Source organism: Octopus bimaculoides, chromosome 1, assembly GCF_046866305.1.
Source record: "Octopus bimaculoides isolate indiv1 chromosome 1, ASM4686630v1, whole genome shotgun sequence".
NCBI classification, from domain to species: domain Eukaryota; kingdom Metazoa; phylum Mollusca; class Cephalopoda; order Octopoda; family Octopodidae; genus Octopus; species Octopus bimaculoides.
Window position 1 is genome coordinate 59,147,303 of NC_142928.1, and position 72,089 is coordinate 59,219,391.

Sequence of the window (72,089 nt, forward strand, 5' to 3'; positions counted from 1 at the left end):
TAGGTTTAGTGGAGGGAGGAATATTCCATATAAGGATGTTTTCGATTGAATTTTTATAACTGGCGCGTTGTAGGGCACAATTATAATATTCTGCGATTTGGTCAAATATTTCCTTATATTTTCTTATGTGTGTGTGTGTGTGTGTGTGTGTGTGTGTGTGTGTGTGTGTGTGTGTGTGTGTGTATTTAAGTTGGTCAAGTCTACACACGCCGCCACTCTTCTATCACAATAGGACTTTTAGCAGATGGGATTTTGACAATTGGGGTTACCATAAACAGACATCTATACGTCATTAGACTATAGCAATAAACGCTTGTGCAACAAGAGTACCACTCTCCGAGCCTCTGTGATTAGTGCCTAGTGACCAGTTGAATCGAGATGGCCAAAGGGGTCGAATGGGGGTCGGCGTGCGAAAGACCAGCTCACCCAGATGAACTGCTTGAAATACTTAGTCAGCGCCATGCTCCCCATCCCCATTGATGTTGTCAATTTCAATAAAAGATATTCCAGCAACATGATGCGTTTTTCACATTTTCTAACCGTGAAAACAATTTCATAAAAATAAAAAAATTGTAGCGAACTCTAGTGAGCTTCCTCTCTTATATTAAGTACATACGAACGTAGAAGGTAATAGCTAGCCTTTGGGCGCTGTTTTGGACTCCGTTGTAAAATTTTTATTATGATCACTACGGATCTAATTTACATAGATGATACAAAGACAAATACAAACAAATGTACAAAATGTATGAGTTCTTTTTTTAAAAATTTTTTACGATGTTTTTATAAAATTAAAAAAAAAAAACGAAAAAAAAAACCCATGACTTTGAATATTCAGACATACATATGCATGCATACCCACACACATCTATATAAACATATATATATATATATATACATATATACATACATACATACATACATACATACACACACACACACATACCCATACATACGCCTACACACATGTATGTCTATAAAAAGAAGGGGAGATTGGGTTTTTCAACCCGGCAGCCTATAAGGCCCAGCAGTTTGCCTTTTATTTTCTCAATGATTAGTTTGGGTGACTTACACCCACCTTTTTCACTACTTCCTTCCATCTTCGTTCATATACTTTCTCTGACAGGGTTCTCTTTTCCAGCCCTATCTTGCTCTTCAGGTGATATCTGAAGTAGAACAGCAATCCAGGGCCGGATATGTAGGACCCTGTCACGATGCCTTCCATTCTCGTCCTCCATATACACTCTTTCAATACTGCTACCGTACAGAGAAAACAAGCCTCACCTTCCTTTGATAGTCCAGTTGGCGGTATCATCTTTATCATAGACTCAGCCGACAGCTGTACTCGTCCCAGATGCGACAACACGTGTTCCACGTAAATCATCAAGCCGGAGAGCTTCCGACAATGTACGAGAGCGTGCTGGACAGTTTCACTGTCCTGCTCGCATCTTGGACATGTCGGTGGCACTGCTAAACCGTGCCTGGATAACTTTTCGCGAACAGGTAGAGCATTCCTGTAACTCTGCCAAGTCAGAGATTTTTGGAAATTATCCAAGTACTCTGGCTTGAAGGTCTTACGAAACAGGTTGGTGAGTTGGTTCTCGTCGAACCCCAGAGCCCCTCCTAAGACGTCATCGTTTCTCTCCTCCACTAGCCGTCTGTAGAATACCGAGGTGGTATTCCCGCAGCCAGCCTTGCCCGTCTTGTGGATAGACCAGAGTGCCTGCCATAAAGTCAGATTACATCTTCTAATGAGACCGGGTTTAAATCGTTCCAGCGAGGCCGGTCGCGGCAAGAACTCCTCCGCCAACGGACTCCGCCAACGGACTCCGCCAACGGACTCCACACCTTATCACCCTTCAGGTGGCACCAGAGATGTCTCAGCCTCAACGCCTGTCTGCGCATCATTTTGGACTCCGTTGTGTCTACCACTCCGGTTGGTTGATATTGGCGCAATTTGTCTCATACTCTATCATGCAACTCAACCAATCACAGCTTGCAAATAAGTCATGTGAGACAGTCTGTTCCAAACAAGCATTTGAGCCTACCCGTCAGCTATAAAAGCTCACCTCTTCCTAGGCTCGACGTCATTTGGTCCCAGACTTGGTTGTTGCAATAGGGTTTGTTCTAGAGCGACTTGTAATTACACCGTAAGGTTTGTCTTTGAATTTGTTGCCTGCTCACAGGATTTGTTTATTTTATTTGCTGTCGTTTCCCGAAAGGGAAACATTGTTGAAAAATTTTTGTGCGATAAATATTGTGAAACTGTTGTGCATTACCGTTTTCGGTGAATTTGAACTGCGTTCCGTATCGGAACATTTGTAGAACAATTTTTGCTTTTTAAATATTTTTTGGAAAAAATATTAATATGTCTTCAATTGAAAAAAAAAAAAAAAAATGCTGCCGTTGTCGGTGGAACGGAAAATATTGTGCTAAAAAAAGAGGATATACAAGCTTATTTCGAGGTGATTTCCGAAGAAAACGGAGAGAATAAGATCACTCCCCGAAATGAAATAATCAACAAAACGAAAGAGAGGACCATAATATATAAAACTTATGATATTCAAAAAAAGAAATTTGAACATTTGGAAGAGAGTACAGTCGAGAAGTGCCTTGGGCTGGTAATTAACCAGATTAAATATCTGGTCCGAAGCACGAGATTTGCAACCATTGAAGCAAGGTTCGAGTCAGCAGAGAGGGCTTAAGAGCTTTCAACTCGAGCCTTGCAAAGTGGGAATATCATGTTATTGCCGTTATACCTGGGACGCAGAACGTCCCGGATAAAGAATATTCCCCCCCCCCCCCCGCCCCCGAGGTAGAGGTCGCGTGAATCGTAGCCACTCTGTTATTTGAAAGAGAAGATAAGATAAATATAATCCAGATTTCCAAAGACGCCCCACAAAACTGGCGGGGTCAAACTCTGGAAATCCTGGCACAGGTCACAACCACAGACCTAGAAAATCTCCCCGAAACAATTCACATTCTAGCAGTACACGTAGAGGAGAGACGACCCAGGTGTTATAAGTGCGTGAAAAAAGGACACCTGAGGTCTAAGTGCCCCTCTACGAAAAAAGGACAACGAAGAGGAGGAGAAAAAAAGGAAAGGAGGCGCCCCCAGCCGAGGAGGCTGTTAGCCAGAAGGTGACCGCCACCAGTAAAGACAATACGGAGGGAAAGGAACCAGCAGAGACACCGTCTGAGGAAAACATGGATTTCCAGACGGTGTCGTGTAAAAGAACCCCACAAAAATGGAGTCGCCCACCAAAACTCAGGAGGCGGCTCCTAAAAATAAAATAGTAAAGAAACGAACAAGAAAAAAAAAGGAAACAAGGGAAAAAAATTAAAACTAGAAAGAACCGAAATCCCTGAGAAAACTGACACCACTATAGTGGTATATAAAGACAATAAAAAATAATTAGGAGTGGGGTTATCAAACCCCACCAACAAAGCTTAACGTGTGACAACAGAAGTCCAGTAGCAATCGGGAGAATTTCCCGAAAACTGTACACGGAGCTGAAAGGAAGAAACCCCAAAGACATTGCAGAACTAAATGAATTACCAAAAGTATTTAACCCGCTGGTGCAACCAAGCCTGGAAGAGAGGAAGGGGGAGGGGGAACAGATCTCAGTAGTACTGAGAACAACCCCACTTGAAAGATGAAAGGGCAGGTAAGCTCTGCTTTCCTTCTTTTTCAGTTTATGACATGGCTACACTGTGTATAGGATGTTTGATTGTGCGTGACCTGAGCTCGAAGTGGAAGCAGGCTTGTTTCCTCGACGACCTCAGGTCACACAGAATAGATGTTATGGTTGCTACAGAGACCAAGTTGGACAAGCTGCAGGCCTTCTCAACTCTCTTGAATGGCTATGAGAAAATCATGTCTCCTTGTCGGACAGGGGGGAAGGGAGACGTTGTAGTTTTGCTCTGGAAAAACTTGGCCCTGCAGACACGTACGATCTTTCTGGACCCAGAAGGCGAGTCTGACATTCAGAGGTAAGGCTTTCAGGTTGATTGGCATTTACGCGCCTGGCACAACAGGCAAACGGAATGAGTTCTATTGACGCCTGGAGAACTTTCTTGTGACGTCAAAGACACTAGTTATGCTAGGAAACTTTAACGCTATTCTGGATGCACGCCAGGATAGTGTAGGCTCGAATGATAGATGTAACTCACACCTCATCGATCTGCTGAAGCGATTTAGGTTGGCAGATCGATACAGACTTGATAATCCGTGCGTTCCAATGTAGAAAATTTCACGAAAAAATATTAATTTTCCTGGAAGTTAAGAATTTAAGTGGACTCTGTTGGAATTTCCGAAAATTGTCCCCCACCCCCATTCCAAAACACTTTCACCGGATATATTCGGATTCTACATAGTAAATACTATATGCATAGAAAATTTCATTAAAAAATATTCATTTTTCTGAAAGTTATGACCTCCCAAAGTCTGGGGGGTAAAACCCTGTAGTTATGCCGTCATCTTCAATAGAATTTCTTAATTTGTCGTACATGTTTATTATTTGAGTGCGCTTTGATTTAGATTTGTCTTATATTTCTAGCTGATCGAACGACCCGTTGTTGGTTCATATAGTACAGTGTTTCTCAACCATTTTTTTTTTTTTACCTATGGACCTCTTTGATTCCTAATTTACTCGAATTGATCCTCCTATTCATTCAATGTTTAACAAACCCTATTATATCCTTATAATTAAATATTATTAGGAATTGTATTAAAAAAAATTGTGAAAATATTTTGTGTATTGCACAAGTATAACCAATTTATTGCAGATAAATTTTAACAACAAAATTTTATATGGAATTTCAAGGGTCATATGGATCCCGGTTGAGAACCACTGATATAGGACATATCAACAATACAATGGAAATATAATTCTAGAAGAATGTTGCTTTCTCATATAGAAAATACTGAGGAATCTTGGTTTTGAAATTAAAGCAGTTCGGCGAAGAACTATATTCTTTCTTTTAGTTATAAACCAAATATTTTTTTCACTTTTAAAATTTTACTCGATTTTTAAATGTCTCGGAAAATTATATATAAAAATAAACAAAAACAGAAATAATTCCAATTTATTTTCTCACTAATATAATAACGATTAACGATAAGCAGATATGGTCGTCTGTTATGAACCACTCGTCGCCTGTAATTCATTACTTTGACAGAGTTGCAAACGTAAAGAAGAAAACAAGTATTCAGTGTTGTGCGATGTACACAGGAAATGCTAACTGGGCCAACGCCCTATCATTTAATGTAGGTCATGAACGACAATGGCATGACGGGTATTCTAGGCATCTATCAGTGTTGCACCAAGACTTTTGGATCGAAGATGAAAGATAATTGGCGGAGGTGAAGGACATGGATCGTACCCCCATTTCGGTTATTTTTTTTTTCTACAGAAACCCACTTTTTCGACTGCGGAGATTCCAAATCTACAAAAAAAAAAGTCGGCATTTCAAAATTTTAATCCCCACCCCTCCACCATTTTTTTACTTTTTTCAGAAATTTTTTTTGGCGAAATACGTAGAAAAATACAGAGATTATGATTCTGGGTGGGGAAAAAAATTGTAAAATTTTAAATTTTCAAAAATAAATAAATATACACCTCCTCCACTCCGCAAGCGCATCTGTGACAGAAAGTGAACGTGTGGTTGAGGGCTTTTTGGAATTAAGAGAGGTACGTAAAAATTATTTTTTGGCGCACACTCACACACACACACACACACACGACATTTTGAAATGCCGATTTTTTTTTTGCAGATTCGGAATCTCCGCAGTCGAAAAAGTGGGTTTCTGTAGACCCCCCCCCCCATAAAGAAACAACCGAAAGGGGGTGCAGTCCATGTCCTTTGCCTCCGCCAGATAATTTCCAATTATTTTTGGTGTTTGTATTGTTGCCAGGTTTTACTGCCAGATCAGGTTAAGCTACACAGACATGGAAGTCTCATCAACGAAGCATTGCCGAATTGTAAAGAAGACAAGGAAAGTATTTTTTTACTCCATCCCAGAGAAAAAAATAATGATAAATAAATAAAATAAAAAAAAAAAACGTTACTGCCGCCTTCTTTATTCGAGTAGCTCTCTAAACAAGTGGTTTTTAGCTCATGTCTCACTCCCACATCTTTAATTTTTCCGTGGCTTTTAGATATTGTAGTGAAAAATTTATTTGAATTTTGTAATAAATGATTAAAAGTAGAAACAAGTCCCTTTTAAAAAAAAACTTAAAAAGCTTTAATAGAAATCATAATTTGTAAAATTTTTCAAAATAATGAAATTTTAAATATTGTTTTAATTTAGTTTTATTATGAATTATTTATTTTTTGAACAAAAATTTATAATAACAAATAAACATTAAACAAATGTTATTTTTAGTGGTGACCTGTTTTACACCATTAACATAATAGACTCCATAAAAATACCAGTATCGATTGAATGTATATTTATTCTCTATTTTATTTCACAAAAAGCAAAAATATTTTGTGGGTTAAAAAAACAAAACAATTATATATGATTTTGTTATACGGATCTATTTCAAAACGGGGGCACCAGTTTTCATTTATGTTTTATGTAGTGTTTTTGGTATCGAAAGACTTCGTATAACTTCGTATACTTATCTATTTTGTGTTATAGAACAAAAAAATTTTTGTATTCGAATTTATTTCATGTAAAAAATTGTCTTATTTCGATAATTTCTACTAATCACTGACGTCTATTCAGTTGAAAACAGTTAGCACTGTAACGGTGTATATCGTATTAATCCCCTAACCGTAACTAGACTGTTAACCCTAACCCTAAAACTAACCCTAACTCTAGAATCCGAACTCTAAAATTGTTACACACATAGATACGCACAGCGTAATTTATTATATAAACAATATATGCGTATAAATTACGATTAAATCGGATGAAATATGTCACAGGGAATAACATTTTTATGACCACCGAGCAGTAACTCTATTCAGCTGAATAGACGTCAGTGATTGGTTGAAATTACAGAAATACGACAACTTTAACATGGAATAACTTGCGATGTACGTTTTTTTTGTTAAGACTATGAGTAAAAGATGTTTTATATGACACATTCTACCAGTGTCCCAAGTTTCAAAGTGTTTCGTTAAGAAAATACCGGTGCCCCCGTTTTGAAATAGATCCTGTTATACAACACGCGTAACAAAAAACTTTTATTGACACTTTTGAGAAACAAAAGCATAATCTCTTAACAAAATCTCTTAACAAAAAACAAACAAACAAAAAAGTTTCTTTTTACTGTATTTATTCATTAAAATGCTTGTAAGTGACACAGTTTCACTCGTTTTTCAATATCAGGACCATGGTTGTTAGAGACAAACAAAGATCATCTCTATTCACAATTACTAAGCGATTGCGAGCTTTAGATTATAGGAAAGACACTTGAAGGTAATAAAATATAATTTTAATTCCTGCCAAAGCAAAGGGAATTTCATAGAAATTTCAATACTTGTCCATAAATTATTGGGCCCGTGATTAAATTTAGCTTGAGCAGTGTGATTACTCAGTTACTCAATAAGGCTTTCTTGTATCAACATCAGCTGCATTTGTCCGAAATAAGTCTACCACCAAACTTAGAATGTTCATTTCCAGATCTTTCAACCTAATTTCCATATCATTGTGTAATTTCTTCAAGTAATTGTAAACAGTGACGAAAACCACGAAGATCAAAAAAAAAAAAAAAAACAACTTTCAGCAGTTTTGGAAACTAAAAAAATAGTTTTACTTTTTAGCTGTTTGTTCAACAAACTTAGCTTCTCAAAAATATCTGCAAGTTTGAATATATTACAAAGTTCAATGAAGCGATTCAGGCTATTACCTTGAGAGATTGTCACCGTATGTTTGAACTTCAAAGGCAGTAATATATTTAATTCATACAAGACTTTCCAATGTGAACTTGACACTTTATTCATGAATGATAAGTTATTTTCGAACTTGTCAAATGAATCCTTTTTTCTGTCAAGCCTGAACATAAAACATAGAAAATGCATTGTATATATATTTGTGTAAGTAGGGTTTTGTGTATAAATTTTAAAGAATTACGGACACTAAAATATCATTCTCTTGCAACTCCTCAACAGCAGCAAGAGTTGGAAAATGCATGAATTCCTTACTCACAATATTTATCCTGGGGGGGGGGGAAGAAAAGGAATCTTTGGTTTTCATCCCAATTGTATTCAAATTTGGTATACGGATTAAATTTTGTATACTAATTATGAAAATGAAATTCATTTTCCCTATAAATTCATAGTTAAAATGTTATTAGCCTTTAATATTTGCAAAATTAGGGTATTTTAGCCAATCAGAAGCGAGTATTTTAGACGTCACCGTGGTGAAGAAGTTTGTTTCTATAGTAACCAAAGCAAAGAAGCACCACGTGTTCCATAGCTGATAGCGAAGAACTCTCTTTCCATAGTAACCATAGATGATGCGCATGCGCACAAGTGTAGCCACCACTTGTTCTGTAATTGTTTTTCATAACAGATGGGACTCACATTCAACAAATTGAAAGTACTTCAGCATAGTTGACTCTTATATTTGTGAATTTATGTGGACAAGGAGATACGAGAAAGATAATTTATTTTATAAAATCCTAGAGTGTATTGCAAATTTTCTTTCTTGAATTTTTCAAACTAATAAATTCCTGTTTTAAACAATGTTTTGCTTGTTATTTCTAGCAACACCTGTTGGCTTGTTCGTAGCTTTTAAATGTTTAATTTGCTTGTGGATGTTTTAATATTAACTTTGCTCGTGTATATTTTTATGTTTTGATTGTTATTTCTAGAAACTCCTGTTTGTTTGTTCGTAGCTTTTAAATATTTAATTTGCTCGCGTAGCTAGTTTAATGTTTTGACATGCGGATGCCCCCCACCACCACTGATGATGGAAGAGGCAGCGAACACGCTATTTTCTGATTGGCTGAAAATTGTCAAACTTCGAACACCTGTAACATTTTTGCAAAATTTTTCTGGAAAATAACAAATTCGGATTCAGCGTCAAAAATTACACCTTTATGATACATTAAAAAATTTTTTTAAAGATAATTGTAAACAGTGACGAAAACCACGAAGATAAAAAACAAAAAACAAAAAAACAAAAAAAAACTTTCAGCAGTTTTGGAAACTAAAAAAATTGTAGTTTTACTTTTTAGCTGTTTGTTCAACAAAATTTAGCTTCTCAATAATATCTGCAAGTTTGAATATATTACATTTGGCTGCTAGCATTTCTTCTCCAAGCTGCTTATCATTCAGAAACATTACATTGTCTCAAAGTTCATTGAAGCGATGCAGGCTATTACCCTGAGAGATTGTCACCGGATGTTTGAACTGCAAAGGCAGTAATATGATATTTAATTCATACAAAATTTTCCAATGTCAACTTGACACTTTATTCATGAATGATAAGTTATTTTCGAACTTGTCAAATGAATCCTTTTTTTCTGTCAAGCCGGAACTTAAAACATAGAAAATGCATTGTATGTATATTTGTGTAAGTAGGCTTTTGTGTATAAATTTTAAAGAATTACGGACAATATTAGAAAATTTAAGGAAGAAACAGAATAGTAGTTATATGGCCCCCTTCACCGAGCCTATGACTCCACCTAATTCCCGAATTTTCTGTGAACCCACTGAAGTTTACCATTGCTCCAAGGATAGGAAACACTGATCCAGGCTATCATGAACGTTTTCAGTTAACGAATTTCTTCGATCAAACCTCACGGATCCACATCAATACAACTCACCTCTTACCACTTTTCAAGAAATCTGTTATATAATCTTCAATTATTTCATCCGATGACATTTGATTGTAGCCTAAATATTTGAGATTATTTCATCTCTTAACGACGAATATCTTTGACAATATGAGAAATCATCCAGATGCTTCAAGAAAATATAAAAACTGCGTATCATGTTATTCAGATAAAACTGCTAACATAAACAGGCTGACCAGATATAGTGTATTACAAATAAATTCTTAATTTTCAAGTATGATACATTTACTTCTTTGGTAACAAAACACTGGTTTAGTCGGACTCTAACAATTTGACTTAACTTACGCATCGCACAACGAGTGGTACCCGCGAAAAACTCATTGGCAATAAATGTTCATTTCTAGACTTAATTATTTGCAGCAGATTGTATTCAAACGGATTAAAAGAATATATGTTCCTCTTTATCATTTAATTAATAATAATAATAACAATAATAATAATAATAATAAATGAAATTCGGACTCAAGAAGGGTGGTATAATGTGCCTGAAAAGAGGCAAGGCACAGTTCCTAGTAGGGATAGAATTACCTAATAGAGAACTGATAGAAGAAATTGAAAAAGAAGGCTATAAATACCTTGGCATACTAGAGTTCAACGAAATCATGGAGAAGGAAATGAAAGCACAATTGAGGAGGGAATATTTCCGAAGACTAAGATGGGTGTTGCGCTCAAAACTGACCGGTTGGAATAAAATACAAGCGGTTAATATATGGGCGATAACTTCACTTCGGTATGGAGCTGGAATCATACAATGGCAAAAGAAAGAAAACTGATGAACATGGATACGAAGACAAGAAAAACATTGGCAGTGCACGGAGCCTTCCACACTAAGAGTGACACCGACAAGCTGTACTTATTTAGAAGAAAGGATGTGAGAGGTTTGATCAGTTGCCAGAATTCTATCGAAACAGAGGAAAACAGCTTAGGGTGGTATGTAAAAAAAAATACCGTGGAACCATTGTTGAAACTAGTGAAGAAGTCCGGTGTCATTAAAACTGATAATTGTGTAAAGAAATAAAAACTTAGAGGAAAAGAACACACACACACACACACACACACACAACATGGAAGGAGAAAGATGTACAGTCAGTTTGCAAGAGTCAAGACAGATACAGAAGACCAGTGGCTATGGATGAGGAGTGACCTGAAGATAAAGACAGAAGCACTTACATGCGCAGCACAAAAATATTCCTTAAGGACTAACTATGTGAAGTGCAGAATCGACAACACTACCGACAGCGACAAATGCAGAATGTGTAGTGAGAGGGATGAAACGGTATGGCACTTTGTTAGCGAATACCCGAAATTGGCACAACGCAATTACAAAAGACATGACAATCTGACAAGAATGATCCATTCGCAGCTCAGTGGAAAACACAGCCTAAAAAGAGCAAAGACGTGGTATGAGCAAACACCAGAAGGAGTCACCGATAATGAAGATTGCAAAATCCTGTAAGATGTAATGATTCAGTGCGATCACCTGACCGGACATTGTTATTGTTATGTATTCTTTTGGTTCGTGTTGGGATAATAAACAACTCACTGAAGGCATTGTTATGATTCTACGTGTTTATTTACTTGGCATGTTTACAAACAGTATATATATAGCGGAGTGATACACACTGTGCATATCTGCCTTAGACACAGTTCAACTGCCTAGTAGATGCGCTTAACAAAATAGTACTACTAGTGGGATGTATTCATATATACGTATACCTACAAATACACATAGATATGAACGTGTAACAGTTGTAGTGAATAAAAAAGAAAGAACTTGCATGATAATCGGCATAGCATGTCCCGGTGCCAACAGGATCAAAGAGAAAGAAAAAAATACTGAACAACCACGACGATTTGAAGTGGGAAATACGAAGGCTGTGGTCAATGAGGAGAGTAGCCGTGATATCAGTAGTAATTGGTGGACTTGGAGGTATCAGCACTCAACTATCAACATGGCTCAAAAAAATTGGTACACATGTAAAGATTGAACATCTACAAAAATCAGCTTTGCTTGGAACTGCAAGAATTCTTCGTAGGGTTCTTGAAGCATGATCGGTAAACAAGCGTCACCTTAGTCTGCTGGCTATGGACTGCTGACATTTTCCATCATACTCAGCAAAATAAGCTGATAGTGTTAATCAAATAATAATAATAATCTTTTCTACTAAAGGCATAAGACCTGAAATTTTTGGGGAGGGGACTAGTCGATAACATCAATTCCAGTGTTTCACTGGTACTTATTTTATCGACCCCGAAAGGCAAAGTGAACCTCGGCAGAGTTTGAACTCAGAACGTAAAGACGGACGTAATACTGCTAAGCATTTCACCCGGCGTGCTAACAATTCTGCCACTTCGCCGCCTTAATAACAAAAATAATAATCTTTTCTACTAAAGGCACAAAACCTGAAATTTGCGGGGAGGGGCCTAGTCGATTACCTCGACCCCAGTGTTTCGCTGGTTCTTAATTTATCGACTCCGAAAGGATGAAAGGCAAAGTCGATAATAATAATAATAATATGTATGTATAATAATAATAATAATAATAATAATATGTATGTATGTATGTATACTCCCACCTGCATATACACATATATAAATTAAATATGAACAATTAAGCTTATAATGTATACTTCTACTCAGTTTTAAGCTAACTAAACGGCCTGTTAATGTTTTAACAAAATACAGAGTCAGTGAAAGTACCCGAGCGGCTTATTGCCTTTGACTCGCATGTCTGGTGGATAGACAAACACACAGAGAGGAGACACTCTATCAATATTAGTAGATTTTGTGCTCTCTTTTTGTTTTCGTTTATTCTACCATGTCATATTTCACTTCTACAATTATAGTTTCTGTTCGATCTTCGATGATTAAAGACTCGAAGTTATTAAATGTCCTGTTTTTAAAGGCGTTTTTAAGCTTAACTCTTATGAAGCACAACTGTCAATTGCAATAATTTGAATGGTAAACAGGGAGGCGCTGGGCACGACAGTCGTCTCCCCCATCGATTCACCTTACCGTGCATCTTTCATCCGACATGCTATTTCTTCAAAGATCTCTCTCGGGGTGCCAGCATAAGTATTTGGTCCCAAAGGTTTACTTCCACCAATCCTGGTCTTTCCGACATATCTCTCTATACAGTAAATCACTCCGCCATTAAAACCTACGGACAAATCTCTCTTACCCTGGATTTATCACTCCATAGAGATTTCAAGTGGATCTTCGTCATTGTGGATCTGCCCTATCCCATCCTTGGTGCTGACTTCTTACATCACTATTCTCTCCTTGTGGACGTTAGAGGACGCCAACTTATTGATGACACTACCTCACTCACCAATCCCGGAAAGGATTCTTCTGTTCCTGTTGTGAACCCTTCTTTCTTCGTGGCTGCTCCGGGTGACTCTTACCACCAGTTACTCGTTTCTTTTCCAGAGTTGGCTGATTTGTCATTTCATCTGTCGAATCCAACCTATTCCACGAGACATTTCATCACGACTAAGGGACCTCCAGTTTTTTCCCGACCGCGCCGTTTGTCTCTAGAGAAACTCCGGATCGTCCGGGCTGAATTCGAGCACATGCTCCAGCTGGGCCTTATTCGTCCCTCCACGAGCCCGTGGGCAGCACCTTTACACATGACCAGGAAGAATGAAGCTGATTTTCGACCGGTTGGAGATTTTTAGACGCCTTAACACTGTTACTATCGCGGATCGCTATCCCCTACCCAATGTGCAGGATTTTTTGTCTGCCCTGCATGGCTGCAAGGTTTTTTTCTTAAATCGACTTGGTACGCGCGTACCACCAAATCCCTGTCAACCCCGACCACATTCCAAAGACAGCCGTCACCACGCCTTTTAGAGAGTTTGAATTTTTGTCTATGCCGTTTGGTCTTTGCAATGCGGCCAGCACGTTCCAAAGGTTCATTGATGAGGTTGTTCGTGGGTTAGATTTTGTCTTCGCATACGTCGATGACCTAATCGCCAGTGTTACTCCTGACCAGCACTTCCAAGACTTAACCCAACTGTTCAAGCGCCTATGTTCCTATGATGTGAAGATCAATCCTGCTAAGTGTGTATTTGATTCTACCAGTTTGGAATTCTTAGGGCATCTCATTGACGCCGACGGTATTCGTCTGTTTCCCTCTAAAGTGGAAGCCAGCAAACGCTTGTCTCCTATTGTTTCCTTAAAACAGCTCCGAAATTTTATTAGTTTAATTATTATCGTCGTTTCATTCTTAACTGTGCGGAGAAGTTGCTTACCTTGAAAGATCAACGAATAAAAGACTCCCCGATAACGCTGATCCCTACAGCCATCCAAGCTTTTGAATCTGTCAAATCTGACCTTGCTCAAGCATCCTTCCTCGCTCATCCTGTTGCGGATGTAAAATTATCACTCACTATCGACGCGTCATCATCCGCTATTGCCGTAGTTTTAGAGCAATCTGTCAACAGCCGAAACCAGCCATTGGCCTTCTTTTCTCGCCAGTTGAAAGATGCCGAATTGAGATGAAGTGTGTTTGGTAAAGAACTCTTAGCAATTTATCTAGCGGTGAAGCATTTCTCTCATCTTCTCGAAGGTAGAGATTTCACGATTTTCACCGATTACAAACCGCTAACGTTCGCTCTCTTTGCCAAAACGGACCGGTACTCGCCCAGAGAAACAAAGCATTTAGACTATATATCACAATTCACTAGTTACATTCGCCACTGACAACATCTCCGCCGACGCCTTATCTCGCCTGTCTGTCGGTGCATTGTCTCCTGCTTCGACTGATTTGGTTGCTATGGCTACTGACCAACCCTCCTTGGACTCTCTGGACGTCTCTTCACCACAGTTTTCCTGCTGCAAGTTTGAACATCTGTCTCTGCCTTTTTCTGAAGTAACCATTCTCTGCGATGTTTTTACCGGGTCACCCCGACCCCTCGTCCCTGAACATCATCGTCGTGCTGTTTTTGAAGCACTGCATTCACTGTCACACCCCGGCATTGCGGTCACAGTAAAGCTTATCTCGGCTCGCTTTTTCTAGCCGAATATGCGTCGGTCTATTACTGCTTAGTCACATGCCTGTCTACTATGTCAGCGTTCCAAGGTGCATCGTCACGTGAGAGCACCTCTTGGGCACTTCCAGCCACCGGACACCAGGTTCCGTCATATACACATCGACCTGCTTGGTCCTTGGCCGGTCAGTTGCGGATTTATTTATATATTGATCTGCATCGACCGCTTCTCCAGATGGCCTGAAGCCATCCCTCTCGTGGACATTTCCGCGGAAACAGTCGCCAGAGCACTCATCTCCTGTTGGATATCTCGCTTCGGAGTACTCTCTAGAATTACTACTGATCGTGGGGGCCAATTTGAAGCTTGCCTGTTCCGCGAGCTTTCGTGATTACTCGGAGCTCAGCACATCCACACCACAAGTTACCATCCCGCCGCGAACGGAATGGTGGAATGATTCCACCGCCAGCTTAAAGTCGCTGTTCAAGCGGCTCCTGATCCTCACCGTTGGTCCGAGTTTCTCCCCATTGTTTTGCTGGGGTGCCGCCGCTCAGCTGTCAAGAAGGATTTAGGCTACTCCTCCGCTGAGCTCCTGTATGGCACCACCTTAACACTTCCTGGACAAATGTTGGCGCCCGTCGACTTACCGAATGCGGATCCCACATCTTACGTCACGCGACTCGGGTCATTCTTTGCCGACCTGCCACCAATGCTTCCTCGCGACCAGTCTATTTCTTCTACAGTACATCCGGATATTTCTACTTGGACTCACGTGTTTGTAAGAAATGATGTCGTCAATGGACCGCTCATACCTCCCTACACTGGTCCCTATCGCGTTCTGAGAAGCACACCGAAACTGTTCACTGTGGACATTCACGGAAAAAAAGAGAGTGTCCCTATCGATAGAATAAAAGAAGCCTTTTTCAAAACATTTATGCTCCTTGCTGACACACCCATCATCCCACAAACACTGCCACCCCACCCCTAGAAGCACCACCTCCACTTACCAAAACACCAACTACACAAACGCATTCTTCACCCTACAAGACACGTTCTGGCGGATCGGTTCATTGGTCGAAGAAATTGTCTCAGACTATTTACATGTCTTAACTTTGCCTCGCCAGTGACTGTTCCGGAGAACAGACTTACGTTGTTATAGACACCGCATTCATATTTTCTCTCTTTCTGTATCATTATACATATATACTTTGTTATATTTGATTGGACACCTTTCTTTGCTGAACGTTTTTCCTCGTACATACTTGCATTGTATTTTTTTAATTGTTCATACAAGTATTTTGTCATGTTTCATTCTTCTGTGCCCTTCTAGCGCACACGTACTTCGTCTACATTACTCTTATTCGATCGCTTCTAGTCTAAGGGGGGTGGGGTGGCTCTGTAGGCGCAATTACCTCCTTTGACGGCAGTTCTTAAACAAACTCGCACTATATGGCGCTTGAGCGGTGAGATTCTGACACGAGGCCTTGCGACTTCCTCTTTTAGCATCTAGACGTCGAAGAGCGAGGACATGATCTAGTTGGCTCTGTTACGACACGCGGTGGCTAGCAGACATGAGGTAACGCACAGAAGAAGAACATGGCCTCCACATATTAAACTCTTTCCATTATTATTCAGCTTGTATATATATGTGAGGCCGATATTAAAGGTACTTAAAGTTACAGCCTTGTTCTATGTATTTGTTTGTACCGTGTTCCTATCAAATGATATTACAGCCTTCTGAAGGAGTCATCCTTTAGATGGCTCCACGTATTTTACAAGTATGACATTGAATTTTATATGTATGAATTGCATCTATACATACATATTAGTATATTTTCTCTGTATTATTTAATGTTAAAACTGCTAAAATGTTAAAACTATGATTATGAATATTCCCACTTAAACATATCAATTGGTTCAGTTACATTTCGTTATTGGAAAGTCTTGGCTTTCTACACTTACTACAGTATTGCCAAATTTTCAAAATACAAGAACTTCAGTGGCTTAAGAATAGTTTTAACGTATACCTCGTTCGAAAAGCTGTACCTGTGAACAAATTAGACCATTTTCATTATTATTCTATAATTTTATTATTGTCATAGACTTTTAGAAATACTGTAGAACTTGCATGCGAGAAATCTAGTGAGCAGTGCTATTAACCTCATAACTCTTCATTGGTCAACTCTTTCCAGTTTATCTTAAATACTGTAATTACAGAACTGACATTTGAAAAGGTCTAGCTTTTGAACTTTAGAGGATGTAATTTAATCCATTATGCTTGACATGTTAAATATGAGTGCGGTTTTTTCCCCTGAGTTTAGTATAATTTTCTCATGTAAACCTAGTTTATACGTAAGAAAAACAAAACTAAAATATAACCTGTTCTCTTACATATATATATGGGCACTGTCATGCTATTAGCTGTCAGAAGTGAAAGTGCTCACTGCTAGTGAAGTATCTGTCTGTCTGCCTGTCTGCCTGCATGCCTGTTGCTGGCCTATCGATTCTTTGGCTACTGACAGCTAATACCATGACTGGCCGGAGCGAGCTATTGGCTTACTTACTTACTGATATCTATCTACTATCTATCTATCTATCAATCACTCGTCCACCTTATTAGAAAACACAAATTTAATATAAAAACATATTTCCTGAAATTGCAAATTATTTAAAATATAAAAATATAATTTTCAACAGAGAGAATTTATCAAAATAGAAAACAAATGAAGTTTGAAGTTTAAAAATAATAGGATCGACCACTCACGACTAGCTAGCGCGGACGCGAGTACCCTTATACTCTGTGTTGTGTTTTCAAACGCATGGATATAGGTGTCGAATTTGTTCCAATAACTTTCGAGTGATAGATAGATAGAGAGAGAGAGAGACAGACAGACAGATAGCTCGCTCCGGCCAGTCATGGTATTAGCTGTCAGTAGCCAAAGAATCGACAGGCCAGCAACAGGCATGCAGGCAGACAGGCAGACAGACAGATACTTCACTAGCAGTGAGCACTTTCACTTCTGACAGCTAATAGCATGACAGTACCTATATATGTAATTTTTATGGTTAGAAAGATTAATACTCTAATGATAAATATCCAATCCATACAATTGTGCGAACACGAAGACAATTCAACTTTATAATTACATTTCATTATTAGGCGAGCTGTTCTGAAATGTTATATGTATAAACCTAAAGCAAACAACGGCAATCTGCTCGATATTCGGTCTTAAAACCGAAATCTGCTTTCATGTCGGCCAAACTTGGAATTGCATGCATGGCAGAGTTGGTTCTGGTCACGAGTTGCCCTATGTTTAAATCAGGGAACAAGAGGATATCTTACTCGACTATAAATATTCCATATTGACTGCTGCAAATACGAATACGGTGACGATAACAATCACACCGTACTACTCAAAACTTCTTCTACTCTAATCGTCATCGCTTTAAACAGTATATTTCAACCACATTAACTTTATACGATATTCGTATCCTCCAACGCTGAAGATTTTCTAGCAGATAAATTCACACTTCTTAGGTACTGAAGTAGGAAATAAAAATGTTAACGGTATTAGTAATATTTTGAATACTTAATTCGTAGTGGTGGTCATGTTGCCTTAAATATTTAACTCCAGTATGTATGTATGTATGTATGTATGTATGTATGTATGTATGTATGTATGTATGTATGAAGTGTGTGTGTGTGTGTATGTACATCTGCAATTTTGTGTGTATGCGTATATCGTGTGTTAGTGCGTGTGTAAGTATGTCTGTCTGTACGCAAGTGTACGTGCACGCGTACCTGTGTATATACACACATACATACACGTATTTAAAACAAAAATGAACCAAGAGAAATAACTCAGGTTAGCCAGTGGCATAAAGACGAATAAAGGTACATTAAATATCATACAAGGTAAATTCTTGATTTATTCAAATTATTTTCGCTTTGAAAGGAAAGTAAATAAACGTCTAATAGCATTTGCGACAGACTCAGAATCAGTAGGGGAAATAATCTTAAGAACGAAGAATTCTTCGCAACTGACGTACTAGTGAGGAAAAGACTTCGTTTCTGCCTCAATAGGCGTTATCAGCACAGTTGTATTACTATGGCTCTAACAGACTTAAACGTAGACATGTACAAAAAGAGTACACACACACACACACACACACCAGCATTGCGAAAGCAAAACCTAAAACAAATATCTTGATGTATTTCTGTTTGACAGAGTTATCTCCCCTTACAAGAGTATTCACTGCGTTTCGCTGCTAACACGATCTCTATATCTCATATTGATTCTTTCTCACCCCAAGCGTATAAATCTTCCGCCTTTTATTTTACGAGATCAATTAAATAAGTACAAGACAAAATAATAGGATCGACGTACTCTTGTACTCTTGTAGACGACACCTTATCATAGCAGCTGTCCAATGACTGAAACTAGCTAAAGAATAAAAGAATGGTATATCATGCTAAGTGATTTTTCAGTAAAAATCTAAGGCCAAGTTTCAGTTCCCTTGCTAATTCAGTTGGAGAACGCATGGATGTCATACCTTTCTTCTACTTGCCCATACAACGATAACCAGTTAAAAAGAAGAATTATTGGGTTGGCTTCGTAGCTACTTGAAGAAATCAAACGTAAAGTAACCTCGTAACATTACGTTTATCATTCAGACATAATGTGTCTACAAGGACATTATCCAAGATAGTAGGGGGTGGTGGTGATTTGAGTTACTCGTTTCTAGCAGGTCTATAAACCATTTAAAGCTGGGTTTGTAATTGGGAGTATCTATACCCCTTACAGGCAGGGTCATCTTAACAGTATTATAAACCCCTGAGCAAAGTAACTCATTAGGATCGATGGTATTCAATAATTGACAGCTTTCATTCTATCCTAATAGAGCGATACAGTCGTTGCTTTTGATGATTGTTCTACTCAGTAAAGGCTGACCTGTAACTAAGTAACAACAACAAAAGCCGGTCAAAATTCTCCACCAGAAGTATGGATTCTTTTTATAGAAGAGCCACTGATATCGAAATAGTTCCGGATTTAGAAAGAATACACTTAGATTAAAGCAAACCCGACCTCAGTGTGATTTATATTCTCAATGTAAAGGGACGTAACTAAATACTGACAGATTTTATCGTCGCTCAACCAATTTTGCTAAACTGCTCTAGTTTTTGTTAAGTTTAATCATCACATCAGCTATATGAGAGATACAGAGGATGCAATGATAGCTAAACCAACAAATGGACAGACAGATATATATAGAGAGAAAGGGAAAGAGAGAGAGAGAGAAATAGTGAAAAAGGGAGGGAGTATGGGTGTGTGCATGAGAGAGAGAGAGAGAGAGTGAGAGAGAAAGAAAGATGAATCATAAGATCAATAACAGGAGAGATGTATTTAATAATCTTATTAAATTATTTATTGTCGCTCGAATTCGTTGTAACTGAAGCTTTTACTCTTTCATTTAAGCAGAAACATTTTACTTTAATTCGAGATAATCTGTTTTATTCATTCTCTTATTGTTGTTGCCACTCCGTCGCTTACGACGTCGAGGGTTTCAGTTGATCCGATCAACAGAACAGCCTGTTCGTGAAATTAACGTGCAAGTGGCTGAGCACTCCACAGACACGTGTACCCTTAACGTAGTTCTCGGGGGTATTCAGCGTGACACAGTGTGACAAGGCTGGCCCTTCGAATTACAGGTACGACAGAAACAGGAAGCAAGAGTGAGAGAAAGTTGTGGTGAAAGAGTACAGCAGGGTTCACCACCATCCCCTGCCGGAGCCTCGTGGAGCTTTAGGTGTTTTCGCTCAATAAACACTCACAACGCTCGGTCTGGGAATCGAAACCGCGATCCTATGACAGCAAGTCCGCTGCCTTAACCACTGGGCCATTGCGCCTCCACTCATTCTCTTATACCCATTCGAATAGCTATATCCATACACGCATAAGGTCAGATTCATTAAATTTTGTACACCCAAGAGTAAGCACAAATAGTCCAGTGGATAGGGCAGCAATCAACCATGAGGTCAGTGGTTTCTATAATGCCATTCACCAGCTCTGAGCTGTGTCCACGATCAAGACACTTAACTCTGGAATGATCCAGCCCAGTGCTTTACAAATAGGTAAAACGATGTAGCAGATTGTGCGAAGCCATTACGTAATCACACAATGTGTTAGAAATACCAGCCAAAACTTCTTCAAATCACAGCCTGCTGTCTTAAAGCAAGGACACATTGCATCTTAGGGCTGTTGCAGCTGGAATGCATTTGATTATAAATCTTCTCTGTTAGCGTAAACAAAAGCCCCCCCCCCCACTACCAACAGCAGCAGCAGCCGAAAAAGAAAACGGTATCTACCTTTATTTCAAATATGAAATGACTTTAGCTTTTTTAAGCCAGGTTGCTTTTGAGTAGTGAGCTTTTAACCGAATAGACACTCATACAAAACATATTTCCAGTTGCTCTTAATGAGTGATTTTTTTTTAGACAAATATTTATTTTGAATGCCACTGCAATGGTTCAGTGTCTCCAGTATATATTCGTTACAACATTTATTCATCACAAAATCAACGATGTGTAGCGTAGTTGTAGTTCAATGACTGAAAACAGTAAAAAGATAGATAAATGAATGAAAAAATAAATAAAATAAATAAATAGAAGGTTAATGGATATATGGATATTAACAATTGAAAACTAGAAACCATATAGGAGGCGCTGGAATTGTACTGTAGTTAAGTAGTTTGCTTTGCAACAATGTAGTTTCGAGGTCAATACTACTGCGTAGCACGTTAGGTAAATGACTTCTATTAAAGCTCTTGACTGATCAATGCGTTATAAAGGAATTTGATGGTTGGAAACTGCGTTGAAGCCCACTCTGTATATATATATATATATATATATATATATATATATATATATATATATATATATATATGTATGTATATACGCACCAACACAAATATACACGCATAAATATATGTGCGTATATTTGTGTATGTGTATATCTATGTGTGTTCCACCGTTTGACAAGCAGTGTTTTTGCTCGAGTTCCAATATCTTAACAGTTCAGGGTAAGAAATGACCCATAGAACAAGCACCAGACTTAAGAATGTACTTGGTGGGTCGATTTGATCGACTAGGCTCTTCAAAGCCACAGTCAAATGACAGAAACATAAATGAATGTTCGTATAGCTCTAACAGTATTTGTGGATCTTTCGTAGGTGTCCATAGGCATTAATTCATTACTAATTATTGGTAAAGTTTGGAGAAGAGTTTCCGACGTTTCGGATAAAATCCTTCTTCTAGGAAAGAGAGCTTTTGGATACAATAGAGAACAACATAATAGTTGTGCAAGTGTAGAAGGGAAGTAATTGAAGAGACAAAAATGTTTGTGGAAAGAGAGAGAGAGAAGAGGGAGGAGAGCAAGAGAGAGAGAGAGAGAGAGAGAGAGAGAGAGAAGAAGGAGAAGGAGAGAGAGAGAGAAGAAGGAGAAGGAGAGCGAGAGAGAGAGATACGAGGATAGACAGAGACAGAGGGGACATTTGAGAGAGAATGATGAAAATAAAATAAGAGGGATAAGGGAGTCGAGTGTTAGAGCAGGGAAGAAATGGTCAGTTTTAAGAAGCCGAGACGTTTTCCTTTTGGTTAGTGATTGCAATAGGAGGTTTGTTAGTAGCAGTAGTCAACTAGGCTTCTGAATGTGTGTGTGTATGTGTAGACATGGCCTGGGTCAATCTTTGGTCGAAACATATGTAACTTATTTAAGTTACATATATATATATATATATATATATATATATATATATATATATATATATATATATATATATATATATATATAGTAAAGCCGCTTCGCACAGATTGAACTCGGTTGTGCATACGCACTAAGTTTTACTGTTCTAACTCTCTTCCGCTGTTTATATCAGTGCTTAGAAGAAGGTGTGTTACATGTGATCGTCGCATTGACCATGACAGAGAAAGTGGAGCAGAGAATCTGCATCAAATTTTGCCAAAAGCTTGGCGAGGCCTACGCAATGTTTTCAAAAAGTTTCCATCGATCTCGACAAAATCAAAGAGATTTTGTGCAATTAAAACCCGACTGTCTTTTTAGTCAGATAAAAGCAGTTTTGGCACAAAATTGGCAGACACGCTTCTCATACGCAAATCTTCAGTGATAATGGATTGAACTGAACCGTAACTAATCTGCACATTCTCTGATAACTCACGGATGGTGATTCGATGATTTCCCCTCACAGCTTCACGCACATCTGCGATGTTTTCCTCAATTCCGCAGCTTGTGAGTCTCCCAGAACGTTCGACAGTATCGACATTTTTTCGGCCATCTTGGAAACGTCTGAACCACTCGTATACTTGTGTGCGGCTCATATATTCCTCTCCATATACTTTCTGCAACTTTGCGTAGGCCTCTGAGCAGGTATCGCCGTTACAACTTTCTCTGTCATGGTCAATGCGACGATCACACGCTGTACACCGTACTTCCAAGCACTGCTGTAAACAGCGGAAGTGAGCTAGAACATTAAAACTTAGCGCGCATACACAGCAGAGTTCAAGATCAATTTGTGCCAAGCAGCTGCACTCTGCGTGCTTTAGCTTCGTTACTATGGCAACAGTCCTCGTTACACACATATCTATATTTACATCATGTCACACACACACACACACACACACACACACACAGAGAAAATGAAAAATATGATTCTCAGTTCGTATGTTCTTACTTGCGCGCACGCACACACAATAATGCCCTAATGCAGTACCATGCACTGTCTCTCATGGCTTCTGATTTTAACTGATTGGAAGTATTATCATGTACATGTTTTGTCTTGGTATAAAAGATGGGCTACAGAACATATCTGAAATAAACTCGACTGCTCTCACAAACGAGAATATTGAAAATGAACCCGATCGCTCTCAAAAATTAAATTAAAAATCCAGAAGAATAATCCAGAATCCTTATCCAGTACCGGATCGATCCTAAAATCTAATCAGTTTATGCCAGTTATGAGGCCAAACATCCCTGAAAATTTCATCAGAATCTATGCAGCAGTTTTTGAGATATTTGGTTCACGGACAAACAAACAAATGCAACTGAAACAATACCTCCGCCTTCGCTAAGGCGGAGGTAATAATAATAACCCTCTCTATAATAGGCACAAGGCCTGAAATTTGTGGGGAGGGGATAAATTGATTACATCGACCCCAGTACGCAACTGGTACTTAATTTATCGACCCCAAAAGATGAAAAGCAAAGCCGACCTCAGCAGAATTTGAACTGAGAACGTAAAAACGGACGAAATACCGCTAAGCATTTTGCCCGGCGTGTTAACGATTCTGCTAGCTCGCCACCTTAGCCTTTCTACTCTAGGCACAAGGCCTGAAATTTTGAGGGAGGAGACTAGTCGATTACATCGACCCCACTGTTTCACTGGTACTTAATTTATCGACCCCGAAAGGATGAAAAACAAAGTCGACCTCGGTGGAATTTGATTTCGGAACGTAGAGGCAGATGAAATAACGCTAAGGATTTCGCCCGGCATGCTAGCGATTCTACTAGCCCGACGCCTCAATAATAATAATAATAATAATAATAATAATAATAATAATAATATCATCATAATAATAATAATAATAATAATAATAATAATAATAATAATAATAATAATAATAATAATAATAATAATACTGATGCAGTACCAGGCAGTGGCTCTCAGCGGGGACATTTTATGGAGCGTAGTATATCAAGAACTGCGTTGTATCTTTTCCTTTGTTAAGGTAGAATGATATGACGGAGATTTGGATGCTATTTTTAGAAAGTCGTTGCTATTTTGATGTTTTTCTTCCGTATTCTCTTCATAATTTAAGTGGTGTTTGTAACAGGGGATGTAACTCTACACTAGAAAACCGGAGTGAGAAGGTCACCCTCTTAAAAAACGAAATTTTTATTATCAAGATATTTACAACGTAATGGTAAATAGGCTGCTGCTACTGCTGCTGCTGCCACTACTACTACTACTACTACTACTACTACTACTACTACTACTACTACTACTACTACTACTACTACTACTACTACTATGGAATTGAAACTCGCATTGTTGACCTGCAGAAAAGTATCATCCTATATTCTGCAAGAATTTTAAGAAAGATTTTTTAAATTTGAGGAGACTTGTTGCTAAACCTCAAGATAAAATACCTGCTAACTAAAGTAGCCGGCACAAGCGAAATAATAATTATAATAATTATTTCTACTATAGGCCTGAATAGTTCACAAAACATTTGGGATGGTATTGGACGATACAACATGGGATATAGCATGCGTGGGGGAAAAAAATGACAGTAGCAAAGAAAAAATAAATTACAAACAATGAATAATCTCCAAAAGAAGGAGATCTTCAAGTGTTACTAGTGGAAATTCCTTAAAAGCACGGTCACCCTGACCACGAATGCAAATTTCCTCTTCTAGTTGTCCTCCTCTAATCTACAGGCACATGCTCAATGCAGGTCTGTTCACTCGGATCATGCTCACCGCTTCCATTCACCTTTCACGAAATTTGGTGCAAGTCAACAATTCTCTTTTCACTTTCACTTTCCTTTTAAAGTGAAACTTGAGAAAAAGTCGATGACGGCTTGGCTAAAGAGTAAGGTATCTGTCTTCAATTCTTTCAATCTCGTCCGCCATACTTCTTTCGCCAAACTCACCAAACAAATAAGGACTACATGTTCTTTTTGTTTAAATGAAGGATACTGGACAATCTTCACAATGGATTCAGCCAATAGCTAGATCCTTCCCACACTCGACTGCAAATTTTTAAAATATTTCCACAAGACGGACACTGGACGAGTGCATGCAGAACGGTTTTGTCGGTCGGCGCATGTCATCTCGAACAGGTACTCCACCAGTAGTACCGTCAGGCCAAGGCTTTCTGGAAATCATTCATGAGCCCCTGTCCGAAAATTCTCCGGAACAAACCAACCAACCAGGTAATTTCTATTGACGTCCAGAGTATTTCTGAGAACATTGTTGTTTTTGATCGCCACTAATCATCTATAGAACGCTAACGTAGAACTTTCACCGAACGCATTGTCCAACAGGTAGAGCTCAACTGATAGAGCTCGACTGGTGGAGCCCGACTGGCTATGAGCGCTTGATGACATTCTGAATGCCGAGAGCCCTGTCTCGGTCTTTGCTTGACCCCAAAACTGCAGTTCAATCAAAAATAGGAGCGGTGGAAAAACGAATATGACAAACGGATCAGCCACGGTATGCCCAGTCTTCCGCTCAACAAATATTGATTGCAAATGGAGCGCCTTCAGTGGCCAGTGGAACAGTAGAACATGTCCCTTCTACAAAAAGCAAAACAGAATAGCAGACACTCTAGTATGGTCAGACGTGAACTGAAGCGAGGTACGAAGATTAGACGGTTAATAGATGACAGAAATAAAGTAGGCGTTCGCTATCTCTACCTTTCAGAGATAGCATTTTCTCGGCCCATTTTTGTGTGAGACTAGCCATCTTGATCTCTCGTTTCTGCAGTAGCGACTCAAGAGTTAGTACATGCAGAAGATACGAGAGGGATTAACTTTAACGGGCCGAGTGCATGATATTGAATTGTTCCGATAGTTGACCATTCACCCAAATCACCGAGCTGATGTTGCTGTTCACTGCAGTGGTCCAACCCCAGAAGAGGAATTAAAATCAATTGTCGTTAGCCGCCAAGCGTTGATTGTTGACCCTATTAAAAGTTTCCGATTGATCGAAGTTGATCAGAACCGCATTCGTGCAAGGCTCCTTGCACCCACTCCACTCCTATGATGTATAATACGAGTTAGAGGTTTTTGTGATTAGATCTGTTCGGGATTGCACATATTTGCTACCGACAAATGCCAACTTCTTCGCTAACACTTTGGACAAAACCTTGAAATCTGCGCATAGCAGAGTTATGGACTGAAAATTATCAATGTGGTCTCCCTTGTCGGAGTTCTTTTTCAGTACACAAACGTGCCTCTATTTAGAGAATTGGGGATTTTCCTATTCGGCTCTCAATTGCAGTAGATGTCTACCAAGAGGTCACTACCGTAAAGCTCGTAGGATAGATCATCCAAACCAAATGGTTTTGCTCCTTGTGCAACCAGCCATCGCTTCCCGAATTTCTGTGACTGTCGTCGGCTTTTCGCAACACTCCGTCTCCCTTTCCGAGAATTGCAGAAAAAAAAAATTAAGAATATTAAGACACTGCAGTGCATTCTTGTTTTGGTGACGACGAGGTGGTTATGGACCCTGCATTTTATTGTTTGGCGTAAAATGCCTGACAAATTAGAGTGATTAGCTCTTGCTATACATCTTGAAAATCTAATCATCCTTAAGAAAGCTTTCTAGCAAAAGTGGTCAATCTGAAGTGAAGATAATGTGTGATGAATGGAAAAATGTTCCACCACTAAACATGAATGGCACTCAGCTAAATCCTCACAGTCATTTCAAATGATGTGCCTCACTAACATTAAGGATCATTCCCGACGAAATCACATCCTTAGCATTGTTAGGACCTCATCCCGAAAACTGGTCCTTCACTTCTGGGTCAGAAAATATTTCGCTCCCAAACAACAACTGACACTGTATAAGGCTCAAGTGAAGACTTCAAGGAATACTGTTCCTACATCTGGGACGATGCTGTCACTACACACGCAGACATCCTGAATGGCCACTCTACTGTTAGCATATACTCACTAACCGACACGCTGTCTTTTTCGTTTTTCCTATTGATAATATAACAGTTGTTGTTTCTCGGAGCTGGGAGACCTTGTACTTTCACCATTTAGGTACTCTCGGCCCTGTCGTTTCGCCAGCTCTCGTCACCTGTATTGCATCTGACTTCTCCGTCCTACTCACCAATCACTCTATCCCGTCCTTCCTCCCCAGAGCATCGATCCTCTAGAATATTTTCTCAGGTCTTGTCTTTCCTGCAAGTGTTGACCTGCAACAGTCTAAATAGAATATTAACGAAATCAATCTCGCCGGTCTCGAATGGTATGCGAAAGTTATGAACACTATCACTTAATTGAGACTCATACAATTAAAGAAAAAGACCAAGATGAAAGGATAAAACAAAAACAGCGAAGTACTTTATTGATTCGAACAAAGTAAACTAATCCGTTTTCAACAATATCGATTTGAGTGACAAATATCAATAATTAGTTATTTCAAATAAGCTGGTATCTTACTATCATACTTTTGTTATGTACAAGCGTTTGTTCATAGATTTCTTTCTTGGCCAGTAGACTGGTTTTATACGTTTGATACAAAGTCTACTAGTATACTTAATCACATACACATTTCGTCACTGAAAACAACAATTTTCAAAATTGCTAAGTCATATCATGTACGTATCTCATAACACAATTACGTGTGCAGAGATATACATTTCGTTCATAAATTTAAAAAATAATAAAAATCCTAAAGAGTTTCTGCAGGTATTAACGAAAAATAATATATAAACAAGTAAAAGTTGATCTATAAGGCCTGTTCTGTGTTCGATAAGCTAGTTAGGCAGAGCAAGAATCTATATAATGTAATACGATGACTCCTGCAGCGGTCTCGCCCACACCATATTGAAAAGATCTTCCTGCTTCATTCAGCTGTAATAAAGCCTCGACATCAATACGACGACTACGACGCACCGTTTACATCGATCTCTTACGTTATTTGTTTGCGACACACTCAAGCACACGCAGCGCTATAGACAATGGCCCAAAGCGAAGACGAACACAAAGTTGAAGTCTACATTTATGATTTATCCAAAGGAATGGCCACAGCTCTTTCAATGCCTTTATTAGGTAAGTCTCACACCAATAGCTAAACTCATATCGCCGCTACAGGTATCTATCTGTGTTAGCGATCTAACTCCTCGGCCATACAACTGTCAAAATACACACACGACTAAGTAGCAAAGTGAAAATTGACAACATTCATAAGTGTGTTTGTAAACATATATATGTACACACACAGACGACTCTGTTATGTATGTAGAAAATGCTACTAATATACTTTCTAGCTGGCTAAAAATATTTCAACTACCTTTTTAAGACATCTGTATTACTTGTGTGCTGTGCAATATTCGATATTTAAGAAATGGATAATTTTAAATGAAATCTTATGTGTATAATTTTAATTCCTTAGAAATGTAATCTCATCTGATAAAAAAAAAAAAAAGAAACAAAAAACTTCAAACATTTCTCTCGGAATATTTCTTACGGAAATTACTCCAGCGTATTTTCAAACGAAATATCCTAGATTGAATAATACTACTTGTATCCGAATTATACTTTAAAATAAACTACTAATCTATTTACACTCGTTGCTACTGTCAAATATCTGACATTAACCCTGCTTTTCAGAAAATGAAAAATTAACAAAGACATGAAAAGACGCTATAAAATAGCTTGACGAGCGTATGTATTGTAAATGTGTGCTCTGTATGCCTTTCTCAAGGACATTTTAAATGAAATGAAAAGGCTACAAATGAGATTAGAAACCGGACAACAGAATCAGTTTACCTGGAATAATTTGTCTTACTTCTTTGCTCACCACTCAGACTGACTGTTGATGAAATAAGGTGATTTCAGATAACATGAAAGAGTTAAAGAGTTTCTTTGAAACGAAATTTCAGAATTCCTTGGTGACCAATGTCAGTAATATAAGCTAGTTATTTATCGTATAGTTTACTTCGCATCTAAACAAACTCTTTCAATGCCTGTTAGCTAATGGTCATAGGAAATGAATTTTTAACGTAAAAACATATTGAGCCATTTATCGTAAATATATAAATATTCTTTGAAAATAACTTACGCAGTAGTTATAATAAAAACAATTTTGATTTGAATTTATTTAAATTCTGTTAAAATAACATTTTTTTCTTTTGAAGGGGAAAACATTTTTTCGTCATATAATATTTATTAAATTAACTCTAGTAGGTACACATGAAATAAATGCCTGACAGTAAGGAAGCAATAATTTACTATTTTACAATGACTCGGCAAAAGAAAAGTAAGGGAGATAATTACCATCTCCACAAGATGACAGATGGTCTAACTATACAACATAGTTGTTTAGCACCCTGCTCAAAGAGATCGACGAATGAATGGTCAAAGGCAGTCCAAGCCGTGACGATCGGGTCATTTCAAGGAAAACTATGACTACAGCATTTAATGTTTACCATAAAAGATGTTAGGATGTGATTCGAGTGCGATTTGATTGCTATTTACTTATTGTTCGGCCAGTCTTATTTGGGGGTCGTCGAAATGATAGCTTTCATTTTTAACAAACGTTATACTATACTGATAATTTTGACTTTAAATATTGTACTTGTGTTTTGTTGTGCCCTGGAAGAATGCTTTAATCTAGCGTATCTCACTTTACCAAGCTATCTGCTAGAAAAGTTTGGGCATGTTGTCTGTATAATGGAATTGAAGGTTTAGATACCTGTGGAGTATCTCCTCCCATTATAATTGTTTTGTAGTTTCAAGGAGCTGGAATGGGTCACCGATTTGTGACGTCCGTGCGAAGCGAGGTGATGAGAATGGCTCCTTAGTACATCACACGGTCGATACAATAAATATAAATAGAACAATGCATATATGTGTCAGAGAGGAAAAGCGACACAACCGGGTAGAATGTTTAAGAGAAAATTTATTGATATGTTAACATGTGTGATTGTGTGTGCATCATATATACAGAATAATAGACAGGCCGTTATTAGAATAAGATGTATGCGTATGTAGGCATAGATGTATGCACGTTAAGAACATATAAAGATGGCAATGAAGAAGAGACGGTGAAAGAGTATATAGCCATTGAAGTGAGGAGTAAGTTCATAGACACAAGAATGATAAACACCAGTTCATAGTCAATTGTACACGATAGTTGAAATACTGTATCAAGGAGTTGCGGCGATGATGCAGAGCTGGTTGCGGTACATGTCATAAGTGAAGTTGTGGCTGTGATGCTGCTGCCTGGGTCACTTGGTACAAGAGTTCTCGTATGTTGTGTATACGCTGTTGATCCATGGTGAAGTAGTTCATGAACAGTGCAATGTTGTAACCTGGGTGAGTTGCTTGTTGAGCTGTGTACGTAGAGAGATGTTGACGTTAGGACAAATGGTGGCGGCATAGATGGAGGTCTCTGAATGCTGTTGGACAAAGTTGATGAGTCTCCACGTGGCTGTTGTTGCTGGAACTGGCGGTGTCTTCTGTGGTCAGTGGCCAGACCTTAAAAGCTCTGCAACCAAAGACACCGAGATGAGGATAAGTTAGGTTTTTTATAAGGAGTTGTAGGCTCAGCTGAGGTAGAAAAACAAGCTGTCACACATGACCTTATTTGAAGGCTGTGATTGGTTGGGTTGCATATTGGCACACGATAGAGCTTGAGTTGCTAACACTGACCGTTATGAGCTCACAAGAGCAAATATCCTTTTTGCATACCCTTGATGTAAGTTTATGAATGTATCTAATAAGGTGAGTTCGAATGCACACTCACCAGCTATTTCCCCCCCCCCCCCAATTATTAGTTTGAGGAAGGCAAGGCATATTTTATCATATTAACTTTTCTATGTCAGAGGGTGGGGCAGAACTGGATGAATTATTTATAGATATTCTTCAGTTTTAAGTCTTAAAATTTAGTGGTAGAGGAGAAAACTTGTGTAGGAAAGATATTCTTGGGAGATTCATTCCCAGAAAATGATGGCTTAAACAATTAGCATGACACTGAATCCTGCTGAATTTTATTCATTATGATTCCGGAGTGGGGGTGATGAAATATAAAGCATGTACCAGTGTTGATTCGATCATCTGTGAACTTGCCCTTCAGATTCGTGGCTTGTAAAGATGGTTTAGTGAGTGCATGAGAAGATATATGGTTACTGAGTTCAGAATAACCTGTTTATTTGTCCTTGAAAACAGTTTATGTTCAGTTTCAGTTGATTAATCGTCTTGTATTACTATTTTATCCCCATGTATCTAAACTGTAGCTGTCAATGTGTAGACTTATAACAAACCCTATTGCATAACTATAGGGGTTTGTTATAACATTCTGGGGGTCACAGATTGTTTTGAAAACAAATAGTTGGGTATGAGAATTCTGTATATAGTTTTATGTTAACTATGAAAATAAACGTATGTGTGTGTGTGTGTGTGTGTGTGTGTGTGTTTATGATTATATATATATATATATATATATATATATATATATATATATATATTGACTTCAGAATTAGAGCTAGAAGGACTTAGAAAAATAAACCAGTCTGGAAAGGGAAGTTATGAAAGCTCAAGGACCAAGTAAACCAACAAAAATTTAGAGATATTCCAATGGAAGCTTCTGACGTGGTGAAGACAAATTGCTTAGAGGACAATTGAAAGTTCCTGTGGGTCAACCTACTGAGGGTGCAGACCAAATCTGTGGCTGGTGCAAAGGCCCAGCCAGCCTGAGGGTCACATGGTGGTGGAACAAGGAGGTAGACATTGCTATAAAAGCAAAGAGACAGGCCTGAAAAGACTGGAGAAACAGTTGTTGAAAATTATATCAGATAGCCAGAAGGGAAGCTAGGTGACAAGTTTACATAGCAAAAGGGAAAAGCAGAAAGTGAGAGATTTGCTAATGAGGATCAGAAACTTGAGGTGTTCCAGATTGCAAAGCAGTGTATCGGAGAGGATACTGATGTTGTGGGTGAGAAATATGTGCAAATGGATAATAGAATACTTGCATTTAGTGATTCAGAGAAGAAAAATGCATGTATGTGCTGCTATGAACGGTTGCTAAGTGTGGGAAATGCATGGGAAAAGGAGAGTCTTTTGTGTACAAGTAGGAGTCTTTCAAATATAGAACTGAGGGACCAGTCATTAGAGTTGACAGCAGTATGATAAATAAGGCAATTAAAGATATGAAGACAGGGAAAACTCCTGGACCATCAAGAATAACTGCTGAGGTACTTAAACTATCTGGTGTAGGATATAGTTAGCTGCTACAAGGGTAAAGGTGATGCCTTAAATAGAAACAACTACAGAGGTATCAAACTGCTGGATCAGATCATAAAACTTACAGAGAGTTATAGCTTAATTGATTAGGAATAGAATTAAACTAGATGAGATACAGTTTGATTTTCTACCTGGAAAGTGTACTACAGATGGCATGTTCCTAATGAGACAGTTGCAGGAGATGTATCTGGTCAAAAGTAAACTATTGTACTTGCCTTTTGTCAAACTGGAGAAAACTTTTGACAGAGTCCCTTGCTTTTTTATCTGGTGGTCTCTAAGAAAGTTAGTAGATGAGTGACTTGTTAGAGCTGTACAAGCCATGTATAGTGATATTGTCAGTAAGGTGGGAATTGGCCATGAGTACAGTGACAAATTTTGTGTACAAGTAGGAGTTGACAAAATGTGCAGTCATGCACAAAATGACAGCTTTGAAATTGTGTTTCTTGACTGGGTGAGTGAAAATGATCAAACTTTAAACCTCTATAACTTTATAAAAACATTTTTCTGGAAAAAGTTGAAAAACTCCAGCAATTTAGCTTGGAAAGGTATATTAATGTGCCAAATTAAAAAATTTTTGATAAACTTTAATTTTTGAAATGTTTGCAGCCAAATGAACTAGATCCATATTTGCTCCAGTAAAGACGTGTCATCTGACTCTGCTCTATTGACTTCTTCTCTTTGGGAATACCATATTGCCTTTCTGATGCCATCTGTAGAAATTCGTTTTCACATTTTCACTTTACTGATACCTCCATTCAAGAAAATTTGTTGACAATACAGTTGTGATTATTTATCATTTCGATTTATTCCCTCTCCTCAGAACTGTCAGTTACCAATGTGCCTTCTTTGCCATCAAACATTGACCAACAAAGCAATGAAACCTTCATGCTTGATGTATCACTTTGATGCAAAGCATTCTGACAAGAAGGACAAGCCATTGTCATACTTTTTGTAACTGAGCACCTCTTTCAAAAAGCAAACTTTGAAATTCTGGACTGATTCAACCTCAACTTGGTTATTTAGCATTATATCAACACAGACACTCCTTGACTTATCAACTGATTGTGAGTTTATCTGTGGGATGGGTAATGGTAGCAATATTTTATATACATTACTAGTATTATGTTATACATTTTATTTTATGCATTATTGTATGCAATAACGATATCTTTTATTTGTTCTTTCTTTAATTTGTTGAATGTGTATGTATGTGTATAAATTTATATATGTGTGTGTGTATATATCTGTGTGTGTGTGTGTACATATATATATATATATATATATATATATATATATATATATACAATTAAACCTTGGGAGAGGCATTATGCCGGTAATAAACATATTATACATACCTCAACTTGGTTATTTAGTAAAGATTTATCACAAAAGTCACAGTAATATCTTTCCCCCATGATTACCAGATAGTTAGAAACAACAACGATGTTTCGTTAAATAAAAACAATTAATTTTAAACATTGAGACGAAGGATGAAAATATCAATTAACCACGATGCTTATATTTTGTATCTCCTTCAGTAGAGAGCCCACTGTTTCGTTTTTCGCTAATTTTGTATTTGTTACTGATTCACTAATGATAGCATCCTTGTACAAGGCTTGTACAGCTCTCACCAACCACTCATTTATGACTAACTTTCACATTGACCACCAGATGAGGGAGTGGGGAATCCCATGAAAAGCCTTTGCCATATTGATGTATAGAGGTTTATTTTTGGCTAAATGCTGCTCCTGCAGTTGCCTTACCAGAAAGATAGCATCAGTAGTGCTTCTTCCTGGCACTAAACCAAACTGCATCTCATCTAGGTTAACCCTCTTCCTAATTAGTTGAGTTTTGACCCTCTATAACTTTCATGACCGAGTCCAACAATTTCATAGCCAATACATGTAACACTCATTTGACCCACTTCACTAAGCTGTAAATAGGTATTACTGATTAAAATGGTTCATTACTGTATGCTTAGCTATCAGGAATAAGTGTTAGGGCATGTGGGAATGTTATATATGATACACTAACGTTCTGACTGTCAAGGGTCTCTCAGGGCTTTGGAGGGGTAAACATTTTATTGGAACATTCTTTACTGGATGAAAGTACAAATTTAATCATTATGTAAATTAGAACTCTTGACAGTGAGGTAGCAAACTAGATATGATAAAGTATCTGCTATCTTTGCTACTTTAATACTTTACACAAACCAACACTTAAGGTGGTAACCACCATACAGTAGAACTTAATCTCCTGGCTAACATAATTTTTGATTCTTTTTTGATTTCTGGTTCAAGCTAGTTCACATTGTTAATGTTCTTTCAAATGAGCATGAATGTTACAGCACAACAGTTTCTGTTTCATGTAAAAATTTCAGGTTTATACCTCATATAAGAAAAACGATGGTTTAACATAGTCTGTCAAGGGGGCCCTCTATATTATCAATTGTCCTGCTAGAAATAGCGTCCTCATCTCCCTCAGTGTATCAGTGTATCCTCTTATCTTAAAGAAGGACCACATTAGATAATGTAGTCTTGTGTATGCAAAGATACAGATGATTGTGTCTGGAATGTCTGTGATCACAGGTCTACTCCATCATTACTGACCTGGGGTTTGAGAAGGAAGTTTGGATTGCTAGAAAGATCAGGCAAATCTCTCTTGAATCACACTCTATGGTATTAAAAAAAGATGACATTGAATAATGCAACCTGTGATAAACTCTCTGAAAAGGGTGGTGGTAACTAGCACCTCTTTGGTTGTAGGACACCTTGATTGAGGCTGTCTTGGGCTTAACATTAACAACATTGAATATAAACAGTGTAGGTTTCTTATCACTATAAAAGGTTACAAATATATATGGAAGAGGAAATATAGTCAATATAATTAACCTTAGTATATACTTGATACCTATTTTATCATTGGTTAAAAAAGTGGTATCTAAACTCAAAGCATAGACATCAATTTAAATGCTGTATGCCATTTAATGTAATGTTCTACTGTGTTTGTCAATTCATTGCCTATTTATCAAATAATATTGATTTGTTTTATAGGAACAAGGCCTTAAATTTATAAATGAGGAAAGAGTAAATGAGATTGTGTATGTGTGTTATCCATGCTTCTTTTTCAAGGAGTTGCTCACTAAATTTCAAACTTATTATCAATGTTAGTTGAAAACATTAAAATTTTCTTTTTCTCCTCTCTCATTTCAAGGTAAACAAATTGATGGTATATGGCATACTGCTATAGTTGTTTTTGGCATGGAATACTATTTTGGAGCAAATGGAATTTCTTATTGTGAACCGGTAAGGGATCCATTTTTGTTTTTATATCTTAAGACTTACAGCATTTTGTTGGAAAAAAAAGAGGTTTGATCAGATAACATTTTTTGTATTGTTACAACTGAGTGCATTCCTATCTTGAAACTGAAAGTTTGAGGAGTCCTTGCTTTGTGGTTTAACTCACTAGAAATAGCCAAATCTCTCTCATATCACACACTATCTTAAATTTTTTAAAGATGGTGGATTGAATATGTTTCAAAGCTTATTCAGTTATGATCGAAGAAGGCTACTGGTTGTCAGAACTTCTTTTTTCTGTTTCTGGTGTTGTTTAACCCTGATCAAGTAGACCTATAGTCAAAGACAATGTTTCTAAGCTCTACTGGTATACACATTCATAGTGTCACTGTATTGGTATCACAATACAGCTACTGCAAATTAGTTACTGCATTGGTGCACATCAAGATATTGCTCATTTTATAAAATACAATTGTTTTGGCTATCATGCATTTCTGTTATTTTCCAAAATTGAAGATAGGTTCCCCATCCCAAATAATGACATAACATGCATTCCTGCCTTATTCAATGACTGTACCATTTCACATTCTATATGAAATGATTCCATTTAAAATGGAATAATTATATTAAAAATGAGAATAAAAAATGCAGCATTTTGCTTTAATTATTTGTGTATGACTAATAATTAACAGATTTTTGCATTATATCATTCCAGTCATTGTCAATTTATTCACTAAATTTATGTTTTATTTATTTCCAACAAAATACTCATACTATATAGTAATATGCATTTTGGAAATAAATGATATATAAATAAACTTAGTGAATAAATTGACAATGAATGGAATGATATAATGCAAAAATATGTTTATAATTAGTAATACACAAATTAATGATACACAAATAATTATTAGTGATACACAAATAAATTAAAGCAAAATGCTGTATTTTTTATTCTCATTTTGAATGGAATTATTCTGTTTTAGATGAAATTATTCTGTTTTGGGTGGAATTATTCCGTTTTAGGTGGAATTATTCCGTTTTAGGTGGAATTATTCCGTTTTAGATGGAATTATTCTCATATTGAATATGAAATGGTATATATCTGGGAAGTTATCAAAATGTCAATAGGGGCAGGAGTGACAACTTAGATGTTTGTTGAAACTCTTTTTACATAAGGATGTATATTAAGATAAAAATTCGTTATATCTTGCTTGCTCCAGTTTTGTGTTCATTAAAAATTTCAATTATTTCCATTTTTGAAGGCCCAAACAATCATAGGACAACCAGACACAATAAAAAATCTTGGGACAACCAGCATTAGCTGTGATGTATTTACAGACTTTTTATATGGTCTATCGAATGATCAGTTCAAGTAAGTTTGTCTTTATTTTATCTTATAATTGTGATACATTACTGATTTTAAAAAATTGTTCAAACCTTCAGCTTAGCTCCATATTAACTCTGTTTGGCAGGCCTACAAAATAATCAGTTGTGATTAGAGACTCATTTACCTTTCCTCATAAAAAAAATGAGTTGACATCACAAACTGTGAAGAAGGGCAATCTACTTTGAAGAGTAGCTCTTTTGAAGCGGATTCTATCTATTTTAGTCCACAGAGAGGAAAGAATTCCTCTCAGGCAAGTGTAGGCTGACTGAATGGACCTAGTCTCAGTATACTGATATAGGTGCATACTCCTAGTAGTCAGAATAATCTTGGGGTTATGGAGGGTGGGTTCTTGATTAGCTCTGAATGGCAGTCCTGCATCACATACTTAAATATTATTTATACTGTCACTCTTCATGATTTCACTTTTTGTAACCTGCCCCTGTAATGTTCCCTATTTCTTTGCTTTGTGGCAGTGGTAAAAAAAAAAAAATTATGATTAGGGGTATTGGATTGCCATAGTTATTAGGGAATCAGAAAAATGCCTTTTGGCATTTCTTTTAGTTCTGTATGTTCCAAGATCAAATCTGCTGATATCATCTTTGGCTTTCATCTTTTCAAAGTCAATATAATAAAGTGCCAGTCAAGTACTTGGGTTGATGTAATCGACTAACACTCTCTCTTTAAAATTGTGACCTTGCACTTAAATTAGAAACAATTATTGTTAACTTTGTATTTATGTTCCTTTTGTTGTTGTTTGATATTTGTTTATAATGTGCAGTCTTTCAGCAATTAAAATGTTAGTTCCTACATTTTAATTTTTCTTTGCTATAAACCTTTCAAATAATCTATTACCTGTTTGTTAGATACCGGCACTCTATTCTATGTTATTTGATATCAACATTCTACTCTTCATATTGCTCTCTTTGACAGACCTGAGAGGTACAACCTATTTGACCATAACTGTAACACTTTTAGCAATGAAGTTGCACAGTTTTTGACTGGTAACAAAATTCCCTCATACATCATTGATTTACCTGCTGAAGTTGCTAACACGTAAGTTTATCTTTTTACTTTATTTTTAGTTTTTTTTTCTCTTGATCCTTTTATTTATTTATGCAATATGTAACTCCTTAAGAAGACTTAAATAACAAAGTATTTTACTCCATTTCACATGCATACATTTGGTTGGCTTCAACCTAGTTACATGTACCAAATTTCATTCTCAGGCTATTGTAGAAGGTACTTGCCCAAAGTGCTGTGCAGTTTTTTGGAACCCAGAACCACATGGTTGCAGTGAATTTTTTAGCCACACAATCATACTTGCACAATATGTATATTTCCACATAATTATATTTTGCTCTTATAACCAGTTCATGCACACATACACTGCCACACATGCACACATCTATATTGGTGTGATTTAATTTAACCAGTATGTACAAACACAATCAATATGAAGCCTTTATGTAGGAGCTCACCCTCTAGAAATAGCAGCCACATTTCCTTTAATTCATACCCTACTGACTTAAAAAAAGACAGGAATGCTACATTTGGAAGCATTTTTGATAAGTCTGCTTCATCCCAGTTGACCTGGGGCTAATCAGTGTCCTAAACAAGTGGCTATAGACATACATGGCAGTAACATGTTCCATGCCATAACACGCTAATTATATGAGTTAATAAGAGCGGATCTATGTTTTGGTAAACCTATCTGAAATTATACTCCACCATCATTTAAAATGGAAGAACATATTAAATAATGTAAACCAAAATACATTAAATTTTACAAAATACAAAAAATCAGTGCTAGAGTGTTTCATCATAGGTCTGTTTTGTCTGGACTGACTTGAAGCTAATCAACAACAACCACATCTGCTCAGCAGTATGCTATTACACTCAAGCTAGCAAGCTGGCAGAATCATTAGCATGCTGGGCAAAATGCTTAGTGGCATTTTGTTTATCTTTACATTCTGAGTTCAAATTTTGCCGAGGTCAACTTTACCTTTCGGGGGTTGATAACATAAGTACCAGTTTATCTATGGGGTTGATGTAATCGACTTACTGCCTCAGCTGAACTTGCTGGCTTGTGCCAAAATTTGAAAATATTATGCTATAACACTCTATATTAACTCAAGTCTATGTCACATCTTCATGTATACTGTACTGCACCATACTATCATGCACTTTTACTAACTCAGTGCTCCACCCCACCATACTATCTTGCATTGTACTGAGAAATTCTTTATCTCCTTCAATCTATTATATCTGATATGGACTGGGTATGTATTCTAATACACACAGTGTTTATGACAAAAAAACATGTAGTCCAGTGTGTCTATAATAGCCTGTATAGTCATATACTCATACAGTGTGTATATAACTAAAACATGTGGTCCAGTGTGTCAAGAGCACTCTGGTGAAATATTCTATGTCTGTCTACAGACATCTGTGTGTGTGAGAGAGAGAGAGTTGGTTAGATGAAACTATACTGCTTTCTCATCTTAATGCATTGTTTCATAAGTGTTCTCAAATAGCCTTCCTTCCTGTACGTGTACATAAAATTGATGTTTGATAACCTCATTGTACTCAACTTCATGAACCTTGATTATTAAATGTTCTGCTAATGAGCTGCTGCTGTTTTTTTTAATATACACTAATCAATATTTTGTCTGCAACAATCAATTACTCTGACCAGTCAACAATTTAAGACTCACTTACACTAAGAACTAAATGAACATATGCTTGCATGCGTGCATTAGCATTCATTTCAAGTTACAGAAAAAACAAAACCAAGCTAATTGCATTTGGTTGTTTTACTTGGTGTTCTTGATATTGCCCAGTACTTCACTTCAAATCTGTTTTATGCACCTAATTTGGTTCTGTATTGAATTAATCAAGGAATCAAACAGGAAAGCAACTTACTTGTCTATATATAAATTCATCAGAATAGATATTATTCACTCCTTGATTAAAACTATCTAATAAAGAGAAAACTGTTTTTACCTTTTATTCCATGAAATATCCAAGTGATTCTATTTGGAAGGAGAATCACCTCTATTTAAGCAGAATGTTGTCTGTCTCCAAATTAGTTCTGACTGAGCAGTTTTATGATCAAAGGCATTCCAACCTTGATGATCCTGTCCCATCTCTTCAGACACAGTGTATCCAGAACTACATTGTTCAATATGTCCATTTTCAAGGGGTAGTGTGCAACTTGAATGAGATTTGACTGCTGTTGTAATCAAATATTCCAGCTGCGATCATCCTATTTTTTTTGTAGATGTATATAGAACTACCATATCCAGAGCATTCTCCCATTCCTTTTAAAAGGGGTAATTTGAAGGAGATTTAGTTCTTATTTTTAGCAAGTTAAGTGAAAATATGGAGGCTTCAAGTATGTAGAATTGAATATATTGCACATTCATACAGCGATATATCTGAAGACGCAAGAACTGGGAAAGTTGTAACTTTTCAGAAGTTACCAACTGGTTGATAGGTTTATTCAAGCTTTTGGCTTATTTTCCAAGCACCATGTCTAGGTGTTGACTGGACATGATGCTTGTGTATTCCAATATTATGATATTTTAAAAATGCTTCTGTACAATTTTCATTGTTTCCATTATTTTTAAATATTAATATTTAAATAAAGCTACTATGATTATTAAATATTATATGTTAATTTTATTAAATATTTTTTTTTAAGGCCCCTTGGCAGCATGATGAAATCCATGTCAAACAGTATTGCTGTTCAACCAAGTGGTGGCAAAACTTTGTTTAGTTCTTCATCCTCCTCATCATCATCACCTTCCCCTCAGTTACAGTATAATTCACTTGCATGGAACTCTGCCCCTAAAAATACTAACTCAAATTCAGCTACATTCTCTCCTGTGACATATCCCTCTTCTGAAGTAAGTATGTGATCAAACTCATTATGTTGATGATTAAAAATATGTAACATTCTGAACTATTTTTGTTTTATTTGCACAGCTTTGTACATTATTTTAAAGTTCCAAACTTCATCATTAGTGGTATAAAGAATCAGAACTGTCTTTTGGTTTACATTTTAGCTGTTTCATATGAGTTCCGGATGTAGTATTTCTAGACTCATGTCTATAGTATTGTAGATTAATTTTAAATGTTCTTGTAATCATTTTTGAAATTACCTATTCAGCCTCACCTGACCCCTTGTCAGCACAATTCCAATGTACCCTCTATGTTGTCTGATTTTGTCACCCACATCAATAATGTAGGAATGGACTATGTGAGTGGAGTCCAAAGCAGATGCATTGCAGAAGCATTGTGATGGCATATGGCTCAATTGAAGTGAAAGGGTTTTGAAGTTGTTATGAATTATTGCTATTTTGGTTGTTTAGTCACAGATCAGCTCTGGTCAAGCATATCTCTGATCAAAGCAATGATCATTCCATTATCTTTTGAGACATTGTGTCAAATCTAAATATAATCTTCCTTTTTGTAAGATGGTAAGCTGTGGTTTGAGAGAAATTTCGTTGCTATTTGTAGTTGTCAAAATGATCATATTGATGGTGCTAGTAATAAGACAAGTGTGGAAGCATCCACTTGAATGAGGAGAATATACACCATATTAATCTTATGACCACAGTTAGAAACACTGAGTGACTTTATTCAAATATATTTATAATAGGTGCAGGCATGGGTGTGTGATGACAAAATCTGCTTTATTATCATATAGTTTTGAATTTAATCCCACTGCATGACACTTTGGCTAAATATCTTCTACTATTCTACTATAAGTTTAGGCTTTATGAGTGGAATTGGGATAAAAACTGAGGCAGCTAGTCATGTGTGTGTGTGTGTGTGTGTTTGCATGTGTGTGTGTGTGTGTGTGTGTGTGTGTTTGCATGTGTGTTTGCATGCGTGTGTGTGTTTGCATGCGTGTGTGTGTTTGCATGTGTGTGTTTGCATGTGTGTTTGCATGTGTGTGTGTTTGCATGCGTGTGTGTGTGTGTTTGCATGTGTGTGTGAGAGAGCATGTGTGAGTGTGTTATGAATGTTAATTTTGCTTGCTTTCATTAATGCTGTCTGAGCAAGATACTAGCAATGTTTACATTCTCCAGCAAACAAAAAGTTGTACTTTTGTCAGTCTGACATGAGGTTGAGTTTGGAAGTAAAGAATAAAAAATATTTTACTTGAATAACAAGTAAGAGTTGGTGATAGGAAGAGCATCTGGTTGTAAAGGTAGCATGTAAAAAGCACCATCCGAATGTTGTCGATGCCAGGTCTGCCTAACTGGTTCCCGTGCCGGTGGCATGTAGAAAGCACTATCTGAAAGTGATCGATACCACAACTGCCTGACTGGCTCCCATGCCGGTGGCATATAAAAAGCACCATCCAAACATAGCTGATGCCAGTAAACCCTGACTGGCTCCCGTGCTGGTGGCATATAAAAAAGCACCCACTACACTCTCGGAGTGGTTAGCGTTAGGAAGGGCATCCAGCTGTAGAAACATTGCCAGATCAGATTGGAGCTTAGTGCAGCCGCTGGCTCTCCAGACCTTAGTCAAAATGTCCAACCCATGCCAGCTTGGAAAATGGATGTTAAGCGATGATGATGATGATAAGTCATGCCAGCGTGGAGAAACAGGCATAAAACCTGTTAAATGAATGAACTATGTTACTGTTCTGTTCAAGCTATGCTAGTTACCCAAAGAGGGTAACACTAACTGCATGGACAAATATTTTCAATTTGCTGAGTGTTTTCCTGCATTGTATAAATTCTTTGTCATAGATTTTTCACTTTAAAACTAGTGTAGTACAGTTAAGAGATGTTGTTTTTGAATACAAAGAACTATATCATGTATCATGTACTATAGTTGAAAGTTGCTTATATGATCATAAAATATTTGCTCTAACGCAACTTATATAAATTGAATTTTCTTCAATTTTTCCAGCCCTTTCCAGACAGCGACACATTTTCCACAATACTTAATGAAACTGAAAAGAAACTTCTAGAAGATATTTATAAGTGTTTATCCAGTTCTTCAAGTCATAACATTGGCAAAGCACATTTGAAAATGTTAGGTAATTAGTTTTATGAAAATGTTTGATCTTCAAAGTTGTAACACAGTCTTTACATTTCACTTAGTTTTCAGTGTTTACACCATTTTCCATTTATTCTACTTACATTTGAACTCCATTCCCATTTCTTAAAAATCTTAACCCTCTCACTCCATGTATTATGTTTCTTTCACATTCACCATTCTTTTTCCATTTATTTCAGCCTTGTTATTGCTATGTGGTTAGGAAGTTCACTTTGCAACCTAATACACTCTGCAAAATAGTTGGCAAATGAGTGAAGACAATAGAGTCAAGAGGACTCTTTAGTCTTATTGAGAAGATGATAACTTCTCTGATGTTGGGACCATGATAAAATGCATCCAAAACACTCTGCAAAGTGGTTAGTGATAGGAAGGGTGTCCATGCATAGAAACCAAGTCAAGATTGAAATGTTCATTTGAGGTGTATATTGTGCCATGCAGGCACTACAATAATGTGATGCAGAGTGGTTGGTTGTCTTTTTAACAGCTGTTCTCCCAGCCACCAAGCTGACTGCCTTTTATCCACAGCAGTGTATTTAACAATGTTAAACTAAGTACATTTAGTTTTGTATCATTACAACATTTCTTTAAGCAATTCAGAGACTAATAAAACTGACAAATGAAAATAGGGTTTCTTCTCCCTCAAAGAAAGGAAACAAAAATACTGTTTTGTTGCAAGAGCAATATGCAACATGCACTTCAAATAACATGAATAGTTTTGTGGTACAAAGTTTTTGTAGCACTCTGGTGTTTTCACTGTTCTTCCCAATCTTGTGATTCTTTTGGAGGTTGGCATTGAACAGTCCTCATGCGTCTCACTATTATTTTGTTTCTGCATTATAGGAAGAGCATTTGTGATTTCTTTCTTTGAGTCAAGTTGAGTAACATGTTTCATGGGGTTTGTAGGGTCTATTGGATGGTTGTCTTTCTATATTGTTGGGCAATCTGGCAGGCGTTTCCATCTGAGTGGTCTGTTCATACTGTCTATCTATACCTATGCCAGTATCTCACAGCTCCCTTCTGTTTCTCCGCAAATCTCCATATGTAGCTTTCACAATGTTAAACCTTGTTTCTTTACATTGTCTTGCTATTTCTCCAGGTATCCAACATTTGTTGTTTTTGTCAAGGAATCGTACAGCTTGTCCTTTGTGCAACAGAGGTAATTCCCTCTTTGCGTGCTGGTCATATGCAGTTTTCATTTATATTTTCTTTTCTTCAAGAAGTTTTCTGTCTTTGAGTTTCATGAGAGTAGTTCCAGCATGATGGCACAAGTGTTGTGATCGGTCTGCCCAATAGGATCTCAACGGGTGACAGTATTTTTGAGTTTAATAGTGTGGCTCTTAGATTCAACAATTCATTGGTTATGTCTTCTTTGCTTTGTTCACATTTTTGGATTGTCTTTTTAATTGTCTGTACTTTTCTCTATGAATTCATTTGATTGGGGGTACCTTGGTGATGATGTGTGTTGAATTCCCCATTCCTGTGTGAATTGCTAAAATGGTTTTGTGGTATATTGAGGACCATTGCCGCTGAAAATTTCATCAGGTCTGCCAAAGAAAGACAGTCTTTTTGAATTTCTCTGTGATTACTTTGCTTGTGGTTTGGCTGAGGTGAGTCACAATTGGAAATTTGGAGAAGTAGTCACAAATGAGCAGATAAGATTTCAAATAGATCTGTTCTGAGTTTTTTCCATGGTGCACTGGGAATGTCATGAGGTATCAGTGGTTCTTTGTTGTTGGCAGTTGCGAATTCTTGGCATATTTGATAGGATCTGCACATTTCTTCAATGTCTTTGTTGATGTTTGTCCAATAGATGCCTTCATGAGCGTGAAGGTTGGTCTTTTCTATCCCTTGATGAGAGGCATGGAGCTGTACTAGAATGTCATGTTGTAGAGGAGGAGGTACCAATACTTGTGTCCCTTTGAAGATGATTCCATCTACAGCTAATTCATCTTATCATCTGGGACCTGTTTGATGTTGTCTGGCCACCCATAAGTGATTGTTTCCATCAGTGTAGCCTAAGTAGAATTCTTGCTGGTGAACTCATGCAGTTGATAACGTTTGTTGATGGAAAAATTGACAAAGTTAAATTCAGATTGGTGGATTTCTCCTGCAGTCAATTCGATTCCAACCACTCTCACGTCAAGGTCAATGTCTTCATTGTCTTCACGGCTTGGGAGGCAAAAGAGGGTGTCGGCCAATGTCATGGTATGCTCAGGGTGGTATTTGATTTTGAAATCATTACCCTGAATTTTCTGGAGCATCCTTTGTAGTCAGAGTGGTGCTTGAAGAAGGGGTTTTTCTGCAATCACTCCGGAGGTTTGTGGTCTGTGATGATTTCAAACAGGTGATTCCAAATACCACAGCCAGCATTTCATGATTGATGTTTGGGTAGTTTGAATGTGTTTTGACAAGGGTTTTCGATGCAAAGCCACAAGTTTGCCATCTTGTATGATAGCTGCTCTGAGTCCTTTCAACGATCTGTCTACCTCAAGTCCTGTTGGTTTCTTTGGGTCAAAGAATCTGAGGTTTGATTTCTCTGAAATGGTTGATTTGTACATCTGGCAATATGTCTGCATTGATAATGTGTTACCTGCTGCTCCCGTATCAATCTTTAATTTTATTTGTTGAACCTTTTCTTTCTGTGGACATATGTTGCAAATGCTTCATTTCACATGCTTGAAATTTTTATGTAGTGGTAGAGATCACAGTTCTCTTCCTCTGAGTCAGTATGAGCCTTATTGCTTGATTCTATATCATGGAATTTTCTGTGTGCTCTTTTTCCATCTCCGTTTTTCTGTCTTGTTTTATCTTGTTTGTTCTGTTTTCCCCAGTGTCCCTTTTTGTTGCAGAAGTTACAGGAATCATTGTATGCAGGGCACCTTCTTGGTGGATGCACACTTTCTTGGTGGATGCACATGAGTGCTTGACAGCATCTGCATTGCTTGGTTCTGCACTTGCAAGTTGTTGCATCTGACTTCTTCCTGCAAGAATAGCTTCAAATTTTTTATCCTCTGCTAGGGCATCTTCAAGTTTGTAGTCTTTCTCCTTTCCAAGCAGTTCCTTTTGGAAGGCTTCATGGGAGTTGAAGCAATCAATAATTCCATGATCCATTGTTTAAGCTCTTTTTCTTCAAACTCACATTTTTTTGCTATTGTTCGGGCTCTTGTAACAAAGTCGTTAATTGTCTCATCATGCTACTGTCTACATACCTTCAGTTTAAGGTGATGTACTCTGAAATTGAGGTTTGTCTTGACTTGTGCTTTGAATAATATTCAACAGTTTATTTGGGTTTTTCTTGTCAGCCTCTGATAAGCCAGATGCATTCAAACGTTTGAGTCCTTCATGTCCAATGCCTCTTAATATTTTAAAGGCTATTTTCCTTGGTTCTGTAACTTCCTCATCTTCACAATAATACATGTTTTGTTTGAATATTTGCAGGGCTTTGAATATTTGCAGGCCTGTGTGCCACTGCATTACGGGAATGTGAGATATCGCCATATTATTGTTGTTTTTCTTGTGCAATACAACACCATATGATTTGGTTATTTTCTGTGGCACAACATGCACTGTGTAGCTGATATGATAACAATAGTCTGGTATATAAATTTGTAACAATACCTCCAGCTAAACATGTGTATTCTTGCAGTTTGTTACTGTGTATCCATTTTCTTCTTGTTCTTTTGTTTTGTGTCACATCGTGTCCAGTGATGATACTGGTACATTGGTAGCATTGAGCAATGTCTAATGATAATAATGTGCTGGTAATCTGATTAGTTTCATTTCAATATATATATTTATCTTGTTTTACCACTGCCATTATTATTGTGCCATGCAGGCACTACAATATCGCGATGCAGAGTGGGTGGTTGTTTATTTGACTGCTGTTCTCCCAACCACTGAGCTGAGCACTTTTTATCCATGACAGCGTATTTAACAATGTGAAGCTAAGTACATTTAGTTTCATATCATTACAACAGTGTAGTCTTTTGACCTGGCAAGGAGATCAGTAAATGAACAAGAACTGACTTGGACTGTGATAAGTTGCTCAATTTATGTCAGCATAGAAAGTGGGTGTTAAATGATGATTACGACACCCAAAATTTGAGAGATAAAAGGGAGAAGATTTATTTAGCATATCCTATTAATTGATTTTATTATTCTTATTTTCTAAAACTCATTATTTTCTTTCATATTAGCATCATTAGTGACCAGAAAGAGTGTTACCAATAGCATTATCAAGTGTGGTGCAGTGTCCTTACTACAGGAACTCATATCCAAGAGGCACATTGTCCAAGAACTTCAGAAAGATGATGACCATATGATAGCGTCTCTATTACTGGAATCTAGAATTCTTCCTTTTGAAATTATGGTAGCAATCCTTAAGTTGGTAAGTACTTGATTTTGGCTCTGTTGTTTAGTCATTCTTATTCATTTATTCCTTTTATGGATACTATCATCAAAGTCTTTCAGGTTGTTACTGATTTTATCTACAAGGTTGTAATTAATAAGGCTTATTTGTGATATCATTTGTTTATAGCATCAAAGATTAAAGTTCATTCTTTGTTGCTAACATATTCATATGGTAGTAGTTTCATTATCAGAATGCTGTATAAGTATCTTAGCCCAATAAATTGTTTGTAACCAGCTGCAACCAGGTAGATCTACTTAACATATCCACTCTATTTTTGGAATAACGCTGCTAGCATTATTAATTTTTTATGGTCTTTGCCCACAGTTTTGCATGTCCCTGCAACACAATAATATACTGTGGGGTTTTTTTTTCTGATAATGATCTGGCATGGAGAGAATAGTTTCCTCCTTTCATTCACAAATTAAGTTCAAGACAATGTAATGCTGGTATGACAGGAGTTACACAATTGTCTGTCATATTTGATAATATGCAAACATTTCTAAAATGTTATTATTCAAAGGTGAGTGTAATTTTATGTGTAGTACTTGATTTTTTAGACTTAGTGCTAGTGAAACAAATCCAAACTGGTCAGTTTTCAGATCTTATTGGCAGAGGTAAGGATTTGCAGAATAGTACAAAACTCTGGAATGGTTTAAAAATGATAATTTAGATATAAAAATTAAACTTAAAACTGGAAGTGTTGAACTACATTCGACCAGCCCAGGTTGCATTGTTGTTGTTAGTTTTGTCGAAGACCTATAACACAAATATGTTTAATTGAATGACTCAGAGTAATCTACATGGATTTCACTTTCAACATGTCTGGTTTCTGATTTGTTAGTTTGATCTGAACTTCATATAATCAAATTTTGTAGCTATAGTCATTTTGTCTTTATTGTAGAAATTCTGTTCTGCAACATAATGACTTAAATTTTAAAGGCAACAAGGCAACATTACACTATATTGATAATTTTAAGTTGCAACGTAGAAACTCATCCTTTATTGGTTCATTATTGTAGTTAATTTCACATAGCAGACTTGCAAGAATGCTAGTTTAAATACCTTAGTCTAGTTTTGATTTCCCCAAACCCATATTCTGAGTTCAAATCTTGCTGTGTTGTCTATTTTATCTTTCATTTTTCTACATTCACAGTTTATTCAATTAAAGGTTTTTTGGCCTTCTACAATTAAAGGTGTTTTTATTCTATGTATTAATCTTCTTTTTTTATATTCATTTAGGTCACCAACTTGTGTTCTTCTGAAGCTGGCCTACACTTTTTAACATCTACTGTTGAACATCAACTGGATTCTGCAAAAGTACCTCTTAGCAGTTCCAATGGGAGTAGTACAACCTTTTCCTATCTTGCACTAACTGGTGAGGCAGTTGTGAATGGCCTTTTGTTGGAGCAAAGTGACATTAATGATGTGGCTGCTGCTGCAGTTTACAATATTCATCAGATACAGGTAAAGCACAACTCTTACTTGGTGACTAGTTCCTATTTTTATGTTACTCTCTTTTTATTTCAAAATTAACATTTATGGCCAACAAATTATTTTTGTTTAGTTCCACTCCTGACTGATCAGCTCTGTAATGGAAGCCTTTTCAGCCATTACCATCTAAACCCATCATTCTTCAAACCCAGTATATCTGGGACTCTATTATATGTTCCTTCATTTTTTTTTTAAGATGGCATATTATGAGTTGAGGGATATTTGGCTACCATTTCTAGCAGGTTGCATGACTATATAGAAAGAGTGTCCCTTTTAGCTTGTGAATTGCTAGAAATTGTAAAACATTTGACTAAGTGATGGTGCCTAGTGCAGCCCTTGGCTCGCCAGCTTCTATCAAAATATTTGACACATTATCATTTAACATCCATTTTCCATGCTGGCTTGGGTTGGATACTTTGACAGGAACTGGCAAACCAGGAGCTGCAGCAGGCACCATTGTCTGGTTTCTACAGCAGGATACCATTCCTAACGTCAGCCATTTTGCCGAGTGTACTGGGTACTTTTTACATGTCATTAGCACCAGTGCTTTTTATCTGGCACCACCACGGACAAGGACACAAAGCACTTTACAAGACATATGTATGTATATATGTATATAGATTTTCTGGGCAGGGAACACTGACGGGGTCGGGGGCGTAGGAATACTTCTAGCGGAGAAATGGGTGGATAAGGTAATCGAGGTCGTTAGAGTAAGTGACAGAGTACTTAAGATCAGACTAGTGCTTCATCATAGATTAGCTACTGTCATCTCAGCCTATGCATCTCAACCGGGGCTACCAGATGGTCTGAAAGACCAATTCTATGACACCCTCTTGCAAACTACCTCGTCGACGAGTGACAGGGACCTTCTCTTTGTGGCTGGAGACTTCAACGGTCATGTCGGACGTCGTGCTGGAGGCTTCCATGGCATACATGGAGGCTATGGCTTCGGTTCCCGCAACGAGGAGGGAACCAGACTGCTGGAGTTCTGTGATGCAACCGATCTTATGGTCTGCAATACCAACTTCAGGAAACCTGCCAGTCACCTAGTCCTCCGGCAGACACTCTAGCCAAATCGACTACATCCTCGCCAGAAATAGGGAAAGAGGGCGGCTTATAAATGCCAAAACCTACCCTGGCGAAGAATGTTCCCCACAACATAGATTAGTAGTTAGCGACTTTGGGATCAAGGCAAAATGGGTGCCCAGAATTAGACAGGCTTGGAGGAGAAGGGTGTGGAAGCTTAAAGACCCTGCAAACGGACAGAGACTTAGAGACAAGTTACTTGAAGCATTTAACGAAATAGAAGGGGATATAGCATCATACAACGTGGAAGACAATTGGAGATTTCTGCGGGACAACCTGTTGAAAGCCACCGACCAGATTTGTGGGTGGTGTAAGGTCCCCTCCCGACCCAGAGTAACGTGGTGGTGGAACAAGGAGGTAGACAGGGCTATTAGACAAAAGAAACAGGCTTGGAAGGACTGGAAGAACGGTGGTAGCAGGGAATTGTACCAATGTGCCAGAAGGGAGGCTAGGCGACAGGTTTATTTAGCCAGAGGGGAAGCAGATAAGGAAAGATTTGCCAATGTTCTGCGCCGTGAGGACCAAAGACTCGAGGTATTTCGTGTTGCAAGACAGTGTAGGAGAGAGAATAGTGATGTTGTAGGAGAGAAATGTGTTCGCATGGATGATGGTACGCTTGCATTGAAAGAGGTCTGGAGATGCCACTACGATAGATTGCTTAATAAAGAGAATGAATGGGAGAAAGAGAGCCTGCCGTATGTCGACCCAATAGAGGGACCAGCTATCCGAGTTGATAGTACCAGGGTAGATAAAGCAATTAAGAGTATGAAGACCGGGAAAGCCCCCGGCCCATCAGGAATCACTGCAGAGATGCTCAAAATATCTGGCAGTGTTGGCTATAGCCTAGTCACCCGTATTACGAACCAGGTGATACACGAAGGAGTCATACCCAATGACTGGTGTAGCAGCATCATAGTCAACTGCTACAAAGGTAAAGGTGACGCTTTAGATACAAATAATTACAGAGGCATCAAGCTGTTAGATCAGGTTATGAAAGTTACAGAGAGGGTCATAGCCCAACTAATTAGGGAGCGAATCAATTTAGATGAGATGCAGTTTGGGTTCGTGCCAGGTAAAAGCACTACTGATGCCTTATTTCTAGTGAGACAGTTGCAGGAGAAATACCTAGCTAAGGATAAACCTCTGTACCTGGCTTTCGTTGACATGGAGAAAGCCTTTGACAGGGTCCCCCGATCCCTTATCTGGTGGTCAATGAGGAAACTTGGGATAGAAGAATGGTTAGTGAGAGCTGTGCGAGCCATGTACAGAGATGCTGCCAGTAAGGTGAGGGTTGGAAATGAGTACAGCAATGAATTCCGGGTAGAGGTAGGGGTCCACCAAGGATCCGTCCTCAGCCCCCTCTTATTTATCATAGTCCTCCAGGCAATCACAGAGGAGTTCAAGACAGGTTGCCCCTGGGAGCTCCTCTATGCTGATGACCTTGCCCTAATTGCGGAGTCACTATCAGAACTAGAGGAGAAGTTTCAGGTGTGGAAGCAAGGTCTAGAATTGAAGGGCCTTAGAGTCAACCTAGCTAAAACCAAAATCCTAATAAGTAGGAAGGTAGATAAAACACAAACCCCTTCAGGTAGATGGCCCTGCTCAGTATGTAGAAAAGGAGTAGGTAGTAACTCTATAAGATGTACCCGGTGCAAGCTATGGACACATAAGAGGTGCAGCAACATCAAAGGCAGGTTAACTAGCAAGTTAGTTTTTGTTTGTGGCAGATGTTCAGGTGCAATAAAGACTGTAAACAAACAGGAAACAACTTCTATCTCATTCCAGGGTGAAAAACTAGAGGTAGTCGATAGCTTCCGCTATCTGGGCGACCAAGTTAGTAGTGGGGGTGGGTGCGCTGAAAGTGTAGCTGCTAGAATAAGAATAGCCTGGGCAAAGTTTAGAGAGCTCTTACCCCTGCTGGCGACAAAGGGACTCTCACTCAGAGTAAAAGGCAGACTGTATGACGCATGCGTACGAACAACCATGCTACATGGCAGTGAAACATGGGCTGTAACTGCTGAGGACATACGTAAGCTCGCAAGGAATGAAGCCAGTATGCTCCGTTGGATGTGTAATGTCAATGTGAATACCCGTCAGAGTGTAAGTATCTTGAGAGAAAAGCTGAACATTAGAAGCATCAGCTGTGGCGTGCAAGAGAGACGATTGCGCTGGTATGGACATGTGGTGAGAATGGAGGAGGATAGCTGCGTGAAAAAGTGCCACACCCTAACAGTTGAGGGAACACGTGGAAGAGGTAGGCCCAGGAAGACCTGGGCTGAGGTGGTGAGGCAAGACCTTCGTACATTGGGCCTCACCGAGGCGATGACTACGGACCGAGACCTTTGGAAATGGGCTGTGCGTGAGAAGACCCGGCAAGCCAAGTAAGATCGTTGCCAGTGCCCCTGGACTGGTTCTTGTGCGGGTGGCACATGAGATGCACCATTTTGAGCGTGGCCGTTGCTAGTACCGCCTGACTGGCTCCTGTAGGATTTTCGAGCGAGATCGTTGCCAGCGCCCCTGGACTGGCTTGTGCGGGTGGCACATAAAAGACACCATTTCGAGCGTGGCCGTTTTCGTGCGAGTGACACGTAAAAGCACCCACTACACTCTCTGAGTGGTTGGTGTTAGGAAGGGCATCCAGCTGTAGAAACTCTGCCAAATCAGACTGGAGCCTGGTGTTGCCATCCGGTTTCACCAGTCCTCAGTCAAATCGTCCAACCCATGCTAGCATGGAAAGCGGACGTTAAACGATGATGATGATGATGATTATATATGTATATGTATATATATATGTATATCTATATGTGTGTATATGTGTATATATGTGTATATATATATGTGTGTATATTTGTGTAGATATGTATATATATATGTGTATATATATGTGTATATATGTATATATATGTGTGTATATATATGCGTATATATGTATATATGTGTTTATGTATGTGTATATATGTGTATATATATATGTGTGTTTATGTGTGTGTGTATATATATATATATATAAATGTGTATATGTATATGTGTATATAAATATATATATGTGTATGTGTATATATATATGTGTATATATATATGTATATATATATATATGTAAATATGTGTATGTGTATATATATATATATATACATGTGTATATATATGTGTATATATATATGTATATATATATATATCATCATCATCATCGTCGTTTAACGTCTGCTTTCCATGCTAGCATGGGTTGGACAATTTGACTGAGGACTGGTGAAACCAGATGGCTACATTAGGCTCCAATCTGATTTGGCAGAGTTTCTACAGCTGGATGCCCTTCCTAACACCAACCACTCAGAGAGTGTAGTGGGTGCTTTTACATGTCACCCGCACGAAGGCCAGTCAGGCGGTACTGGCAACGGCCACGCTCAAATGGTGTATTTTATGTGCCACCTGCACAAGAGCCAGTCCAGGAGCACTGGCAACGATCTCGCTCGAAAATCCTACGAAGGCCAGTCAGGCGGTACTGGCAATGGCCACGATACGTGTATATATATATATGTTTTTATATATGTGTGTATGTATGTATATATATGTGTGTTTGTATGTATATATATATGTATGTATATATATGTGTGTGTATGTATGTATATATATGTGTATATTTTTTATGTGTTTGTGTATATATATGTATATATACATATGTATGTTTATGTATGTTTATATATATATATATATATATATATATATACTTATAGAAATCAAATAAGTAACAAGGACATCAAGGCATGAATGTAATATGGACGTTTCAGGTGGCCCTATGTAATCGAACAATGCGAGCATTACAACAATTTGAAACACAGTGCCATCTTCAGCTGCAAAATTACAGATTTTCAATAGACAGGATATTGTATTATAATTTTTAGCAAATATTTCATCAGAGCTGGAGAATGAAAGAATTGCATGCTGCCACCATTGTAGCAGAAATAAACTATGAGATAAAACAATTACAATTTTGAAATGGCAGAAGTGGATCACAGTGGGGGTCAAGGGATTGCAATTCATTTCCAATTTTTATCTATCTCTTTATCATCATGAAAAGATCTAATGCAGCTAGTATGCTGCATTTATTGAAAATTAAGACCAGTAGTGACATATTCCACTCAGAAGTTTAAAGTAGAAGCCATTTCCCAAAAATGCCTTGCTGTGGGGATTAAAAGTGGAACTGTTTTGTTTGGAATTGAAATTCTAAACCAGACAACCATTATTGGGGGTTCACTGATGTCTTACCTCAGCATATATTAACTCTAAGCATACTACTAGTGTTTATTATATGAGCTTTAATGTTGAAATTTAAGGGTTTTCTCTTTTCCTTTATTTTCGTAATCTAATTGATGCTTTTTGTTCAAATGAATTTATTGGTTGGATTGTCTAGTTGAGAGGGTACTACCTTGTAAAACAGTTGGTGAGTCATAATCTATTGCACACAGTGTGTCATGTCTATGCTCAAACACTTCACTCTCAACAATGTCAGTGACTGAGATCACTTACCAATTTCATGCTCTTGGATGGTGTTGTTTGCTGCTCTCAGTTGGTGCAGCAGTGAAAAATTACTCAATGTTGAGTATCAGTGCCAAGATCAAGTGTACTTTTTCATTGAATCATTGCATAAACAGCAAGTCCTTGGTTGTACTACATCAGCTTTATAAGTTTAGAGGATCTGAGAAGTTCTAAGCTTGTTAGCAGGTGAGACAAATGTACATTGGGTTAAGATCTAAGTCAGGAGATGCTGCTGTTATTTCTTGTAATTTGAGAACCTGTGTAGAGGCTCTACCATTGGCTTGGCCTTTCTTAAGTTGATATTCATGTACAGTATCTACTTGCCAACAGATTACCATGCTCATGACATACAAATCCTGGATCTTTCATGCTGGTCTTGTTTGCTCCTTTTATCATATTTAATCTATTCCAATTTCTGCATTTCAGATGCATGATGACTTGCTGATAGCTGTTTCCAGTGCTCTAACACAGTGCCTGCAGCGAGAGGAGATTCTAGAAAAAACTGGTAAGAAATCTCTTTATGGAATCTATACAATAATAATTAATGAAAGAAAAAAGTTAGAAAACACGTAACCATAACCTATATATGAATGCTCTATAAATGATTAATGATTACAGAGATAACAGGTACTAATCTGTATAAAGTTTGGATTACTGAGCTGGTGAGAGTGAAGTGTCTTGGTCATAAACACAGTGCATTTCCTCAATAACCCTTCTGTTGATAATCTTGAAGTAAATTTCAGCTCATTTTTCAGTCTGTCTTGTTTATGAGAGGTATCATAGGCATAAGCTTAAGGCTATAGTTGGTGGGGTCACAGAAAAAGATATTCTTTTAGACTTTAAGCTTTGATAAAATTCTCCAGTTGGTGACAATAGACAAGCATAAAATAATTCATGATATATATTTTTCATAAATTCTTAGTTAAGTCTCCAGCATACTTTGTACACCTTGCTCATTTTTTATATATTTTTTTAAATGTATTTTCAGCTTTTCTTGGTTTACAAAGCCTGAAATGGTTTATTAAGTTAAATGAAGGGGTAAGTTTCAGTTCTATAGCTTTCTATGCGAATAGTGTAAGAAACTAATGCTTAAATTTTTGCGAAAATTACATGAATATCACCCTCATTACCACAATTTAATGTCCACTTTTCCATTGGTCAGACAAAATGTTTTTGAGGCAGATGGTTTTATGGCGAGATACCCTTCCTGTTACCAACCTTCACCTATTTCCAAGCAAGGTGATATTTTCTCATAGACATATTTTACATGGAAGACCGGAAACAAACAATCTCACTTTGTACGGAAGTGATGCTCATTTACATCATCAAAGCATCAGTGCTGGTGGCATGTAGAAAGCACTGTCTGTGAAGTAGTTGGCGTTAGGAAAGGTATCCAGCTGTAGAAACCATGCTAAGCATACAATAGAATCTGGTGCAATTCTCTGGCTTGCCAGCTCCTGTCAGACTATCCAGCCCATGCCAATATGAAAATAGACATTGAATGATGATGAAGTGATGTCAAGACAAGGGTTCTTTACTGCAAAACATCAATGTCAGTCCCTTCTATACCTTAAAATTCCTAACTGACACAAAGCCACACTACCTCTCAGTATATGTGTGTGTGTATATATATATATATATATATATATATATATATATATAATGCAAGAGAGTTAGGGGTTGAGGATTCAACCCACTAAGGGATAGTATCTATCCAGTATACTGCTGGGAGGGTACCCAATTATTGTTACACTAGTGTTATACCAAGTGTAATAAGTGGGTGCGGGTAAAAGGGGGTTATTTTACCTTAAATTTATATAGCAATAAGAAAATGGAGGAGAATATGCAATATCCATCGACTTGCAGACAGTGTATTCCATTGAATTAATTTGTTTATTTTGTAACTAAAATGACAAAAACCACAATATACAGATGCTTATGACATACCATGTCATATCAACAATTAAGGTTACAAATATAAATATTTTTTTTATCAGGTATGTGCCTTGGTTAAAATGATGGAGCTGAATTACCAAAGTCTTTCTCAGAAGTCATCTCGTGTTAAAGAAACATGTGAACAGATAAATAATATCCTGAGGCAGTTGAATGATTGACCAGTGCCATCTCAAGATTTAACATCTATTATTTAACACACTTAAATCATTTATTTGAACCATCTGTATGATATACACATACATCAAGGAGAAACAGTTGTATATTTGACCAATGTTCTGCCAACAAATGTTAACATCTTTTAAATTATGTATTTTGTTATCCTTGTTAAGTTGTCTGATGATGGTGGGCTAGCGTAGAAGGGCATGGATTAAATGCTTTGCAATATTTAGTTTCATGCCACCAGCATCACATTTACCTCTAAGATTGATTTTTAAAAATAACCATAATACACTAATATTGATTCAATCAACTATACTCTCTCTGCTATAAAAGATTGGCATAGTGCCTAGTTTGGAAAAAAAAAAAATAACCCATCTATATGTTATACTCATAGAAATGAAAGAGCACAATAACTGCTGCAAAAAATTATCACCACCAACAAATAATGGAATACAAAGTTATGTTTTATGTAATAGGAAAATTGTTACTCTGTATTTTGAAAGTCAACTCTATACATTTACTAATCCATCCTTATATATATATATATATATATATATACATACACACTTGCATTTGAGAAATAAGATTCGTCTTTGGATTTCATCTTTGGAACAATGGAACAATTTCTTAAGCAGGACTTTAAGAATATAAATATCGAGGAAATTATGAGAAGAAAAGAAACATCTTTCCATGAAAAGAAGACTAATGCAAACAGAACAAAACACTGAAGGGAACACTTGAAATAGATTTTCTTGTAGTTGGTGTTTAAAGAAGACATTCTAGTATGACCAATTTGTTTCATCAACACTGTTTCACTATTTTTTCTGCAGTTCATCTTGACTCTTTCAATTTTTTTCTTTGTGATTACTTTCTTTGAAATAGTTTCACATTAGCATTTTTACCATTCACACCCATATATATATATATATGAGGTTGTGTGTATAAGCTTTTGCTGTACGACTGATGATGATAATTCCTGAGCACTATTTTGAACTGGACAAAGTTAACACATTCCCTGTGACACATTTTAGCTGAAGACTGACTTTATTTTGTTTTCTCTTTTTTGTATGAATTTACGAACAATAAATTCATCAGATATTTGGGTTTCGAAGATAAATCCACTGGGCTAATATCTATAGTTTACTGCAGCTCTGATGGATCAACTGACAAGAGGTTTTAGTGCACTTGTCTCTCAAATATTTGGATCCTCTTGACAGGGCTGGTTGCAAACTTCAGTATTTGAGACTATGTCCCAGCTTCCGGAAACTGCATAAATGCAGTGAGTTTGCAGTGGTACAGAACCAGAAGGATTATAATTTTACTTTTAACAAAAGTTAAACATATTTCCTGGCAACTGCAGAAACTCTGTGCTGGCTTAGTTTTACCAAGGATGTAAAATATAAATTTTCATTTTAAACTCTGTATATCAACATAAATTATGGTTGTTAAACAAATGGTTGTGCATTTATACAGAATGGATTGTTTGTGTGCATGTGTGTGTGTTTGCATGTGTGTTTGTGTGTGAAGTAAAAAGATTATTTAATAAAAGAATTTTAATTAGTATAAACTCCACTTCTGTTGTGCTAATTCTTTTGTAAATTGCATTGAGGTCATAAATTTCCATGAATTCCTTTCCATTTTCCAGGTTTCAGACTCAAGTTTTGTTTTTAATGTAATTTAATATTCTTTTCTTCTCTTTTATTTCATCTGAAAAATGAACCACTTTTCATAGTAGGTGTCAACAGCTACAGCAAAAGATAAACTGTGTATAAACAGAATTTATGATTTGGTTTTCTTTTCAGATGAAGCAATTTTGATTCTTCTTTACTATGATACACTTTGGAAAGTCATGAATATTCATTACCTCTCTTATAAAACCTGGGTTTTTTGTCCACTTAGAAAGAAACCAAATTCTTTCTGATTAAAGGAAAGCTGAATTGCAAGGATTGTTATTTCAAATTCAATTCTTTTCAGTGTTCTATATTCTATGTTATGATTTTATGCTCACTTTTTAGTGTTGGCATGGGTTGGACAAGTTTACTGAGGTGTTTTTTTCTTTTTTAGTAGGATGCCCTTCCTGTGGCCAAACCTTTTCATTACTTTGTACATGTTTCAGTTGGATGTGCAATGAAAGTATGCATGCGAGATGTAGTACAGAGGTGGTGAGAGAAAGATGAGGCATAAGAGGAATCAGATGTAGCAAGAAAGAAGACTGTGTTGGTATGGACATATGTGTATGAATGAGGACAGCTGTAAAAGAAGTGCTGATCATTTAATGTGAATGGAACCTGCAGAAGAGGGAAGCTCAGGAAGACATAGGATGAAGTAGTGAAGGCTGATATTAGATCCTTCAATTTCATGGAGCAGATGACAGACCAGGATGACAGGCTATGTGCAGATTTTGAGATTTGCCCATCTCAGCAAAACTCTTTTCTGGTAGCACTGTGTGTATATAAATGTACACAACTGGGTCCTTTGCTCAGTTTCCTTCTTCAAGATACCTCCAACTCTTCAACTCCATAACTGCAGCTCTTCTTCATACCACTTTTCAACTGCTCAGAACTATTTCACTTGTTACACCCCCTTCATTCATTAACACTGCTCTCTCTGCCCACACTGTCATTGATCACCCACCCTACCTAATTATCTTCCCTCCTTCCCCATGCTCCTATGCCTGTCTCTCTCTTGTCCACCCATACCTACAATCTACCCAACATCATGTTATCTTTCTTGACCTTCCATCCACTATATTGCCATTATTCTGCTGCTCCCCACTGTCACCTATTTACTCCCCCTTCCCCAATAGCATTGTTTGTGGTTTCCTACCTTCCCTTCTTTTACTCATTCAGAACTATGTCTCTCCTCCTTACTCTCTTACAACCTCCACCCATCTACACTTATAGTCTCTCTGCCCCACTCATTTCTACCCACCTTATACCTTAAGGGACCAACCTGACACTGCATCACTAATATTTCTATGGTATTCCAGCACCACCCAATCAGTTGCACTGTCTCTTCTAAAATACAAATAGTCAGATAGATCCTCTATGTCAAGAAACTTGTTCTACTCTACCCCCTTCTCTCATACATTTACCCTTTGTATAATATATTGAGTCATCCCATAAATAATGCAGTTTTTTAATACATTTATTTTTCAAAATTAAGATAAAGTTCTTTTTTAATCTAAAATAAACTCTCCTTCATTTTCTACAATGCTCTTCCATCTATCTGGTAGACTTGCAAGGCCCCTCTTCCAAAATTCACTTGTCCGTGATGAAAATACTCTCCCACATACTGTTCTGACCGCATCTACAGAATTTATTCTTTTTCTGTCCAAATGATTTTGAATACTGTGGAATAAATGATAATCAGATGGGTTAATGTTTGGCAAATACGGTGAGTGAGGCATTGTTTCGCATTCAAACTGATTCAGCCTTTGGAATGTCATCCTTGCTGTATGTGGTCAAGCATTATTCTGATGGATGAACACCTTTTATCTTGAAACCAAAGATGGTTGTTTTTCTTCTAGCACTAACTTGAATGACTGGTTGAATGACCAAATCCAAGCTTCTCTGCTAGTTCCTCAACAGTTACCAAGGGATTTTGTTCCACCAGGGTTTACAGGATGTCCTTGTTGGGCTCTGCAGATCTTCCAGGATTAGGCTCATCTTCTTGAATTACAGGCACAACAGAAACAGGAAGTAAGAGTGAGAGAAAGTTGTGGTGAAAGAGTACAGCAGGGTTCGCCAGGTAATGTATATAGTTTGATCCTCACATTTAACTACTTTTAAAACATACATACATACATACATATGCACGTACCTACATAATTACACACATACATACATATGTATGATAGCTATTTTTGCGCTATAACACTAGGAAGAGTTACTTCCCTTCGAGTTTATGTCTCCATGTAGTTAACACGAACTTTATTCTAACAGATTTTTTGGGCGCAAGTACTTGACTGCTGATACTTATTTTATCAACCCATGAAGGATGTCAGGAAAGGTTAATCTGGATTCGAATTCAGAGCATAGAACAACTAACTAAATATCATAAATCACTCCGCCAGACTTTGGCGGAATTTGAACTCAGAACTTAAAGGGATGGATAAAATACCTCACAGCATTTTGTCCGACATTAATGAAAGACCGATATTGATAAATAATTTTATTATAAATGTTAGTTATTAACTATACTACATTGTTTTCTTAATTTTTGAAATGTTATTCTCACATCTTGTGGATTGCCGAGAAACTATTAATGATATTAGTTTAGTTATGAAAAGTGAAAAACATTTTGCCTTTCAAAATACAATAAAAGTAACGGAATGTTCGCGCATAAAAGGCCTGTCAGGTTCAAGGGAAATAACTCTATCTAAAAACTGAACATTTTCAAAAAATTTGTATTTGATTGATAGAAAGCATTTGTCTCAGCATAAGATAATTTCTTAATTTAAAGATCTTCACTTGTTATATTTGGATCCACACTTTTAATACGAAATGAGTCAATCTTTTGGTTAATCGGTAATGATGATGATGATAGTAACAATTCTTGCGAGCTGTGGAAATACCCGTCTGACAAACGGAAACCACGCGTGTTCACCGTCAAGGAATTACTGGAGATGTTGCAGCTTCAGTGCTTGTTTGTGTATCATTAACCACGGTATGCCAAGATTACCACTCAGTGGGTGTTGAAAGAAAATGAAGTGTCTGATCAGTGAAACGCTCCCCTCCACAGAAAGTGGGAGAACAGGCGCTGAGCCGGAGAGCAAGACACAATGGTCAGGCGCTAATAAAGTCATGTGAACGTTCGTCACCTCTGTCCAACCTTTCAAAACTAGCTTTCTCTCGGTTCATTTCTGAGTGAGACTAGCCACTACTCGCTACCTCATCCCAGTTCTTCTCCACCTGGAGATCTGTACCATATCAGGTCCCGAGCAATTTAACTGGTCTGTTCGTTCAGTGCTCCACGGCGCTATTGAACGGTATAGATTTGCCTTTACAGGTGTTGAGCTGCAGGTCCACTGACTTTCTATAATTGGTTTTTGCTCCTGTCACTGCTTTGCAGTTCTTTATAGCAGTGTTGGTCGCCTCGAGGTGCTTAATATCGACATTAATACAGTGATGTCGAGGTGCTTAATATCGACATTAATACAGTGATGTCGACACGGTTCTTTTGTGTCCTAGTTTGCGCGAGATGCCTCTCAACTTTTCCAGTTTCCGCAATAGTGGCTTAAGTATCAGTACATAAAGAAGAGGTGAGAAGGGACAACATTGACGGACTAAGTGAATAATACTGAATGTTTCGATAGGTGACCATTTATCCAAACCGCGGTACATTTCGGCGATTTATTCATGGAAGCCAGGACCGAAACCGAGTGTCGTGAGGACTGTCATTAAGTACTAGTGGTCGATCCTATCAAAGGTTTTCGATTGATCTAAATTGATCAATACACTACTCACTCTAGATTCTTTACTTCTCCTCTCTAATGTTTCACATGAAAAGGAGGTTGTGGATAGATCAGTTTGGGATGCTGCATATTTGTGCATCTCTAATCAGACCATCAACTACAAGCGCCAACCGTCAACCTCCTTGCTAACACTTTGGCCAAAATTTTAAAATCTGCGTTTAGTGTAGCTATGGGCAGAAAATTATCTATGTGCTCACCCTTGTTTGGGTTCCTTCTCAGCAGTGACACTGCCTCCCGAATCACAGAACTAGGAATTGTCCCGTTCTACTACCAGTTGTAGTAAATGTTTGTTAAGAGGTCTCTAAATATGTCGAGCATGTAAAAGTAAAGCTTGTAGGGCAGACCATCCAAACTAGGCAATTTGTCTGCTGGGAAGACAGCCATAACTTTCCGTATTTCTGCGGCTATTATCGGCTTATCGCAACACTTTGTTTCTCTCGTCGAGAGGCGCGATAGGCTGTGGAGATTGGCACTGAAGTCCATGTTGCGATCCAGCCTACCTTCTGTCCCGAACAGTTGAGCTGCACACATCTCAGGTTCGAATAACACGCACCCATCATGGCCTGTTAAAGACCGAATTGTGGCTTTGTGGCTATGTTGTGTCTGTGTCACTCAGGCCCATCGGATAGCTTTCGTCCTTTCTTTTCTTAGAGCACGTGCTATAGCTCTGACAACGTAACCTTTGTACTTTGTATTAAAGAATTGTTCAAGGGCCAACTTCACCGTTAGTACACCGGCGGTGATGCTTTCCTAAGCGCTTCTGCTAAGTTTATAACTAGGTCTCCCTCAAATCTATTTTTTTCTGTTGCGATTTTCTTACTAAACCTTATTGATTCTACTTAAATCGCCCTTTTTAGAGCGTACTTCAATTTGTTATGTATGATTGCTCTTGTCAACGTCTGCTTAAGTATTTCGCTAATATAATCTCTGTAAGTTACGAGTGACGCGTTCAGCTTCCAGTAACCAGGTCTCTGCCTAGATTCACTCTGCAGATCACATACTTGTGGTCTGTGTAGTCCATTATTTGAACTGTTCCTGTCTGTTTCTCTGTCTATCTAACTTCTATCTGTGTTTGTATGTGTATGCATATAAATACATACACGTACAGCTACAACCATAAATACTAGTGTGAAGACGCAATCTTTAAATAGTATCTTTACCAGAGAGAGAGAGAGAGAGAGAGAGAGAGAGAGAGAGAGAGAGAGAAAGAGAAAGAGAGACTGCCTGGCGTTTGTGTGTATACGTTGCGTGTAGTGCGATGTATATTCGAGTGTATGTTGCACTTGTGTGAGTGTGTATGCTTAGTGTTGAATGTCTGCATTTTGTTGTATATTGTGTATATATATATGTAGCTTTATGTATGTATGTATGTATGTATGTATGTATGTATCTATCTATCTATCTATCTACCTGTCTGTCTGTCTGTTTGTCTGTCTGCCTGTCTGTCTACATACATATATACGTATGTGTGTATGTGTGTGTGTGTATGTGTACGCGTGTTTACTCTATCCAACGTGCTCTTTTTAAGACGACAGAGTATATAATTTGAGATTTCACTGCTACTTCTTGCAGGTCGAGCGACACTGGAGAGTGTATCGTGATAGATATTTGCTGCGTACGTTGTAATTATTGTTGCTGTTGTTTAGGCCCAGCTCAACTCTAATGGAGTAGATTCATGATGAAAAGTTTTCCAGTAGCCATCCTGGATTTAGTCGGTTTGGCTGCCAGCATCAATTCTGTTCAAATTGATTTCATATTCAGTGTAATGATACACTTTTATTAGCTAATGAATGACGTGAAAATCATTTTCGTTATAAATCAATAAATAAAAAGTTATTAAAGTTTGAAAATTTTGGTACTTTTAGGCAATCATAAGCCACAGATACATTCATGCCTGTTTTCATAGTAACAAGCGGAACGTGAGAACTTTTTTCTGTGAGAAAGCACGTGTTGACAAATACATTGAAACCACTTGTTTCACAGATCTGATGACAATTGAGCATGTGAATTTATGTAGCGCAGAGGATCTGAAAGTTATGATTTGTTTGAGAAATTGATTGAATGCATTTTAAGCTTTCGTTTTCAATGAACTGGTCAGCAAAATGTTTTTTTTCAATATTTAATTTGTAAAATGTTATTTTGTTTTTAGATAAATCTTTTAAGTTCGTGCTATCGCATTAAATGTATACTGAATGCTTAAAACTACAAAAGACGTGTTGTTTACAAATATTGACAACACGTGCTATTTTTAGGATGTTGACGACAAAATATGCAGTCACGCATAAAATGACCGCTTCCAATTCCTTTTCCCTGACTGGTTGAAAATGATCAAACTTTAAACCTCTATAACTTTTTAAAAACATTTTTCTCGAAAAAGTGAAATAACTCCGGCAATTCAGCTTGGAAAAGTATATTATTCTGCCAAATTTTAAAATTTTCGATAAACTTTAATTTTTGAAATGCTGGCTAGATCCGCCATCCTGCACTTTTCTTCACTGCAAGAAGAACTATGTTAACAACCGAAAGTTTTTCAAGACGGTCGGTTGTGATTTGAGGGATATTTGGCTACATTTTCAGTGGGAGGTTGCTACTATGTAGAGGTCATGTTAGTTGTTTCATACTTATATATAAACATACATAAGATAGCATGATGAAGTTTGAAGGAGATGTGACTACTATTTCTAACAGATCGCGCGACCATACAGAGGATCTCTCATTGACATGCAACATGCGTTGTGTGTGTGTGTGTGTGTGTGTGTGTGTGTGTGTATGTGTGTGTATGTGTGTGTGTGCGTGATTGAGTGTTTGTGTGAGGTTGTTTTGTTTATTGTTGCTGTTGTTGAAGTGCGTATGCACGCGTGCGTTTATGTGCATGTGTCTGTGTGAAAGGACGCAGTGAAAGCAAACACGGAAAGAACTCCAAAATTTACGGAAGAGAGATATAATGGTAATCTTCCAGTTTAGGGAGGTAAAAAAAGTAAATAAAAATATACAAGGGAAATAACTTAACGTCTTACTAGTATTATCCGTACAACTCTGAAATGTGTTTTTTTTAGCTGTTTATAAATAAATCACACACGTGATTTGATTGAAGTTAACTGTTTATATATAAATCACACACGTCATTGAATATCATAGTACCGGCTGAGAGATTCAAAATGCCTCGTGGAAGACCGGCTGCACAACAACTTATTGTTCCTCAAAATGAAATCCTCACTCGTCAATTAATATTAGAAGAATATTGGAATATTAGTGAATTATGCAGCAGTACAAGACACAAAATGTTGAAATGGTGTGTGCGCCGTCGGCTTATTAGGAATAAGTTTACCTGCGAGGATTGTTTAGTACCAAGCGGACTTGTTAAAAAAAAAAAGACACGTGTGTGATTTATTTATAAACAGCTAAAAAAAAAAACACATTTCAGAGTTGTACGGATAATACTAGTAAGACGTTAAGTTATTTCTCTTGTATATTTTTTATTTCCTTTTTTTACCCTCCCTAAACTGGAAGATTACCGATATATTGATAACAGAAACAAATAGAATTGTAATTTTTTGATATATGAAAATATTAGTCAAGCTAGGCTTGCACAAGGGTATTCTTAGAACAACGATAAAAATGAATTTGCATCACAGAAATAATATCGATGGGCGGAAATGACTGTCGGTTTTTGCACATGCGTTGTAGGAAATACAAATAGCTGTGATAGATATGTAAAATTTTAAAACTGTAAATAAATAGATACACACACACTCACAAATGTTCTGAATACTGAAAAAAGCAACAAAACACAAACAAACAAAAAAACTATACACATTCTAAGGGCTTAGACAAACCACATCTCGTACATACGCGGACACTCTCATACACACATGCACTCATGCCCACACAAACACACACAGAGGCATGCTTACACACATATGCTTCAAAGCAGATCTTATAGAATAAAGAAGGTAAGACGTAATAATTATTGAAACAGCTTCCAAAATAAATTACACAAAGACACTAAATCACTACGGATATACGAAAAATGACCTTCACATCCGCAGTTAAAACAAAAAGATATGGATAAAACGAGCAAAATCTTTTTCTTAAACAGCAAAACCAAAGCATAAACGTCAATACAACTTACTCAACAGAAAAATACTGTTGTCGGCAATAAGTTTACATACAGATGATTGAACAGAATGCTTAGCAAGACGACAAATACCCATTACACCGAAAGGCCATAAAACTAACTTTCTATCGGACTCCAAAAGCAGAATAATCAATCAAACTCTATGCAAATACCAGGCTGTGCGAAAACAACATCCCAGACGACAGCAGCTCCAAAATTAAAGAAGCAGCAAGCTCAATACATTGAGCAAATGCATTTTCGTTAAAAAAAAACAAAAACACACACACACTATTATAAAAATGCTAAAGGTTACGATCAGCAATTCAAAAGTAACAACACAAAAGTTGGCTATAGCTGCGCATGAAATCAAACACATAACTTCTAATCCATGAGTAATTATATATCAAGCTATAGCCACAAACCCATAACCATACAGCTTTAAATAATACCACTTAAAGGATCAAAGTTGTGACTATTAATTGGAAATTGTGACAAATCGACAAAAGCTATATCAAAGCAATAAACGAAGCGTTTAAAGCCACATTCTCACGACACATAGACTTCTTCCTCAATGTTTACAGAAGGAATGAAACGTTTCTATCGAAGCGTTTCTATCGAACGTTTCTCTCCCTTTTAGGACTTAAAAAAAGAATAACACAAATAGAAATATAGACTGGCACAAATGGCACTCTAATACGGTCTCGTATACAATACAGAAATAATATAATAATTACACAACAAATTGCTTGCTCAACAGAAGAAACGAGGCAATGTTACACTGGAGAAGGCCGCCGAGCTGGCAGTGTTGTTAGCACGCCGGGTGAAATGCTTAGCGGTATTTCGTCTGATGTTACGTTCTGAGTTCAAATTTCGACGAGGTCGACTTTGCCTTTCATCCTTTCGGGGTCGATTAAATAAGTACCTGTTACGCATTGAAATCGATGTCATCAACTTAATCCTTTTGTCTGTCCTTGTTTGTCCCTTCTATGTTTAGGCCCCTGTGGGCAATAAAGAAATAAAATAAATATTACACTGGAGAGACCAGAACAGATTAATTTTTAAAAATTGATTTGAACTGCAAACAAGGCGAACAAATGATGTCGCAACAACACCAGAAACAGCAATGAAGGGACAACAATGTCAATACTTATGGGACAATAAACAGAATAACCAGCAAATTAGTTCACAGAAAACAATAAAAATTAAGAGACAGATTATCAAAAAACAATCACCTTGGGTATTTCAAATATAAAGCAACAGTTTGACATACGTAGAAAGAATGACAATTTTAGTGAAACAGGATATTAAAGATGCAATCTGAAGGTAGATACAGGACAGCTACTGAACCGGCGACTGAATAAACGATAAATAAATATACAACTTTAGCTAAACAGGATATGGCCTAGCAAAAGATATATGATTATGCAATCAACAATCCAAGTCAGAACGACTGTTGAACGGGGCAATGGAAAACGATAAATAATTAAACAACAGCGAAACCGATCAATGAAAACATTAAACAGTGACAACATAAATTCGTTTCAATACATATTATGAAACAAGTGATATATATATATCTATATATATATGTATGTATATGCATGCATGTATATATGTATGTATATATATATATATATATATATATATATATATGCATATATATGTGCATATATATCTGTATATATATATGTATGTATACATATATATATGTACGTATATATATATATATATACATATACATACGACGGGGTACCCAAAAGAAACCGGAATTTTGCAATACTATATTACTCACTTAGTTTTACATGTTTACACGTTTATTGCCTTCAAAGTATTCTCCATTTGAAGCAATGCCTCGGCCCAGAAACGTTTTCCACTGTTCGAAGCAGTGATGGAACTCTTGCGAAGTGATGCCTTCTAACGCCTCAGTCGTTTTTTTTTCTTAACCTCTCCCACATCTGCAAAATGTTTTCTTTTAAGGACTTTTTTCATTCGGGAGAACAAAAAAGAAAAAGTTGCAGGGAGCAAGATCGGGTAAATAGGGGGGGGGGAAGTAGGGTCATGCGATTTTTAGTCAAAAACTGTCTCACACTAAAGGCGGGGTGCGCCTGTGCATTGACGTGATGAAACCATCACTCTCCACTTTGCCACTGGTCAGGGAGTTTTCGTCTCACTGCGTTTCGCAAACGCTTCAGAATTGCCAACTAAAATGTCTGGTTAACAGTTTGACCAGGAGGAACACATTCTGTGTAGACAATTCCTTTCGCATCGATAAAACAAATCAGCATCGTCTTGACATTGGATTCACTTGACGCACTTTTGGGGGCGTGGTGACATTGAATGCTTCCATTGACTTGATTGCTGCTTCGTTTCCGGGTCTATGAGACTTCCTAAGTTTCTCCCTGTAGGTATCGTTTTCTGATATCCTTTACCACTCTCTTTGTCAGTCATAAATGTTTCTGTCTCTAATTCGCTGTCTCTTTCTTTTCCTTCCTTCTTTCGTACTCCTTCTTCCTTGCTAGTTGAAGGCGACGGTTCGTGCGTTCGCATTTCATTTGATTTTTCATTTGGTTTTCCATTTTTATCTTTTCTTTCTTATTCTCTTCATTTGTCTTTCTTTTTTTCTCCTTGGGGCTTTTTGGTGGTGATTCTAAGTTCTTTTTTCTTTTCACCACCGTAAATGGCTCCTCCATTTTCTCTTCCTCCACGGCTGTACTCTCTTCTTCTTGAATTTCTTTTTCTATTATTTCCTCCTCGTGTTTCTGGGGACACTTGGCCTTCATGTGTCCCCTTACTCCACACAAAAAACATACCCTCCACAATAATCCTCAATCTAGTTTCATCCGGCAAAACCAGCTCTTCCACAATCTTATGGAGGTCTGGCAGACTTATATGGACTGTCACCTCTAGCCCGTATCCCCAATAGTTTACCTCCGTAGTTTTGGACATTTTCAAAATTTCTGCATCTTCCTCTGTATGGTAGAGTATGGCTACCACCAACCATGCTTCGTCAATTTCAGGGGGCACTCTACCTACCCTTACTCTGTCCGCACGTTTGCCACAGAAAGTAGGCAGTAGTGCTCACTCAGCTGATCTCAAGGCCACAGTGGAGTATTTCTTTGCTTCATTTTCGTTTACAAAGCGCATCTCCACCGTGCCGAATTTCCGTCCTCTGGTGTAGAACGTGGTACATTCCTTCACCTCTTTGAAACACTCCTCTACTGCTTCCGTCGCTGCTATTTCTACTTTCTTCGTTGCTATTTTAACGTTCTGTAGATAATAGTTCTTTTCTCGGTATTCTCAATAACTTCTTTGGGAGGCGTCAGCCTAAGACAGTCTTCCTCCTTTTTCAACAAGTTATACTTCTTGAAATTCTTGTCTTTAACTTCTATTATGCAGTAGCTCCGCGGACAGGCTTTTGCCAGTCGCTGCAGCATAACTGCCCACTTGCACTGGTCTATTATTCATTATTTCACCCATGAATGGGGAAAACAAATAAAAAATTCAACAATTAACATTAACTTACATTAGTAAAAATCCATTTATTCTTCAGCGTTTGGTGACATGGATACCCAGAGAATCAATGCAGAACAAAATCATACCTTCATGTTTTGAAGGCTACTTTCCCCATTCCAAATCACTCAAAACAATGGCTCCTATATTTAGCTTAAAGTATTTTCGTGCAAACAAAGCCGTCAATAGAATAACATCAAAACAACAGCAAAAAAAAAAAAAAAAGAAATTGTAGATGAATGTCTGTGTTTATCAACCAGCACCATTTGACAACCGGTGCTAGTTTGTTTACGCCTCCTTGACTTAGCGGTTCAGCATAAGAAAGCGATTAAATAAGTAGCAGATTTTAAGAAATAAGTATTGAGGTCGATTTGTTTGACTAAAACAGTCAAGTCAGTGCTCCAGCACGGCCGCAGTTCACTAATTGAAACAAGTAAAAAGTAAAAGGTTACAAGTAATGGAAACAGATTGGATAGAATACTTAAATAGATTTTAATTAACTCTGACTTTTCACTCTTCGCAAAAAACTGAAAACCACTCCCCCCACCCCACCACCACCACCACCAACAACAACACCACCATCACCAACAACAACAATAACGACAACAAACAAACAAGCAAACAAAATTTGAATTAGAATATTTTGTCAATAGAAATTCATCCTTATTACAGGTCAAGAGAAAATTAAGACCAATGTAATTAATTTCAGTATTACTGCATGCTAGGTTATATTGCAATAAAACATATCAGTAATTAAGAACTTTTAATGCAGTTGTGTTTTGTAGAAAAACTAAAACAAACAGGGATATTTCACATTTAAAATGCGTCTAATGAAAAAGAAATGGTCTTCTCCAAGTTGCATTATAAAATAAAGCTGTGGTTGTAAGAGGCACATGTCCAAGTGATACATCGAAATTTAAAGTTTTTTGAAATGATAAGTTGTGAGTTATAATCGTTAAGTTGATGAATCGAAAAAATGAAGATGAAGTTACTAATGGAACAATATCCGAAGTAGGTAAATTTATGGCGATTTTATTGACCTTTCAATGTATCCATCCATTATTATATATCCTTTCTAAGGTGGTGAGCTGGCAGGATCGTTTGCACCCCGGGTAAAATGCTGAGAAGCATTTCTTCTGGTTTTGCGTTTTGAGTTCAAATTCCATCGAGGACGACTTTGCCTTCAGGTTCTGAGTTCAAATTCCGCCGAGGTTAACTTTATCTTTCATTCTTTCGGAGTCGATAAAATAAGTACTAGTTGAGCACTAAAATTGCTGGTTTGTGTCAAAAATTTGAAACCATTATTATATATTGTCTGAAGGCGACGAGCTGGCAGAATCGTTAGCGCGTCGGACAAAATGCTTAGCGGCATTTCTTCTGGTTTTGCGTTCTGAGTTCAAATTCCACCGAGGACGACTTTGCTTTTCATCTTTTCAGGGTCGATGAAATGAGTACTAGTTGAGCACTGGTGTCGATGTAATTGACCAGACCCCCCACCCCGCAAAAAATTAAGGCCGCGTGCCTATAGTAGAAAGGATTATTATAATTTGTCGGAAGGCGGCGAGCTGGCAGAATCGTTAGCACGCCGGGCGAAATGCTTAGCGGTATTTCGTCTGTCGTTACGTTCTGAGTTCAAATTCCGCCGAGGTCGACTTTGCCTTTCATCCTTTCGGGGTCGATAAATTAAGTACCAGTTACGCACTGGGTCGATGTAATCGACTCAATCC

General features: G+C 37.5%; 1 protein-coding gene and 1 long non-coding RNA gene across 2 annotated transcripts; both read left to right on the top strand.

Annotated features, from left to right (window-relative positions):
* Nucleotides 1-1,830: 1,830 nt before the first annotated feature.
* On the top strand, nucleotides 1,831-5,908 carry LOC149137560 (uncharacterized). Its single transcript, XR_016241757.1, has 2 exons — nucleotides 1,831-5,690; nucleotides 5,774-5,908. It is a non-coding gene; the product is annotated as an uncharacterized LOC149137560 (long non-coding RNA).
* Nucleotides 5,909-24,703: 18,795 nt separating this feature from the next.
* Nucleotides 24,704-58,831, top strand: LOC106877851 (uncharacterized). The gene is made up of 11 exons (XM_014926884.3): nucleotides 24,704-28,662; nucleotides 36,070-36,161; nucleotides 37,418-37,527; nucleotides 38,473-38,595; nucleotides 41,246-41,450; nucleotides 43,474-43,603; nucleotides 47,820-48,010; nucleotides 49,274-49,498; nucleotides 55,571-55,649; nucleotides 56,133-56,182; nucleotides 57,142-58,831. Exons 1-11 carry the CDS (start codon nucleotides 28,572-28,574, stop codon nucleotides 57,256-57,258), a joined length of 1,413 nt encoding a protein of 470 aa, XP_014782370.1. The 5' UTR covers nucleotides 24,704-28,571; the 3' UTR covers nucleotides 57,259-58,831.
* Nucleotides 58,832-72,089: the final 13,258 nt, after the last annotated feature.

Bases quoted from the DNA above. Each gene is read 5' to 3' on its own strand.
- LOC106877851 (XM_014926884.3), top strand. From the start codon at position 28,572: ATGGCCCAAAGCGAAGACGAACACAAAGTTGAAGTCTACATTTATGAT. The intron at 37,528-38,472 runs GTAAGTTTGTCT...TCTCTTTGACAG, and splicing joins CTATCGAATGATCAGTTCAA to ACCTGAGAGGTACAACCTAT. The intron at 38,596-41,245 runs GTAAGTTTATCT...TTTTTTTTTAAG, and splicing joins CCTGCTGAAGTTGCTAACAC to GCCCCTTGGCAGCATGATGA.